Raw genomic sequence first — 72,089 nt, 5'->3', positions numbered from 1 at the left:
CCGCTGAGGGATCGCTGTGCGGAAGACCGCCAGTGGTGGCGGTTTGCTGCTTGGCCTATGATGACCGTTGGCAGCTCTCCCTCCTTTTACGGACAGAGAGCCGCCAACAGCCATACTAGCGGGAGGCGGTGAAGTGGAGGTTGCTCCACCTCCACCGCCACGCCAACAGAACACCGCCCAGCGAATCACGTCCTGTGATTCGCAGTGGCGGTGTTCTGTTGACGGTGTGGTGTCGGCGGAGCTGCCCCCATGGCTCCCGTCCCCTCCCGGAGGATCGACGGAACAGGTAAGTCGATCGTACGTTAGGGGAGGGGGGTGGCGGGGTGTTGTGTGTTGTGTGGGTGCATGGGGGTGTGCGTCTGTGTATGTAGAGGGGGTGTGTGAGTGCGTGTATGCTTGCGGGGGTGTTGCGTGATTTGGGAATGAGTGCATGAGTGCGTGTATGTCTGTATGGATGTGTGCGTGTATGTTTGTATGTGGGTGTGCTTGTCTGACTGTGTGTGTGGATGTAGGCATTTATGTCGGTGTGTGTGTTGGTGGTGCATGCGTGCGTGTCGTGTGTGTGTTAATTTCTGTGATGTTGGTGGTCGAGGTGGGGAGGGGTGCCCTGCCACCTTTGGGGGGTGGCAGGGGTGGTGGGGGGTGTAGGGGAGGGAGTCGGGGTGGGGATGGGGGGTGGTGAAGACCCCTATCAGTGCCAGGGAAGGGATTCCCTGGCACTGATAGTGCTTACCGTCATGGATTTCATGGCGGTTCCAACCGCAGGAAATCCACGGCGGTTAGCTGGGTCAAAATACAGCCGGCGGTATAGTGACAGCCACCGGGCTAGAGACCCAGGTCTCCAGCCCGGCGGTCATCTCCTCCCTGGTGGGCGGAACGGAGAAGCAGCGGATGACCATGGCGGTAACCGCCATGGTCATGATACGAAAAAAAAGACCGCCAGCCTGTTGGCGGTCTTACCGCCGCTTCTCTGCCTTCCGCCAGGGTCATAATGACCCCCATTGTCTCTTCTGCTATATACATCATACAAACAGATATGTCTTCTTTACACCATGGACAGAGTCAGCTAAGGTCCATTATACAGTTGGGTTGGACACTTCAAACACTGAGGGCTGGTTGCGTTCCCTGGCAGCATGTCAGTGCAAGGGAAATATTTTCTTCCTTTAATTTAACGCGACAACAATAACTAATGGCTAAGAAAGAAGCAACTTATGTCATGTTAAACATCAAGAAATTAGAAAAGTTGCATTTTACTGTGGCTATGGTACCATCTGCTGAGTGGCTAATACACGGGGTCATCAATCTGCCTATTTCTACACTTCAATTCACCTCCTGTTTAAAACACATTCCAGTAGGCAGATATGAAAGGCTGGGAGATAGTTATATTCATGAGGTGTGGGAGCTTCCCTTCTCATACAAATATCTCAGTGGCATGAAAGAAGTCTTTCTTACCTTTAGTGAATGCGAGACTTCAGTCAGCCATTCAATGGTTTGTAAACAGCCGTCCTTGCATGGGGAGTGTAACGCGTCTGCAGCAAACTTGGCTTGTTATCTGAAGGGAGTTCCAGTCCCCTTGATTAGACCTACGTTCCAGGTGCTTTCAAACAGCAGCTATGTCTTCCTCAATGGTGAAGACTGTTGTGGAATGCGAGCCGGAATAGTTTATGTCGTTTCGGTCTCTAAGATAGTTACATGCTGCGGGAACGTACTTTTTGCCCCCGCTAAGATAAAATAAGTAGCTGACATTTGGCCTCACATTGCTACATGAAATGTGAATTTTGACAAGTTGAGAAGACTCAAGGCTTTATTGTTTCAAAAGCATGTGGCCCTTGCATCTGCACGCAAGACCTACGCACTTCAGGTGGCAAGGTCGTCAGCTGAAATACAGTCACTTTTAAGTACAAACTTTCCGAGACACTTTGATGAACTCGTGGGATGGATATCTAATACATCCAGTACAACAGGAATCGCACATTTCTTTACGGCTGTTGGTTCTGGTTTCATTCACACCTTCTCCTCCATATTCTGTTTAATATCATCAGCCATCCTCTCAAATTATTCTAGTATTTTTGGGGGATTTCCAATAACTTTGGCTTTATTTGCTGGCATTCTGCTGTTGCTATTTTTTATGCGGAATGGCTGTCCCGCCGCAACAAGAAGGAATGAAAGCGCTCCCATCAGTGCAGCTGTGTCGTGAACTTATGAGGCAGCATTTTGGAGCAACACTCCTGGAGCAATTGGACTGTGGCTGGTCTCTGTCATTCAGACCGGTTTTACATTGTGTGTAGCCCGTGTTTCGGTGTCTCTGGTGCTCTTTCGAACACGCACTGGAAGTCTGTCTTTCTACGCAGTGCTTGCTTTCATTGGACGCCTATCTATTGATGTTCTCGCTGAGGGCTCATTACCAGAGATGCGCGTTGAGGTTGCGTTTGCTACGGGAAGCTACTTATGAGTTGCCCTTCCTGGAGGATGTGACTCGTGACTCATCATTTGGCACACCACGGAATGCCGCCTTGGCTGAGGCTGAGGCTGTGGAACACGACTGCTCCTTGATCCTTCTTGGCAATGACTTTCCAACTTTAACATCGGTCGAAGTGGAATATTTCCTGTCCTCTATGGTCCCGGAATCGATTCGAACTTTTAAAAACTAACTTTGCCTTTTGAAATTCGGTTTTTAATGCTACATGTTCATGTTTTAAATTGTCCTTTTACATGCTCACGTGTCCCTTCGACTTGTCATAATTGACATTGCTTTTACACATATATCTTAGGTTGAGCTTTTAGTGGCAATTTTATATGTTCTTAGGCTTCGAACCACCTTCAACCGACAAGGAAAGGGTGTTGTGTAGCCATTTAAGCTATAGCTCCATGTATGTTATTTTAACACACTAGGACAAGCCACTGTGCACCTTAACCTAGATATATTTTATTCGGCTTTATTTTATTATTGTTACAATAGCCACTTTTACGGTCTTGTTTTATTTTCTGTTTATCTAACTGTTTTTGCCTAGGCCAGCACCCTGTTCTCAAACAAGACATTCTTGCTCACTCTGTGCTTTTTCCAAGGCTACAGCACGGTACATTGCCGGTGAACGTGGTAGAAGTTTAGTCTCCGACATTCGTAGAAAACACACATCCTTACGTAGGGACATTTTCTCAGAACATTAGCTGTGTTGTTATAAAAACACTTCCTTGTCCCTTACATGTTATTGGGAGATTCCAGCCAGAGAACCACAACTGTATTCTGATTGCTGAATGCTTCGCTACAGATACTAAATGCAGACCGCAGGCCTTTGCTCAGGTATGTGGGCTGATGTCTTCCCAGGGGAACCTGAAGGGCAGAATTAGAGCTTAACATGCTGTGCTCTATCATAGCCTAGGAAGTTGTTAGTCTATTGACCATAGTGACAATATGATAGTGTTATTTCTACACTTCATTCTCCATGTCACAATTTTAATGCTGTCATGCTGTGTCGTCCTGGTTATTGCAGCTCACGCTTTGCTATCTAAGATGAAGTTGTTTTATTAAAGTCATTATTAATACATATACTGCCCCTTTTTGTCATTTATAGATGAGACTAGGGTAACTGAGAGAAACGGATAAGACCTGAGTGACCACGGCTTCCCTGAGAAACCAAGTATGTCATGCGCTAGGCTGCCCAGTCATCCCTATCCTTGGGTAGAGATGAGGCACTGCTAGTTAGCCGGAGCAAAACCCAGATTGGAGACTTAGGGGGTCATTACAACCCTGGCGGTCGGTGTTAAAGCGGTGGTAAAACCGCCAACAGGCCGGCTGTAAAAGTGGAATTACGACTGTGGCAGAAACCGCCAATATAGACAGCCACTTTAACACTCGACCGCCACGGCGGTACAAACAAACACCGCGACGGTAACCGCTAACAGACAGGCGGAGGACAATGTACCGCCCACACTATTACAACCCACCAATCTACCACCTTTTCCGGGGCGGATTCACCGCGAACAAAAACACAGCGGAAACAGGACTTTGAAGGGAAAACACTCACCTCTACACACCCCACGAGGAATCAGAACTCCATGGAATAGGAGCTCCAGATTCTGCCAGCCTTTATCTTCCTGCTCCTCTACCAGGAGCACGAACGCCGGCGGCGAAGACAACGGTGAGTACTGCACCTATGACACAGGGGAGGGGAGAGGGAAAAAACTGTGACACACACACACAACACCCCCACCCCCACCCTCACCCACTACAACACACACGCTAATACATATTGACACATAACAGTTATGCCCCCCAAAGCCCCCTGGAAGAATGCAAGGACAAAAGGAAATGATTTGAATAATTGTGATGTATTCAATTACCTACAACAAAAATATTTACAAATATATACATTCATACCATTTACAATTATATACACTAAGAACACAAGTCCAAGGGATTCCACCATCATAGTCCGTGGATCACTGGGCCCAAAAGGCATGGTCGAAGCCCACACTCAATACCCGAACAAGACGGAGAGAACACTGCAGGGGCATCAGTTGGAAATAAAACAGGCACCCCAGGGGGAAGGGAAAGGGGGGGCTCCTCAGCCGGTTGAGTGCACAACGCCATATCCACGAGGGGGATCCATGACCACTGCTGCATCCTGGGGAGTGCAAAGCCACAGTCTCACAAGTCTCTACAGTCGGTGGTTTGGCCACTGTTCAATCCTGGGGAGTGCTAAGCCACAGTCTCACAAGTCTCTACAGTGGGTGGGTTGCCCACTGCTATATCCTGGGGAGTGCAAAGCCACAGTCTCACAAGTCTCTACAGTGGGTGGTTTGCCCACTGTTCAATCCTGGGAAGTGCAAAGCCACAGTCTCACAAGTCTCTACAGTGGGTGGTTTGCCCACTGTTCAATCCTGGGGAGTGCAAAGCCACATTCTCACAAGTCTCTACAGTGGGTGGGTTGCCCACTGTTCAATCCTAAGGAGTGCACAGCCGCAGTCTCTCAAGTGGGTAACATTCTCCACTGGTTCTGGAGGGGGCATGGTGCCCAGAGTGCTTCATCCTGCCAAGGACAGAGGTAGTGGATGCTCTTATCTACTGGTTCTGGAGGGAGCTTTGTGCCCAGAGTGCTTCATCCTGCCAAGGACAGAGGTAGTGCATGTAAATCTCCACTGGTTCTGGAGGGGGCTTTGTGCCCAGAGTGCTTCATCCTGCTTGTGGCGGCCTCAGTAGCGTCAGAGCTTTTGGCGCTCATTGGCCCGCGGTGCTGGTGGCGGCGGTGTCCTGTTCAGCGGTGCTTGTGGCGGTCTTGTCCTGTTCAGCGGTGCTGGTGGCGGCGGTGTCCTTGGCAGCGGTGCTTGTGGCGGCGGTGTCCTTGGCAGTGGTGCTGGTGGTGGCGGTGTCCTTGGCAGCGGTTCAGCTGGTGGCGGTCTTGTCCTGACCTGCGGGGCTGCTGGTGGCGGTGTCCTTGCCAGCGGTTCCGCTGGTGGCAGTCTTGTCCTGGTGGGCGCCTCCAAGGCAGCGGGGCTGCTGCTGGCAGTCCTGTCTGTGGCAGCGGGACTGCTGGTGGCCACCTCCTGGGCAGCGGGGCTCCTGCTGGCAGTCTTCTCCTGGGCAGTGTGGCTGCTGCTGGCGGTCCTGTCTGTGGCAGCGGGACTGCTGGCGGTCGCCTACTGGGCAGCGGGGCTGCTGCTGGCGGTCTTCTCCTGGGCAGTGTGGCTGCTGCTGTCGGTCCTGTCTGTGGCAGCGGGCTGCTGGCGGTCACCTCCTGGGCAGCGGGGCTGCTGCTGGTGGTCTTCTCCTTTTCATTGTGGCTGCTGCTGGCGGTCCTGTCTGTGGCAGCGGGGCAGCTGGCAGTCGCCTCCTGGGCAGCGGGGCTGCTGCAAGCGGTCTTCTCCTGGGCAGTGTGGCTTCTGGCGGTCACCTGTCTTTGGCAGCGGGGCTTCTGGCATTCTTCTCCTGGGCAGCGTGGCCGCTGCTGGCGGTCCTGTCTGTGGCAGCGGGGTCTTGTCCGGCGTGCTGATCTTCCCAGACTTGCCGGTTTTACTGTGCCCCTTCCCCACCTTGGATGGTGTCGCAGCTGTATCCACACTACCAACTGGACCCCTGGGAGCGGCTGTGGTGGCTGATTTTTTTCCCCTCTCCCACCGGGCACTGGCTAACTTTTTGATGCTTGACAGGTGGGGGACTATCCGTGCTCTGGCTCCTTGCCACCATGGCTTCCCTGCTGCCTGGTGCACTCCATAATCCGGTGACTACTGGCACCACTGGTCCCGCCGATGTTGTGGCTGAGGTGCTAGGTTGGGACCTGGAGAGTCGGGCCCTAGGAGACTGAAGGGGTGGGGGAGGTGAGGGAAAGAGGTCAAGGTTGGAAAGGAAAAGTTTCTTAGGAACACTGGGACAGGTAGATGGAGGGGGTTTGGGAGTGGAGGAAGAGGAGGTGGTTGTAGGAGGTGTACGTTTGGTGACTTTGGGCGAAGGTGCATGGGCTGGATGCTGTTGTGAGGTGGATGGCCATTGGGTGGGTGTGTGGCTGTGTTTGTGTACCTTGGGAGGTGGCCTCACAGACAAACTGGGAGAGGACACAGGGGATGTGTGAATGGGAGTGGGGGTGGTGACTGCACGTGAGCGGGGTGTGGTGGTGTGTGTGCTGGACATAGTGGCTGAGGATGTAGTGCATGCAGGTGTGAGTGGAGACGAGACAGGGAGGGAGGAGGGAGATGAGGAGGAGGGGGACACAGTGGAGGCAGTGGATGTTGGTGTGTCTGCATGTGTGTAATGCTTGCGTGAGTGCCTGTGGGATGTGTGGTGCTTATGTTTGCCAGAGCTTCCCTTATGTGTTGAGGTGTGTGTATGCTGGTCTGATGGTGTGCTTGGGATAGGCTGAGGTACAGGGTTGTGGGTCTGGGTGGAGGAAGTTGGAGGGGGCAGGCTAGAGACAGGGACAATGGCTGCCATCAGTGCTGAGGCCAGAGTCTGAAAAGCTCACTGAAGGGCTGCCTGACCAGAGTGAATGCCCTCCAGGAATGCATTGGTTTGAGGAGATCAATGGCCTCCTCACTGAGGGCAGCAGGGGTGACTGGGGCAGGGCCTGAGGTGCCTGGGGTGAAGGCGATGCCCACCCTCTGGGGTGAGCGGGCACGGGCAAAAGCTGAGGTGCTGCTGGGAGGGCAGTGCTGGTAGGGGGGTGGCGGCTGTACCTGTAGATGCGAGGGGCACAGATGGTGCCGCCACCACAGGGGAGCTCCCATCAGAGGAGGAGTCCATCTTGCTGGTGTCAGTTTCTGTCCCCACCGTGGAGCTCCCCTCACCCTGCGTCCCACTGGTGAATTCGAAGTCTGTAGTATCGCCCTCCAGGGCCATGTGGGATGCAGCTCCCTCCTGCTCCGGTGCCACTGCTCCTCGGCCTGATGATGCTAATGCACACAAGAACAGAGAGACCACAAAAAGGGGGGGGAGACAGAAGAAAGACATGTTGAGTGCATGCAATACCGCTACCATTGGCAGACATGACAGACACAGAAGCCCCCTGCACTACGCCGCACACTTGGGCTCCACTATTCAATCCCTGGGACATGGCTTACAAGGCTATGGCTGATTTCTGCACACATGGATATCACAGGAGCCTGACTAGGTGTAGTTGGCACTGTACACAGGTGGGATGGGGTGCCACACGATCTGCCTGAAGAAGGGAACTTAACTACCAAACTCGCCCTGGCCTAAGGGAACGCACAGCCCACCTCCCCCACCCAGACACCTACAATGCTCGCTGAACCAGCAGAATGAGAGTGTACTCACCCCCTTGTGGCTGCTGTGATGCCCTCAAGCGCCCATCCAATTCCGGGTACGCCACTGCCAGGATCCTGAACATCAGGGGGGTCATGGTGCGACGGGCACCCCTCCCACGTTGGGAGGCCATCCCCAGCTGGGCCTCTGCCGTCTTCTTGCTCCAGCGGCGAATGTCCTCCCATCTTTTCCGGCAGTGGATGCTCCGTCTGTGGTAGACCCCCAGGGTCCGGACTTCCTTGGCGATTACACGCCAGATGTCCTTCTTCTGGTGGGCGGTGACCTACAGGAATTATCCAGGGGAAAAAGAGTAGTAATTACCAACTGCACCGTCACAGTCATTGGACCGCATCCCTACCCTTGCCATGACGCACATGCACTCACCGTCGTTTCATGCACGCCTCATTCTCACCCCCCCTATCTTTCATCCAACCCACTCCGCACAGGCATTGCCCATACAGCACGCTCACAGTGTACTTACCTGTTTGTCTGGAGGACCGTAGAGTAGCGTGTACCTGGGGAGGACCCCATCCACGAGTTTCTCCAACTCCTCTGTGCTGAAGGCAGGGGCCGTTTCCCCAGACACACAAGCCATTGTCTCTTCCAGACTGAGGTCACAGCAGCACTTGCAGTGTAGGTCCTCTCCTGTCGAAGATCAGGTATCGAGTGATTGAACAGAGAGAAAATGGCGGTCACGTCCACGCCGGTGCGTACCGTCACTGCCGGAATACATCGTCATTGGCTCCTCAGACCCATAGGGTCCAATGTTAACCAATGCAGAATTGCGCAGCGGTCTTCGACCGCCTACTGTGACGGTGTACAACACCAGCGCAGTTACCTCATATCCCCTTGTCCCACCTTACAGGTCAGGAAGCCGCCATTTCAGGGGCCCACATGGCTTTATTTTTGACTGCGTCACACATACCTAGGCCTTGCCGCAACACTACTACAGGCAAAATTCGATTTCAGAATATTTTCAGAGTAAGCTGTGTTTACGTACCTCAGAGTTGGTTGACTCTCTGCTCGCTGTTCTCCTCCATAGGCACCGTCCGCTGGGGCATGTGAGGAGATGGCGGCATCCTTCGGTGTACAGACCGCTGGTGGACCTGTCGACAATGGAGGAAAGACATGTGATCATCACCTACAGGCTTGATCGTGCCACAATCCAGGAACTGTGTGCCCAGTTGGAGCCAGACCTGATGTCAGCTATGCGCCATCCCACAGGAATCCCCCCTCAAGTACAGGTGCTGTCAGTACTCCATTTCCTAGCAAGTGGGTCTTTTCAAACAACAGTGGCCATAGCATCAGGGATGTCCCAGCCTATGTTTTCCAACGTGTTGTCCAGACTGTTATCTGCCCTGCTGAAACACATGTGGAGCTACATCGTTTTCCCTCAGGTGGAGGATTTGCCTACAGTGAAAGGTGATTTCTATGCCCTGGGACATATCCCCAACATCATAGGTGCCATTGATGGGACACATACGGCTTTGGTCCCCCCCCTCAGGAGTGAACAGGTGTACAGAAACCAGAAGAGTTACCATTCCATGAATGTGCTGATGGTGTGTTTGGCAGACCAGTACATCTCCCATGTTAATGCAAAATGTCTTGGCTCAGTGCATGACGCTTACAACCTGCGGAATAGCAGCATCCCTTATGTGATGGGGCAACTCCAGAGGCACGGGGTGTGGCTATTAGGTGAGCACATGGACGCAAATCAGTGGGAATAGTTGTCTGGGTCTGTGGACGTCCCTATGAGTTAGTGTGTGTCTAACAGTTGTCCCTCGCCATTTGCAGGTAACTCTCGTTACCCCAACCTATCATGGCCACTGACCGCAGTGAGGAATCCCAGGACAAGGGCAGAGGAACACTACAATGAGGCCCATGGGCGAACTAGGAGGATTATATAGCGGACCTTCGGCCTCCTTAAGGCCAGGTTCCGGTGCCTCCATATGACAGGTAGTTCCCTATTCTACTCACCAAGGAAGGTATGCCAGATCATCGTGGCTTGCTGTATGCTTCACAACTTGGCTTTGCGACAACAGGTGCCTTTTCTGCAGGAGGAGGGTCCAGATGGAGGTGTTGTGGCAGCTGTGGAGCCTGTGGACAGAGAAGACGAGGAAGCAGAAGAAGAGGACATGGACAACAGGAACCTGGTGATCCTGCAATACTTCCAGTGAGACACAGGTAAGAAGACAAACCTGCCTGCTACATCTAATTTAAATCTACTACCTCTCTACTGTCTGTCATTTTCACCCAGTGTATGGTCACTGAGTTGTCACTTTCCCTGTTATTTCACAGAAGTGGGTCCCACTGTGTGACATCTGCTTTGTTTCCTCATGGACTAGAGCTGTGTGACATAGGTATGTTGACATTACATTTGAAAGAGCATTTTGGCACTGTAATTGCTAATACACTATTTCGAAATCACAGACAGACTCCAGATTGTTTTGTGCTGTAAGGGTGTTTATTTAAGTGCTCAATATTGGAGGGGGTTGTAAAATGGTGAGGTGTGATGGTGGAGGAATGTCCATGGCAGAGTCCAGTCTATTAGTCTCACAGGTGCATTGTCCAAAGGGGCATAGGAAGTGGAGCTGGGGCAGTTTAAGTATGGACAGGGTGACAAGGTGGGACAAATGGATGACAATCAGGGTGGTCTCATTTCTAGGCGGGGGTCTTGGCATCATTCTCTGTCTTTGTCCTGGATCTTAGGGACCGTTTGCGGGGTGGTTCTACCTCTGCAGGGGCTGGGGTGCTGGTGTGGTGGTCCTGTGGCGGTGCCTCCTGTCCACTAGCGCCGGCGGGGGTGGTGGGCAGTTCATCGTTCAGGCTAGTGTCAGGGGCCCCTTGTTGTACCACAGTGTCCCTCATGGTGTTGACGAGTTCCTTCAGCACACCTACAATGGTGCCCAGGGTGGAATTGATGGATTTGAGTTCCTCCCTGAAGCTCAAATACTGTTCCTCCTGCTGCCGCTGGGTCTCCTGAAACTTGGCCAGTACCGTTGCCATCGTCTCCTAAGAATGGTGGTAGGCTCCCATGATGTTGGAGAGGGCCTCGTGGAGAGCGGGTTCCCTGGGCCTGTCCTCCCCCTGTCACAGAGCAGCCCTCCCAGTTCCCCTGTGTTCCTGTGCCTCGGTCCCCTGAACCGTGTGCCCACTGCCACTGCCCCCAGGTCCCTGTTGTTGTTGGGGTGGTGGGTTATCCTGGGTTCCCTGTAGTGGTGGACACACTGCTGATTGACGTGTCCTGGGGACAGAGGTATGGGCCCGCTGGGTGGGTGCTGTGCTGTGCTCTGCTGGTGTTTCCAGAGGGGGAAGCCCTGTAGTGGCTTGTGCCAGTGTGAGGGGAACCGACTGTCCTGAGGTCCCAGATGGGCCGGGCTGGTCGTCTAGATCCAGTTGGACAGAGCTGCTGTCATCACTGTGGGCCTCTTCTGTGGGTGGAGAAGACATGGCTGGACCCTCCTGTCTGGTGACGTTGGGTAGGGGTCCTGCAGGGGGTTAAAGACATGATTATTGCATCTGTGTGTGCCATGGTGTGCAATGGGTGGGTGTCCATGTACCCCAGTGCTTGCATTCTTGTGTGGGACCTTGTGTGATGATGGTTTAGGGGGGTGTATGGGTATGTGCAGTGGCCATGCTTTGGTGATGGGTGTCCATGCTTTGGTGTTGCATGCAGGGCTTGGGTTTGGGATGGGTGGGTTGTGATATTGGCACATGTGTGAGGAGTAGAAGTGATGGGGTGAGGGTGAGGGTGGGGGTGTGTGATGGCATGCAGGTAGGGTGGGGGATATAGTAGTAAAAATTTTACTTTCCAGCGTCCATAATTCCAGCTACTCCTGAGAGTCCCTCAGGATGCAGAATAGCCAAGACCTGCTTATCCCATGTTGTTAGTTGTGGGGGAGGAGGTGGGGGTCCGCCGTCAGTCCTCTGTACCGCGATGTGGTGTCTTGAGACCACGGAACGCACCTTCCCCGTAGGTCGTTTCACCTCTTCCTGATGTCATCCCTAGTTCTTGGATGCTGTCCCACTGCGTTGACCCTGTCCACGATTCTTCGCCATAGCTCCATCTTCCTAGCTATGGAGGTGTGCTGCACCTGTGATCCGAATAGCTGTGGCTCTACCCGGATGATTTCCTCCACCATGACCCTGAGCTCCTCCTCAGAGAACCTGGGGTGTCTTTGCGGTGCCATGGGGTGGTGTGGGTGATGTATGAGGTGGTGTGTGTTGTGATGTGTGGGGTGATATTTAGTGGTGTGTTGTGTGAGGTGCGTGGATGTTATGTGGGTGATGGTGTTGTGTGCCTGTGGATGCTCGTTTGTAGATGGTGGTGTCTCTCTCTGGCCTTCTGTCGCAATTGTTGTAGTAGGGGTTTGTGGGTAATGTGGGTGTGTGTTTATATTGTATTTGGTGTGTGGGAGTGGTGTGTGTATGTGTATCAGGTGTGTGTATTTAGAATTGTCCAATGTGGATGTGTGTACCGCCAATGGAATACTGCGGTTGAAAGACCGCCGCGTGGATTCGTGGGTCGTGATAGTGTGGGCGTATTCCTGTTGGCGTGACGGAGGAGGATTTCTTAGCGCCAGTTTATCACTGACCTTTGGTGTGGCGGACTTGTGTGGGTGTCTAGATTTTGGCAGATTCCGGCCTTTGGGTCATAATGGCAGCGGCGGAATTCCGCGGGCGCGGCGGTGTGTTGGCGGTCTTCTGCACGGCGGTAAGCAGCTTTTACCGCCAATGTTGTAATGACTACCTTAGTCTTCCACACCGCGGGCGATTCTGCTGCTCAAAATCCAGTCGTCTCATTAGAATAATGAGAGCCCACACGACACAGTGAAGTACAATTAAGGGGTGCCCATTGTGTTGTCAAGGGGCAGGTTATTAAGGAGACCTACCAAACTCTCATCTGTCCCTTGACCGTTCCAGTCCTGGTAACTACCACCCTGTTTTCCTACTCCATTTTGTAGCCAAGGTGGTGGCTAAACACTTTAACAAAGTCTTAACAGAGTAGTTAGAAGCCAACTGCTTTCTGGACATCTCCCAAAACAGCTTCAGGTCCCATCATGGCTCATAATCTGCCCTCTTGTCTTTGACAGAGACACTTCATAGAGTGGTGGATGAAGGCAGCTCTGTGGCCCTTATTCTTTTAGATTTGAGTGCCGCCTTTGACACCGTCTCTCACAAAGTGCTTTTACAGCACCTTCACAACGTAGGCATACGGGGTAAAGCACTGTCCTGGTTTAAATCCTTCCTTAGCCACCACTTTTTCCAGGTCATCTACCCCTCTCTCTTCATCGCCCAGACCCTTGGACAATGGGGTTCCTCAGGGCTCATCTTTGAGCCTCACTCTATTTAAAATACGTTAGACCTGTGGCAAAGATAGTGAAATCCCTTGTGGTCTCCTTTTCTCATATGCTGATGAAATACAACGTATCTTTTATTTTACCGTTGACATTTCTAAGAATATTACTAAATTCCAGAGCTGTATGATGTCCCTTGCTAATTAGATGGAAGACAATTGTTTAAAATTAAATTCCAGTAAAACAGAGATCCTACTGTTTAGTAAACACACTTAGTTATTGGGAAACCTTTGGTGTCCAGAATAGCTAGGGCCCTGCACCTAAATCATCTGTGAAAATCTGGGTGTGTGGTTGGATCACTCTCTCAGTCTTGAGAAACAAGTAACCACTCTGACGTTCACTTGTTTTGATCTTCTGAGAAGTCTGAAAAGTATTATTGGCCTATTTCAACCGCATATTCATCAGATGATGATTCAGTCTCTCATTCTATCTCAGCTAGACTACTGTAACATCCTCTATCCAGGCTGCAAGAAATCTATCCTAAAGTGGTTATAGTCAGTCCAAAACACAGAAAGATTATTTTCTCTTCTGGAGTTTTTCTCTGCTTCCTGGCTCCTTCGTAAACTCTACTGGCTGCCGCTGGAGAGGCAAATTCAATTTAAAGCCCTTAGCACAGGGCATAGGATCATGAACACTCAAGGTGCTTGTTGGGTCTATACATGCGGGCCCGTGCTGTCAAGTCTAGTGCTTATTGTTGAACCAGCAGGCACGAGACTCAACAGAATGGGAATGTGAGATGCGGTGAGGGAACGGTTGGAGGAAGCTGTGTGGGGAAGTCTTCTTAATTGTATCGTCCTATTAATTAAATAAATCTACCTTCAAAACAAATACTTTTCATTGGCGAGGAGCTGCACAGTCAGGACAATACCCGCAGCCATGCATGCAGTCTTCAAATGGTGAGGATTTTTGTTTGGGGCACGTTCTTGGGGCCACAGCAGTCTGGGTTTTCCCGACAGTCAGTTGGTTCCGAAGTGTGGAAGGACGGACTTTGTCCCGGGTCCTCCGCAGTGTTTTTCTGTGGACTCGCTGCTCCAGTAATATAAATGAAGAGTTTAACACTGGGAGTGTGCGCGTCAGGCTGTAAATGTGTGCGCTCTGCAACATTCATTGCTGTGGAAACCACTGAACGTCGGCGATTCTTCTCTGCGGGCCTCCTCCATCCCTTACCAACATGCTGTGAATGCGTGTGTAGTGTCTGTTGCTGTGGCAACCTTGTGTATTTACAACACGGCAACACAGTAACTCTGTAAACGTGCACTGTGTTTCTTAGCGCTCAGTGATCAGTGCTACTATTAAATGCATTGATTTGTAAACAGTGACACGCACACCACATTGCACAAGGCATGTTATTTATGTGCCAGTTACACCAACGTTGTTTAATTTGAACTCTATATTGTGCTTATTGAGAACAAATTTCCATCATTTAACGGTGTCACGCACACCTCATCATTTTAAGTGTGTCATATTGCAATTGCTGATTCTTACAAAATGCGCCACTCCATCTTACCACCTCCTGTTTTTTCTCCGGACCCTGCTTCTTCGGAGTCAGACTGGTTATTGTGGAAAGAGAGATTCGAGGCTTACCTTGATGCGCTGGACGGTGATTCTTTTACTCACAAGAAACAATTTGCCATTCTTCGACATTGTTTAGGATCAGAAGGCCGTAAAATCTTGAAAAACATTCCTCAAGTAGTTATACCTTTGGCAGAAGGAGAGGGAAATGGAGGAATTGATGAATATTCTTCAGCTATTAAGTCTCTTCATCTTAGATTTAAAGCATGTAAGAATGTCATTATGGAAAGACACAAATTTTACAAAAGAGTTCAAATTTCTGGTGAATCTGCTACAAGTTTTCTAGGTGCCTTGAGAATTTTAGCTGTGTCGTGCGATTATAAAGCATGTTAGGCTAGAATGATACAAGATCAACTCATTGAAAAAACAAACAATAGAAATGTGCAAAAACATCTATTGTCAACATCAAATTTAACATTAGAAAAGGCAGTAAAAATTGCAACTAGAATAGAAATACAACAACCTATTTGGAACAAATGAACATGTCTGACGACAAAGGCTCACACCAGAGTGTATCATTGGTTAAGCAGAGGCCTGAGGAAAATCACGCAAGAGTCAGACCAGAGACATCTAGTAAAAGGGAGAATTTTAGGAAATCTGAATGTTATAGGTGAGGTAGCTTGTTCCCTTTGGGAAATACGAGTGTGTGTCCGGCATTGGATAAAAAATGTTCCAAGTGTCTTAAAAAAGGTCATTTTGCTAGGGTATGCAAAGCAAAAGGTAAATTGGTGTCTAACATAAGTGGCAAAGTTCTCCGGATACTTAATGATAATGATGGTGGTTTGGAGTCAACCACCAGTGAGGAGGATGAAATACTAACCATTACAAACTTATCTGAGTTGAGCGAGGCAAAAAAACTTGTAGATTGTCTTCCAGTAAGTCTAGGAGACCTTTTTGTAACTTGTTAATTAATGGGAACGAAGTAGGTGTTATGGCTGACTCAAGTTCACCATATACTCTCTTGAATGAAAGGAAGTGGAAGCAATATCTTGATCACATTGACTTAAAGAGTCTGACGTAAGACCGGTGGGATATGGAGGAAAACCCATAGAGGTGTTGGGTGAGTGTGAAGTCTAATTCAATTTTCAGGGAAGTACGTCAAAAGGAATTGTGTATGTTGCAAAGGATGATACATGTTTATTGAGGTGGAATGATCGAAAACGTTTTGGCATTTTACTTGATCCTAACAACCCTGAACAAGTAATCTTGAGCAAGAACTACAAACATGTACTTTCTGTCAAGGATAATGCATGGCAAAATGAATTTCCTGACGAATTCACGGATGCGCTTGGGATGTTCAGGGGCTTTACACACAAGATTACAGTGGCAGAGAATGCTGTGCCTAAGGTGCATAAGGTTCGGGGAGTACCTTTAGTTTTACGAGCGGAGGTAAGACAAGAGCTCGACAAGTTGTGCGAGCAAGATGTCATTGGAAGAATAGAAGCTTCTGATTGGGTTGCTCCAGTTGTGATTGCTCGCAAAGCTAACAGATCAATGCGTATGTATGTGGACTTGCGAGATCTTAACGCACAAATTTGGGTAGATCGTCACCCCTCACCTAACATTACTGAAATGTTGTCCACCTCTAGGAATGCTAGTAGGTTTAGTTTGTTGGATATGGCTTCTACGTACCACCAAATCAATTTACATCCTGAGTCAAGACATTTAATGGCCTTTATTACGCCTGAAGGTTTGTTCCAATTCAAACGTATGCCATTTTGTTTGGCATCGGCTTCTGCCGTATTTTAAAGGGTTGTGGATAATTTGTTAAAAAATCTGGAGGGAGTCATGGCATTTCAGGATGATATTTTGATTTTTGGAAAGGATCAAAAACAACATGATGAAAGGATGAGGCAAGTCTTGTCAATTTTAAAAGACAACGGTATCACTCTCAAGGTAAACAAATATAAATTTAGTACAACATGTAATGATTACTTAGTTTACAAGACATCAGAATGGGGTGTAAAACCAAAAGCAAGTTTTGTTAAAGCTATTAAGGATTTCTAATCTCCACATAATAAGGATCAAGTTAGATCTTTTATGAGATTAATTGAATTTTATGCCAGATTTATTCCTAATTGTGCAGAAAAAACTTATAACATAAGGAATCTTTTTTTACAAAAAGTCAAGTTTGAGTGGTGTTTAAAATGTGAGCAAGAATCTTTAATCATAAAAAAAGAAGTTTCACATGCCATTCCATAGAAATCTTTTGACACAAGGAGTGAATTAGTAATTATGACTGATGCTAGCCAGAAAGGATTCAGTGCTGCTTTGTTGCAACGTAAATTTGGTAAGGACAAAGTGATTGCTTTTGCGTTGCGAAGTTTGAGAAGTGCTGAATCTACTTAGTCAACAATCAAGAGGGAAACCCTTGCTTGGTGGTAGGGGATTATGCATTTTAAAACATACCTGTGGGGCGTGCATTTTACAATCAGGGTGGATCATACACCTCTGGTGCAGTTGTTTCCCACTAGTGGTGCACAACATGCTACACCCAGAATAGCAAAATGGCAGTACAGATTACAAATGTATGACTACCACAATGAATATGTGCCTGGGGCTAAACATTTACTTGCAGATTGCCTGTCTCGTCTTCCTAGTGAATGTAAAAATAAGGAGGATGAGGAAGGAATTGAGGATGATGTGTTGGTGTGTTCCATAAATTGCCAACTGGAGGGGGCTGTGACAGAAGCTGAGTGGCGAGAAGCGTGTGAAAAAGATGAACAATTAAGTGAAGTTAAAAAAGGCATTCTTCAAGGGTGGTCTGTGTGTAAAACTAGTCAAAAAGTAAGTGAGGCTTACAATCAGGTTTTTGGAGAATTCTCAGTCGTTAATCAAATTTTGATGCAATCTGATGTTCTGGTTGTGCCAGAGAGCATGAGGAACAAGATACTAACGCTATGCCATGAAGGACATATGCAGGCTATGAAGAGGAGAATTTGTGAGCATTTTTGGTGGCCAGTGTTGGATAAAAGTGTAGAACACTTTGTGAGAGATTGTTTAATGTGTGCTATAAGTGACAAGTCTCAGGTCACTTTAACTACTCCTGTTGAGGCATTAAAGGTACCTAGTAAACCATGGAGCAAAATTGCTATAGACATTATTGGTCCAATAGTGCTGGCTATTGGAGTGGTTGAATACAGTGTGGTATTCATTGATTTTTACAGTCTTTGGCCCAAGATTAAATTTGTAAAAGTGCTGAATTCTAAAAAAATAAGTGAATTCTTAGAATCTGTTTTTGATAGCGAGGGAATCCCTGATGAAATATTGACAGATAATGGCTGTCAGTTCACTTTAACTCAATTTGCCAATTCCCAGATACACATGGGCATTAAACATACCAAAAAGTCGCTGTATCATCCTAGAAATAATAGACTTGTGGAACGATTTAACAGGGTGATTAAGGAGAATGGGCAGTTAGCCCACCCCCAATGCTGATATAGGAGTATCTCTTTTGTATTATTGAGAGGTAGAGTTCCAGCAACCAAATTAACAAGACAGTGGATGGGTGAGTTTGCCATTGATGGAAACTTGATCGAGAAGGTTAATGAAAGAAAAGAGTTAGCTCAAAATAAGTATAAGAGGGAGCTGAGAAGGACAGTTAGTGTGAAGGTGGGAGATTATGTAAGGGTTAAGGGTGCACATATCATTCAGGAAGGAGAGTCAACATTTTCTGCACCCAAGAAAGTTGAAAACAGTTGCAAAAATGCGGTTAAATTGAATGATGGGAATTGATGGAATAAGGAGAAATTGTCCATAGCTCGTCATGGGGAACTTATAGACCTCAAGGATAAGGGAAAATGTGTAGGTACAAGCAAGGTTGAAGACGAGATGAAAGATCTAAAACTGAGGGCATCTTCAAGGGATAAGAGGTTCCCTAGCAAATATCGAGATTATGAGTTATTTATTTAATGAGATGTATTCCAAATTTTCAATGTATTCATTTGACTTGCTGCGTTTCAAGTATTCAATGTTATTTTTCTAGAAGAATGTGTTACCACTAAAATGTATTTTTGTGTAATTTTTATAGTTAATGTAAATATTTATATGTCATTATTTATTATTGTGCTTACCACATTGTATTTGTTATGTTAAGGGGGAAGATGTGTTGGGTCTATACTTGCAGGCTCGTGCTGTTGAGTCTCATGCTTGTTGTTGAACCAGCAGGCACGAGACTCAACAGAATGGGAATGTGAGATGCTGCGAGGGAACGGTTGGAGGAAGCCGTGCGGGAAAGACTTGTTAGTTGTATCATCCTGTTAATTCAATAAATCTACATTCAAAACAAAGACTTTTCAGTGCTCCAATCCTGTCTGATCAAATGCAACATTATCTCCTAACAAGATCGCCTGTGGCTGCTCTTTTCGAGTCGGCACTCTGGAACAGTTTGTCTCTCAAGCTAAGAAATATCAAGAATTATTTTGATTTCAGGAAAAAACTCAAAACCTAACTTTTCATTTATTAGGAGGTCCTGATTCCCTTTGCTGCTCTTTTTGGTGTTGTCCCGTGGTCAGCGCTGGGAAGCCCTGTTGCTGGGGCAGCTACAAACTTTATGAATCTAATTAACAGACCAGAATAGAACATAAATAAACCATGCCGGTGCAGACACTTTATTTGTAAAGGAAACATGGAGGAGCAGTCCCCTCTTGCGGCTAAATATGCCTCCAGCACAGTGGAGAGTACTGAAAAAAGTAGCCTTGTTCTTAGTCTCAAGCTGTACCATTTTTCTTTTAACTCAAATAAGGTAAGGAGCAATAATGTCCCTCTCGTAAAATAATAAAGGCAACTGAGCAGATATTACTGAGCTATGAAGTTCCCTCACCTTTTATACTACATCAAGGGTTTGAACCATTAGGTATTATTATGATGGAACATGTTGTAAGAAGTGGCATATGGTAACCCAATATTTCCCTCAACTTCTAGGTCATAATTTAAATGATTACATCTTTTTACCAAGGTGAATGGTAAACTAGCTCCGCCTTTTTGCAACATTATGGGTCTTATCTGTCTATTACATACAATGTTTGTTTTCATATTAAAGCTCAGGGTTAAATATATAAGGAAGACAAGACATCCAAAGGACTTTAATATGGGTACATTTGGCGATTTTCTAAAAAAATAAAATAAGTCATGCATGCACTGTAGCTCAATCTGAATGCTGCAATTCCCATGGAGGATGGTATAATATATATATATATATATATATATATATACCTTGAACCATCAGTAGACTAATTGATAAATAGTTTTTTATTATTTGAGGCTTCTTATTGGGTTTGCAGTTGGTTTCAAATTACTTCATTATTAAATTCGTTGTTGGATGTGTTCAAATGACAAATCCACCGTTGTTTGAAATGTAACAGTTTGATTCCATATCTGCATCAGTGGCGGACATGTTTTTTAATAATAAACTAGTCAAAATAATTTTTGGAGTGCCTTTTTCCCAAAAAGTGTCACATAAGGTTTGTTGTTGTCTTGTAGCATCTAAAGGTACTCCTGTGGTCACTGACCTGAGTTTTGCATTTTGTTGTAGTCATGCTAACATACTTCAGTTTGTATGCACATATGATCACGTACATCATGCTTTGGGAGTTACAAACGGTGTGATTCTTATAGATTCAAAGTGTCCCGAGTCTTAAATGGGATTTCTTAGTTTTTCTTGTCAGATGGCAAACACTACAGTGCCCACATTTGAAGTGTCCTGTCATCGGTGTTAGATTCCAGAGGACACTACTTGGTTTCTTCAGACTATTTGTTCTTGGACATGTGTACACCAAGCTATCAATTAAACACTTCAAATTTTTAAATGAAAAAATAGTTTTTTCAAACTAAAAAAGACCTGAGGTAAGGACCTTCTAATTTTTGTTTATTATTTTCTTTACTTGGTTTGCGTAGATCCCCTATGTGGTCATGCTAATAGGGCGCTCCGTACTAGCTCTTGGATATGTTTTTAGCAGTTCCTCTTGAGCATTATTTCTGACCCTCTTCTCTGCTTTCTTGATGACTCTATTAGGATATGTATTCTCTTGAAACTTCTTTTTTCAGTTTCTCAGCTTCTTCATCAAATTCAGACATCAAAGTACACTTTTTTCTGAGGCGAAAGTAGTGCTCAATTGATTGATCATGCCAGGGTGAAATCGGATGAAAACTTTCATATCTGAGAAGGCTGTATCTATCAGTTGATGTATAATAAACCTCACATTTCAGAGTGCCTTCCTATGTTTTCACATTTAGATCCAGATATGTTATTTCCTTTCTGCTGAATGCCACTGAGTTAAAAACATTACCATTACGTCACACCCTCTATACCTGGCATGATTGATAGGTCTCCCTGGTGGTGGAATTTTGCCTTTACGGACTTTAGGTAATAGGTTGGTGACTGCTACTCTTAATGGAATTCTACTTCTTGTTTAGTAATCCAATTGTTGTCTTCTTCTGCCCTCATCACGTTTTCAATAGCATCAATAACATCTCTGGTCAGAACTCTGACAGTTCCTTGTAATTCCTGTTGTCCTTAACAATTTTAGTTATTGTTCTCTATATATGTGGGCATCACTGTTAGTGCTCCTCCTTTGTCAGCATTATCATCCAGCTCTGCTTTGGTCAGGTTGTGAAACTGAATTGTAGATTCATCTTGAGTACATCTATATCTTGAGCTATTGCCCGTTTAAAGACTAAAGATTTGTGCGGCATCTCTGCAGATGCTGGGTACTAAACAGACATCTTCCTCAGGTCTCTGTTAATGGAGATGTCCTGTGCATCTGCATCACTGTTACATAAGAATATTTTTAACATAATAGTTCTGAAAAATTCTGAAATCTCTCTATGGAGGACAAAAGTTTCTGTTTTTGGAACTGACACGAATCCTAAACCTTTGTTTAGTAATTGCAATTGTGAATCAGTTCAATTGTGATCTCTGACAGTAATAACAACATTCATGATTTGCTCAGCCCCGGTTGAGCGTTTGTCTTGATCTGTTGTGAGTTTACTGTGCTGTCCCATTGAAACTTCTGATCTTTCCTCCTACCTTTATCTCTGCCTCTTCCCCTATTTAAAAAAGGTGTAATAGTATGAGGGAACTAGGGACAATTGGGTTGAGTGGTTGGTTCATATATGGGTTGCACCAAAAAAAAAAAGGTTGTGGGAATTGAGGTGTGCCACACGATCTCTGGAATCTTTGTTGAGGTCCTCTTTCTTGTTTTCTCCCACTTATTCTTTGCTTGGGGTTCACCATCACTTCTGACTGAGTTTGATGATCAGCTTTTTCTTTATTTCCTTGATAAGGTGTCTGACTTCTCAGACTTCTTTGATTGGTAATCAGGTTTGGGATACAGATATGTTTGAGATCTCTTTGAAATGTAGCTATTTTCCATTTTGTCAGAAATTCTTTGAATTCTGTCAAGGTCATGTTAACCTCTTCTAAATTGTTTAGAATACTATGAGGCTAACATTGGCTTTCAATGCCATTTCATTTGAATCTTTATGAATAATTGGTCAGAGAGCGTTTTGACCAACTAGATAATGAGTACTAACCACTTCCAAGTACACTTTTATGCTACTAGGAAGCAGTTTTTTCTGTGTACTCAAGAAAAATGCATAGCTTATCAGTCATAATCAACCATCTTAGTGCTGCATTTCCTTGGAGGTACTCAGTCATTATGGCCCATGATGTAGGGTTTTTACTTGTGTCCTCCTTAGTTCTGTTAAGGTGCCCCAATTGCTGATGTTTGTAAGAGTTCGATTCAAGGTGGTGTCCCCAGTCAGGGTGGGATGGATACAACTAGGATTAATGATATTACATCATCCACAAAATACAGGCCTTCCACCATTTTGTTTTTGCAAGTCTAAGAGCTGGGGTGCTCTGCTTGCCTGAACATAGAGAGGGAGAAAGAGAGAGTGGGAAAGAGGGGGAGAGAGAAAGAATGAAAGAGAGTGCTTGAGAGGTTACCAGCCTAAACACAGCCTCCTTAGAAAAAATAACTGACAACAAATGTTGAGGTCACTACAGCTAAGGGGTAATGTTTGTTTTGCCTTCATACAATCGCACCCACAGTTTGTGACATGCTTCATTATTGGTGACCTATACATGGCATAGTAGATGAGCATCACTGTGACGGACTCTACCACTAGTGGAGTTCCTGATAAAAAATGTCAGGGTATACTCATGAGATTTTTGCGTTCAATAACTAGCTCCAGTGGATATGGTTAAAAACAAGGCATGGGCGGATTTCGGATAAAAGCAATGAATCATCAATGACAAACCCAAACACCCAGAAATTACTATATCTATTTTTTAATGAATTTAAGAAATAATTACAAAATAAGTAAAGAAACAAAAAAGAATACATTGAAATAACTTCAATATTATTGTGACAAATTTAGAAAACGTAACTTCAATATTTTTGTTCATGAATTTTTTGTAGTCCCAAGATTTTGACCACAATATTATAGACACATGAAACTTCTTGAATAATAACACACTACAGGAGAAGGCACCCATTTCGTCTAGGGCAATTACAGCCAAGGTTTTTGACGTCTGTAATGAATTTTATTTTGACAACTGAAATGCCAAAAAGATGTGAAAACATGTTCAGGATTAAGTAAAATGGAATGATCTAACTCCAATCCAAAATCTCTATTAAAAAAATTCTAGTGCATATATTTAGCTACAACCCATAATTCAGTTAAAAGGTGTTCAGGCTTCTCTCTTCCAACAGCAAACCTTAATCAGCAAAATGACAATATTCTTTCATAAAGGATCTGCACCAAATTCTTATCTGTGTTAAAGCAGATGAACAAGGACTTTTTGTGAATGTATCATGGTTATCTGGCATTGGATTAACTGGAGGGCTGTAAGATATTCTTTCCATCATATCACTTACAATGGCCGTAAATAACAAGCACACAGTAAAGTAAAAACTGAGAAAAAGGTTCTTCCTGTGGGGAAAAATAAGATAGATACTAAAGTATTGCATCCAAAAAGGGAATGGGGGTATCTGTGGGTAGGTCAGAATGGATAGAGCTTAGAGGAACAGAAAGAGGGGTAGGAGAGAGCATGGGATGGGCACACACATTAGATGACCTTTGCAAAGTACGAACATGAGGGAAAATTAAGTCGAAAGATTCTGTTCAGGCCACAGTGGTTTCATTGACCAACTATTCTTGAGATTTAACAATATGATGGATGCTTCTTGCCTGCTCCCAAATTTTCCTGCTATTAGTTTGAAAGCTTACCAAACAATGGGTAACTAGCTGATTCTAAATGTGTCTCAAAAATGCGCTTAGAAACTTAGGCGGTCATTATGACCCTGGCATTCTTCAGACACACAGGGCTGCAGTGGCAGTTGGACCACCACCAATGTGGCAGTTTGGCAGCCACATTACGACCATGTTGTTTGCGCCACGGTCGGACTTCCAGCATTGCCAGATCACAACTTGTCCTCTGTCTGGCTGTGCTGCTGGTCCTGATCTGCCAGGGCAGCGCAGCCCTGGGGATTACAAGACCTCTCTCTGCCAACTTTTATATGGCAGTAGCACTACCATGTAAAAGCCGGCAGAGAAGGGGTGCAGGGAGCCCCATGGATGCCCTTGGCATGCGCAGTGCAGGGGCCACCATGGCCAGCCCCATTGCGAAAGCAGACAGTGAAAAGCACAAAGGGTGCTGGTGCATCCTACGCACTGCAACATTGCCGCCGGCTCAATTATGAGCCGGAGTCAATGTTGTGGGCTGTTTCCAGCTGGGCCAGGGGAAACTCTTAATAGAGGCCACAAAAGGGGACCGCACTGGCAATAACCCGACTGCGTAGTTTGGCAGGCGACATTTTCCACCCACCAAACTCATAATGAAGGGCTTAATCCTGTTCACCCCGTGCTCCTGCTGAAGTGAGAAGATGATGAATTTCAATTTCCTAAAACCATTTCTCTTATTTCCAAGTCCACCTCCTACCGTATGGCAGCATGATCTGAGGAGCCAATAGGGATGTTAGATAACAAGTACCTTCTTAACACATGTGACGCCAAGAAATAGACTATTCATGCAGCTGAATTGAATTTCATAGAAAAACATATATAATATCTAGCTGGGCAATTTCAGCCTCTCCAGGCATATATTAAACCACATTCCTCTTTTAACTTTGAGGTTATTCCAACTGTTATAGCGTTATTGGGTTTCCTGGTTTCCTTTGTGAAATGTAGTTCAATGCACTGCTGAAAATTAAAATTAAAATCCCATCCAATACTTATCAGTCCTGTCAAATTCAATAATGAAATATTATTAGTCCCTTCAAATTAAAAAATGAAACGATTAATTCCTGTAATGGTTGAGAACTACCTTCCCTTCCATTGCGCCATAATACCTAACTATAGTAAACATATTGGGCCTGATTTACAAAGGTAAACCAAAAGTCTAAGTTTAGTCCTAAAGTCTAACTTTACCTGTAGTAAAGTTGGACTTTTGGTCTCAGATTAAACTTTTGGTCTAAGTTTAGAGTTTTGGTCTAAAGTTAGACCAAAAGTCAAGATTAGACCAAATTCTAACTTTACTGTTAGTAAAGTTAGACTTTTGATCTAAGTTTAGACTTTTAGTGTAATTTTGCCTTTGTGAATTGGGCCCCTAATGTCTAAAGACAACTTAAATACTTTTATCTTTAACCCTTTTCTGAAATGGATGGCAACACCCTATGGGCAGCTATTTCAAACAACAAATTAGAATTAGGTATCCAAGATAGAATTGGTTTACATTTTTTTTTTAATCTACTCAAATGTGTTTACGCCAAAAAAATAGCTTGTAGCTGTAGCCAAAGCTCCAGTGCTTATTTTTCAGGTATTGATCAAAACATTCACACTGAATGAAGTAATTTCAAACTCGTTCATACTCTACACCTGTTTTTGAGTCAGTCATGTCACCTAATCATTTTATTCTAAATAAAGTCAGCAAAGCTACTAGTAAAGAGAATATAGGGGAAATATGCTTGTCTGGTCTGCAAAATTGAATTTCAATAGGAGTAGACTAGGCAGGGTCTATGATTATTAGTTAAAGCTGTTAACAGAATATTCACAGTGAATCCGAGATGTTTCGATAAAGTATTATCACAAAAGTCTACCAAGCTGATTTAAAGATTAAAAGGTGATTGTTAGCACAGTATCTATCACTATCTTATCAGCTAAACCTCTCTAAGGATTGAGGACAGTATATTGCCAGACAGATGAATGATGAGGAAGAAGGAGATATATTAACCAGGATGACAAGCATCAAAGGAAATCGTGAGGATTTCACCCCACAAAAGTTTTATAAAAAATGTATAAATGACTTCTAAATAATTCTGACAAACCATGCCATCATTTTTGAAAGGTGAAATTCCTACTTTGTTTTTTCAGGATATAGTAGCAAAGTAATAAAGGCACACACTCTTATAGGCCTTCTTAACACAGATTTCAAACTATTAGCCAACATTCTAGCTAATAGACAAATAGCCCAAGGTCTATAATGGAAAAATTGATATGGAATGTGCATCAGTAATATACCTTGTGCGAGGGAGGACTGATAAAATGGGATTATACCAGGGCAAGGTCTTGCTATGAATACTAATTTATTCATAGTGGCAGTGTTTGAAATGGGATTACTAGTTGGCTAGGGTATACACCTAAGCCAGGCAGAACCTACCACCCCACTGTCTGGTAGCTTGGCGTAGAGCAGTCAGGCCTAACTTAGGAGGCAATGTGTAAAGTATTTGTGCAACACTTAAACAACAATAATAAAATGAGGACATCACAGAAAGACTCCACACTGAATTAGCAAAATATAGAACACTTATCTGGTTAAAACAGGATCAAAAATGACAAAAATACCACCAATAGATTAAGAGGTATTTGAAGTTATGAGGATAGTCTCATTAAGCATCACAGTGCTAGGGAATTGGGAATATCAACCGTGGTATCAGATTGAGACCCTTTGTGAATTGGGTGTAGCCCCTTTTTTGAATCATGGAACAAGAACAAACTGCAACCTCTGAACCTAGAGATGGCAAAACCTTTGGACTATGATCACACTCTGAATATCAATCAAGTAACAATTATGCATTCATAACATAAACGTTTGATCTCAGCCTAGAAATTCTCAAAGACTTAAATATGTATCTCACATGTTATGCTTCTCAAAAAACAATGAAACTATAATTTGCTTATCTCCAAAACATTTTCACATTTACTACTAAGTCCTGAAAGTTTTAGTCTTTGAACTTGAAGCACTTTGTTCGTTGGGCAGAAGCACCTAGTTTATTGTTCATGAAGAGCTTTGATCATCATACATGAAGCGCTTTGTTCATTATGCCAGAGAGCGCTTTTACTTGCTTTGTCTGAAGCGCTACGCTCATTATGCTAAGGGGCGCTTTACTCATGTGGCCTGAAGTGTTTTGATCCTCGTGCCAAGACCAATTTACTCATGTGGTCTGAAATGCTTTGATTGTCGTGCCAAGGGAGCTTTACTCTTCTGACCAGACGCGCTTTGCTCGTTGTGCTAAGGGGGTCCTTTACTCATGTGACATGCAGGAAATCTGCTCTTCTTCAGAGGAACCCCACAAGGTCTGACTGCATCGAAGTCTTCAAAATAGTGAGCAATGTGCTTGGGTGTGGCTGGGCTTTATAGGCCTGCCACACCCCAAGATGGCCGCTGCCTCTAGAATCCTGGGAATTGTAGTCCATTCATAGAATAGCACTGATAAGTGCATCTTGTCCACCAATTTCCTGACCCTGCAGCTACATGAGCTTTACCACAGGGCAGGTGACACTGATAACCACTTCTAGAACAACAGGGGATGACAAGTGGTGCGCATGAAGCGCCGTAAATACACGCAGCGGAGTTTCGGTGGGACCTGGACCGCGCACAGCCTTATTCCTGACAATCGGTATGCAGATGAATGCAGATGTGGCTGAGTATCCTGTGTTGTGGGTGTCTGAAGGGAATGCACAAGTGTAGCTGCCACCTATCCCAAGCCAGATGTGCATTGGAGATAGGCTGTAGGCACACAGGGTAGAGAGTGCAGGGAAATGTCCACCTTCTAAAAGTGACATTTCTAAAAGAGTAATAATAAATCAAATGTTACCAGTGAAGAGGATTTATTATTATCATTCCAATGGTACTAAACATGATGGAGCTACTCCTCTCAGATCAGGAATTGCAGCTTAAATATTTTATAAGGAGTTCCCAATTCTGGCTTATAAGAGGGACAGGCCTCACACTAAGTGAAAATGACTTTAGGGGTTTTTTATTACTAGGACGTGAAAAACAGGAAGGTACATGTCCTACCTGTTTCTACATGGCACCCTGCCCTATGGGCTACCTTAGGGGTAACTTATATGTAAGCAAAAGTGAGTTCTGGGCTTGACAAGAGGTTTTAGATGCCAATTTGGGGAGGCAGTGAGAATGCACCCACAGGCTCTGCAGTGGAGCACCTGAGACATGTTTACAGAGCTACTTCAGTGGTTGGCACAATCAGTGGTGCAGGGCCACTAGTAATATTTCATTTACATACCCTGGGTATGTGGTATACCACTCTACGAGGGACATTCAAGTAAATTAAATATGCCAATTGGTGATACACCAATGTTACCATGTTTTAGGGGAGAAGCACATGCACGTTAGCACTGATTAGCAGTTGTAAAGTACTCAGAGTACTAAGGCCAACAAAAAATACAGCAACAAAACAGGAGGTAAGGATGCTAGGTCTAACAGGCAGGATTAGGTAAATCAAAAATAATTATGATTATGAGTCCCAAGAACATCAGCAGTGGAGAACAGAAGAGGGTTAAACATTGCCTGGAAGAATGGGAACATAGAGATCAGACTGATGTAAACTTTGTGGGATAACTAGACCACAACCTCAAGAGTACTCACTGAAGGTTAGACCCACCAGTTTCAAGGGCTTGTTAGGCATTGGGATTCAAGGGCCTCGGATTAGTATGTATAGTAAAGTAACTTCTTTCTTGGCGTGGTTAACCCCTTTTTCTGCCTGATGTCAGTGTGTTTCACTGTGTTCACTGGGATCCTGCTAACCAGGATCACAGTGATCATGCTCTGTCTCCCAAAACTCTGAATTTCACCCACCATTGGCACACTGGTGTTCCACTATAAGCCCCTACTATATGGTACCTAAGTACCCTGGGCACTGGTGTTCCAGGGGATCCCTATGAGCTGTAGCATATATTTTGCCACCCATAGGGAAACCATGCAAAGGTGTCTGCAGGACTGCCATTGCAGCCTACGTGAAAATGTGAAATAACCCTTTCACTGCCATCTTTCACTACACCAGGTCACTTATAAGTCACCCCTATGGCAGGCCTTCTAGCCCAGAAGGCAGGGTACAAAGTACCTGTGTGTAAGGGCACCCCTGTAGTAGCAGAGGTGCACCCACAAGCTCCAGGCTCATTATCCTGGACTTGGGGATGCAATTTTATGCGTGTACAGGACATAGGTCACTACCTATGTCAAGCTACATAATGGTAACTCCGAACAAAGGTATGTTTGGTGTCTAACATGTTGGAAGCATACCACAAGGCTTTTTGCAAGCATTGGTTGTATTATTCCATGCACTCTGGGGGCTCCTTAGAGGACTCCCAGTACTGCCAATACAGCCTTCTGAGGGTTTCCGGGCAGCACAAGCTACTGCCACCTCCCAGACAGGTTTCTGCCCTCTTGTTGCTTGAGAAGCTCAAGCCCAAGAAGGCAGATCAAAGGATTTCCTTTGGGAGAGGGGTGTTATACCCTCTCCCTTTGAAAATATGTGTTACAGGCTTGGGAGCGATAGCCTCCCCAAGCCACTAGAAATGCTTTGAAGGGCACATTTGGTGCCCTCCTTGCATAAACAAGTCTACACCAGTTCAGGGACTCCCAGTCCCTGCTCTGGCACAAAACTGGACAAAGGAAATGGGAGCGGCCACTCCCCTGTGCATCACCACCCCATGTTTGGTGCTCTGAGCTCCACCAGAGGGTCCCTGGGTTTTGCCATCTTGGATTCAAGGTTGACAGGGAACTCTGGGAGCATCTGAGTGGCTAGTGCCAGCAGGTGATGTCACAGCCCCCTCCTGATAGGTGGTCACCCAGATGGGTGACCAATCCCCCTTTTAGGGCTATTTAGGGTCTCTCTTTTGGGTGGTTGCTCAGATTTGGATTGCAAGACTCCAGCAGAAATCCTCTGCACCCTCTACTTCGACTTGTGACTGAAGAAACTGCATCTGGACTCCTCAGGACCTTACAAGCTGCAACAAAGAAGCAAGATGCCTTCTGCAACATTGTATCTCCCGCTCCTTCCAGCAACTGCAACATTTACATGGTTGTGCATCCTCTGAAGATAGCCTGTCATCAGCCTACATCAGAAGAAAGAAGGAATCTCCCTTGGAGTGAAGGAGTCACTCCACTGCTTCTGCAGGCACCAACTGCGATGATGACCGGCTGAGTGGATCCCCTCTCCTGCTGAGTTGCGTGGATTCTGCATCACGGGTGGTGGACTGAAGTGGTTCTGGCAGTCCTCTCTTCCAACTGTCCAACATGGGTGAAGGTAAGCCCTTGCCTGCCCACGTAGGATAGTACCCTTGTGCACTGTGTCCTTTGCAACTGCCAAGGCTTGTTGGTATTCTTTCTCCTGAGTTCTTCAGGCATCTTGAAGCGCCAGCCTCCAGCATTCCTTCCTCTAACGCACAGCTCCCTGAGTGGTTCCCCAGCGGCGTGGAGCGTTTCTCCTAGTGCTGCATGGGCCTCTTCTTTGTCTCCCAGGTCCCCATCCTGTAGGACTCCTGTATGTGCTGCCTATGCTTCTGTGGACTCTCTGTGTTGTTGAGGGCCTCCTCTAAATCCCCCTCCCAGGTAGAGTCCACGTGACCCTTCCTGGTCCCCGGCAGCTCCACTTTCCACTAACTAAGAGTTTTGCATGTGCCAAGGCTTGTTGGCGGGATCCGAGGATGCAAACCTGACTGCAATCCTCCTTCGGGCGTGGGACATCATCTGCATCCTCCAGGAACCCGAATTGGTCTTCTTGGGTGCAGTGCTGACTTTCCTTCTTCTCCGGTGGTGCTGCACCTTCATCCTGGTGGGTAGTGGCTCCTGCCCTTCCTGGACTCTGCTGTGCTTCTTGGACTTGGTCCTCTTCTTTCACCGGTCTTCTTGTCCAGGAATCCACTGTTGGTGTCTTGCAGTCTCTTCTGCGTTTTGCAATATTCTTCTTTACTTCTCTGTGTGTGTTTTGGGAAACTCACTGTGATTTACTTCTGTTTTCCTGGTCGGTGGGGTGGGTTGTGGTACATACCTTCGGGCTTTCCTGGTACTTCCAACTCCCCTCTACACACTACACTTACCTAGGTGGGAACCGACTTTCGCATTCCACTTTCTTAGTATATGGTATGTGTTCCCCCTAGGCCTATATCTAACTATTGTGATTTTCACTAATTGCACTGTTTTCTAACTGTTTTTATGCCTATTTCTGCATACTAGTGTATAATTTGTGTATTACTCAACTCCGAAGGGAGTATAGTCTCTACTGTATTTTTGTTATTTGTTTCACTAAAATAAAGTACCTTTATTTTTGTAACACTAAGGGGTTCATTATGAGTTCAACGGGCAACAAACTCATTGCCGCCATTTGACCGCCAATGCAGTCAAATCCCCCCGACCCTATTTTGAGTGGGAAACAGGGCCTTTACATTGATGCCGGCTCCTAATGGAGCCGGTGCCAATGTAGCTGTGCGGTGGGTGCAGTAGCACCCATAGCGCATTTCACTGCCCATAATTCGGGCAGTGAAATGTGCGACGGCGCTGTGCATGGGGGCCCCTGCACTGCCCATGCGAAGTGCATGTGCAGTGCAGGGGTCCCCGAGTCTCCCATTCCGCCAGATTTTCCATGGCGGTGTTAACCGCCATGGAAAGGCTGGCGGAATAGGACTCATAATCCCCAGGGCAGCGCTGTTTTCTGCACTGCCGTGGCGGATTTTAAATGCCGAGACTGCCAGGCTGCCTGGTGGCGGCGTTTCGACTGTGGCAGCTCTGCCACAGTCATAATATGGCTGGCGGGCAGCCACTACTGCGGCAGTCCGCCTGCCACTGTGAGTCTAGCGGTCCATGGACCACCAGACTCATAATGAGGGCCTCAGTGTTTTCTTTCACATGTGTAAGTACTAAGTGTGACTACAGTGGTATCGCATGAGCTTTGCATGTCTCCTAGATAAGCCTTGGCTGCTCATCCACAGCTACCTCTGGAGGGCCTGGCTTCTAAACACTGACTACACTACATTAATAAGGCATACCTGGATCTGATATAAGGTGTATGTACCATAGGTACCCACCACACACCAGGCCAGCCTCCTACAGTATGTAGTATGCGCCTGGCAATATTTGTGATAGTTGCATGGCTTCCCATTTTTGAGAGTTTGTCACTGTGTTCATTTCCTGCACCTTTCTTGCTTTGCCCCTATCCCATTTACTCATTTAGAGGAGGTAGACAGCCCTTGTATACCTTGACTACGTTATACACTACCAACTTAGTATTACAGATTCCATGGATGCTGTGGTTTGATACCTGTATCCATGTTGGTGCTGGGTTCATCACAGCACCATTCACTACAGAGTCTGGTAAGACTAATTTCCTATGTGTACCTATATTATTTTCAAATGTTTGTTGAAGGAAATGACCATCTTTTGCATGGTATACCCAGGTATGTTTACCATATCAAATTCAGGTTTCACTATTGCAAGGCCTATTTCTCCCATAGGTTATCCTGGGGATTGCTTGGAAATTTCTCTTAAGTGTAATTTCCCACTGAGAGCAGATAGAGATTTAGAGTTTGGGGTCTCTGAAAAAAATTAAAAATACATCTTTTAGTGAAGGTGGTTTTTATAATGCATTTGAAAATGCCACTTTTAGAAAGTGGGTATTTTCTTGCTGAACTATTCTGTGCTTCTGCCTGGCTGTGGAATACCCATCTGGGTCAGGATGACAGTTGGGCGGGTTGTGAATACACTCTAGGCAGTCACACAAAAGGAGCTCAGGTGTGCCCTACATATTCTGATGGTTCTTCCTGAGCTAGAGTGGTGGGAGGAGCTGACACTTGCACATGAATAGGGCTGTGCCTGTCCATACACAATACAGTCTCCAACTCCCTGGAGTGTGCCTGGAACCAAGGCAAGAATGGCAGGGTCTTGAGCCCTATAGAGACTTTCCTTTGAATTGTCCTTACTTCAAAGGCAGAAATAAGTATTGGACCCAAAACCCCAGACTTATAGAACACTTCTGGATCAAGAAGAGACTCTGGCAAGGCGAAGAGCTGAAGAGCTGTGAGGAGGAGTACTGTCCCTTTTGCTGTGTGTGCTTTGCTGGGTAGGTGTCAACAGCAGGACAGTGCGCGCTCTACGGGCAACATAATGCAAAATGACAAACCTTATGCAATGTAATAATTCATGCATTGTGTGTTGATATTGCATATTAACTTTTTGCATTGCAGGTATTTAGCCTGAAATGTCATTAATGCTGTTTGTAATGTATTGTTCATTTTCAAGCCTTTCCTGCAGCCTGGCTGGATGTGGCATGTGGGCGGGGCTTGGGTCTATTTAAGGAACCCAGCCCAGCTCCACGTGCTCACTATTCAAATGTCCCGGTGCAGAGCAGCAGCATTTTCCTGAGCTCCTGTTCCAGAGGCCTACTTGGACATCTCTTGGCCCTGTCCTCATTATCTTGCTGATCTTCAAGCAGGGCAGTAAGACAGAGGTCGGGGTAGGCCCTCGACTCCGTTTCTAGGAACATTTGAGTTTTTGGCTTAGTGATTTACAGTGTGCGTGACTTATTCTTGCCACTTAACCCTTGCAGTTCGGATCGGCAGAGTGTGCGATAATTTCAAGGCATTTGAATCTTGATGGTTGAATCGGCAACAGTGTGCGCAATTCATTCTTGGCACTTAACCCGTGCAGTTCGGATCGGCAGCATACGCGATCATGTTGGGGCATTTAAATCTTGATGGTTGAATCGGCAACAGTGTGCGCGATTCATTCTTGGCAAATAACCCTTGCAGTTCGGATTGGCAGAGTGCGCGATCATTTGAAGGCATTTGAATCTTGACGGTTGAATCGGCAATAGTGTGCGCAATTAATTCTTGGCACTTAACCCTTGCAGTTCGGATCGGCAGAGTGCGCGATCATTATGGGGCATTTAAATCTTGATGGTTGAATCGGCAACAGTGTGCGCGATTCATTCTTGGCAATTAACCCTTGCAGTTCGGATCAGCAGAGTGCGCAATCATTTGAAGGCATTTGAATCTTGATGGTTGAACCGGCAACAGTGTGCGCAATTCATTCTTGGCAATTAACCCTTGCAGTTCTGATCAGCAGAGTGCGCGATCATTTCAAGTTATTTGAATCTTGATGGCAGAATCTGCAACAGTGAGCACGATTCATTCTTGGCAATTAACCCTTGCAGTTCAGATCGGCAGAGCGCGTGATCATTCCAGGTACTTGAGTCGATGTGCAGTCTGGCAATAAGGTGCGCAATAATTTCTGGGCAATTGAATCTTGAAACTTAGCTCAAACAGAGTGTGATCTTTCTAGACAAAACAAGTTTAGTCAGTTTGCCTATTCTACAGTATCATTCATGAATCCTATAGCAGTTTATTCTTTGGGAACGAATGCACTCATTGACTCTTGTTGTGTTGTAATTGCTATTCTAAGGATTAACTTGAGAGAGTTCAATGTTCAGAGCATATGAGTATAAAAAGGTCACGTTATTGAAAGGTTCTTGATCTCTCATGTTTTTAGAGCATAAAGAATTAAAACAAAGTTCATGAAGATTAATGTGAAGGACCTTGCTATTGTGTTTTTAACTCTTGCTTCTACAGGTGTCCTGCCCCGCTGTTCCCATCCTAAACCCCGTCCCCCGCTTGGCCATTCTTTAAATCTGTGCTATGATAGCTAGTAGAGTTTGGAGCTGCCAAGAGGTGGACATATTGGGAACAGGCGCAAACCCGAGGATCCGGTCTCTCTGACAGAATAGTGAGCCCACAAATGTTAATCCTCTTGGTTTGTGCTAGGTTTTCAATATGGCCACATTGGACGAGTTACGTAAGGTAATTATGCAGCTTCGATTGGATGTAGTCGAATTTAAAAACATAGCAGCTAATCTAGCAGAAAGGGTGGATCAGTTACAAGACAGAGTGGGAAAGTAGGAGCAAAGTCCTCTGGGTGCGGGTTGGCTTAATCCTCCTCCTAAAAGTTCAGGAGGAAATCCTCCAACTAACATATCACTCACAGTTCCCAAACCCATTCCTTTGGCTCCCCCAGAAAGGTTTTCAGGTGATCCTCAGAAGGTACAATCCTTTTTGACTCAGGTAGAGTTGCATTTCACCTGTAGACCAAACACCTTCCCTGATCCCCAATCCGCGGTGGCCTTCTTGATTTCTTATTTGACTGGAGACGCGGCCACCTGGGCAATCCCTCTCGTGCATCAAGACAATCCTTTGCCTTATAACTGGAATGACTTTGTCCGAGAATTTGAAAGTGTTTTTGATCGAAGAACAGTTACTCTGTCTGCAGACCGAGAACTGTTAGAATTGCGACAAGGAAATAAGAATCTTGTTTCTTACTTGGCTAATTTTATTCGGCTGGTAGCAGAAATGGCCTGGCCTGAGGAAAAGAGATCAGCCCTGTTCTATGAAGGACTCAAAGATTAGTTAAAAGACATTCTTGCACAGACTGATCCTCCACCCACGGATTGTCAAGATCTGATAAATCTTGTTTTAAGACTAGACCATCGTCTTGCAGAACGACAGGGAACACGCAAAAAGACTGAGAAAAATTCCTGGCGTGTTCATGAGCATAGAGAATCACAAGTTCATGGAGACAACAATAATGAACCAATGGAAATAGGAACCATCAGGTGGCCCTTAACGAAAGAAAAGAAAGATCTACGTAGAAAGAACGGACAATGTCTGTATTGTGGTCGAAAGGGTCATTTCGCTAAAGAATGTCCAGCAAACCCAAAAAAGTAAACAAACCCCTACCAAGAAGGTTGTAGCAAATGCACAGATCAATCAGGAAAACTAGAACACCTGAGGTGTAAGGAAGGGTTGCTCTTGGGTGTAACCGTGGACCCTTCACAAGATGCTAAAAAGGTTTTACTCGAGTCAAGACATTTAAAATTAGATCTAGAAGAACTGGTAAAACAAAATACTTTTCTAAAGAAAGCCTTAGTAGATTCTGGGGCTACTGGTAATTTTATCGATGCACAATTGATTCAAACATGGGGGAATCCCATATAAGAAGAAGAAAACACCAGAAATAATACAAGCTGTAGATGGAAAACTCCTAGCTGGAGGTCCAGTGACTCAGCAGACCTTTCCCTTATCTGTGATCTGTAAAGGGGGAAATCAAGACACCAAACATGTAAAAAAAAAAATCTTTGATGTAATCCATGCTCCTCAGTATGGAATTATCCTAGGAACACCGTGGTTAAGTTACCATAATCCTTTAATAAATTGACAAGAAAGGAAAATCACATTTTCTTCACTTCTGTGTGAAGAAAAATGTCTCCAGACATCAAGTGTCACAAATTCCCACAAATCCCACATAGCCCCAGCCGCTGAAAAAGATGTAACGCTGCCTTTGCAGTATTCATCCTTCCTTGATGTTTTTGATGAAAACGAAGCAGGAACCTTGCCACCTCACAGACCCTATGACTGTCAATTTGATCTGACTCCTGGTTCTATACTCCGTAGTTGTCGTGCATATGCCCTGTCTGATCACGAAAATCAATGTCTAAGAAGCTGTTTAGATCAATTTCTAGCTAATAGATTTATCCGCCCTTTCAAGTCTCCTGCAGCATCTCCTCTTTTTTTTGTTACCAAGGCTAATGGGGATCTTAGGGCTTGTATAGAATATAGAGGATTAAATAAAATCACAGTAAAAAATAAATACCCATTACCCTTGATCCCTGTCCTGTTGGATCAAGTTAAAAAAGCCAAAATTTACACCAAGTTAGACCTAAAGGGAGCTTACCACTTAGTCAGGATAAGAGAAGGCAACGAGTGGAAAACCGCCTTTAAAACTAGATATGGTCTATTTGAATACACAGTCATGCCCTTTGGACTTTGTGATGCTTCAGCAGCGTTCCAATTCTTTCTGAATGATGTCCTTAGAGAATATCTAGATCTATTTGCAATAGATTATATTGATGACATTCTAATATATTCTGATAACGAAGTCGAACATGTACAACATGTCCAAAAGATTCTCACAGCACTTCGGAAATATCATTTATATTGCAAATTGAGCAAATGTGAATGTCATGTTACCACAGTTGAATTTTTAGGGGTCATCCTTACCCCTCAAGGCATGGTCATGGGAGAAAGAAAAGTGCAAGCAGTATCTGATTGGCCAATCCCCAAAACTGTTCGAGATATTCAGTGCTTCCTTGGTTTTTCAAATTTCTATCGCAGATTCACAGACCACTTCTCACAGACAGTGGCACTAATCACCAAGTTACTACGAAAGAAAGAACCATTTGTATGGTCTCCAGAAGCTGACAAGGCTTTTTCAACCTTAAAAGAAGTCTTCTCCACCGCCCCAGTCTTGACTCACCCAGATACTGAACGTCCATTCATGGTAGAAGCAGATGCTTAAGATGTGGCAATTGGTGCAGTGTTATCGCAAGGCAACAAAGATACCGGTCAGCTACACCCTGTAGCTTACATGTCTCTAAAACTAAACGAAGCGGAACAAAATTATGTCATAGAGGAGAAAGAACTTCTAGCAATCCGTGATGCCTTTAAAGAGTGGAGACACTATTTGCTAGGTGCCAAGTACACTATTACAGTATACACAGATCATCGTAATCTGAGTACATCGCCAAAGTAAAACGATTCAGGTGGAGAAAATCACAGCCGCTGTTTTGCTGTTTCCTCTCCTGTTCCTTTTCCTTCTTCTCCCCATTTCCCCCCCCTCCTTTTACGCTCTCTAGGTAATGCGCTACTACTAACTACACCCCTAACAGGTGTACTTTTTTACGACTAGCCCTCGCCTTTGGAATCCAGAGGCTATTCATGTTTTTGGTGTATTTTATTTTATGTCCTTCTCCATCTCCCCCCACTTTGAACCTTAGTGTCTGACTATAAGGGGACACTCCCTCTCCTGGATACCAGAGGCCAGTAGCTTCTAGGGACAGGGTAAGAATGTTCCCTCTTACCCTCTTAGCATTAATGTCCATGAGTTATATGTGATTATTTTTCGCACTCAGTAATTCTGTTCGTTGCATGATTATTTGCCTCACGTGTGCTGTGGTTTGCTGTGCAGTGCTGTGTCACAATGTTGCCCTCATTGTCGGTCTGTTTTATACCACACAGGCCCCCTCCAGGTAGTTCCTTGGCAAGGTAGGCCCCCCTCTTTTGCTTCCTTTCTTAAACTGTTAACTACCGGACAGTGTTTTTCATATACTCCTAGCGTGAGTATTAGGGATCCTTTGCCCTGATGAATGCCCCAAGACCTTCCTAAGCTCACTACTGAGGGAAGAAACATGTCGGCTTTCACTCTTTAGATAGGTGACCCTGTAAATCCTTGCTCTCACAGAGGTGTCCCAATCTCCATTTTTAATCACACCAAACAGACCCTACTATTAAAATACTTACACAGGTGTCTGTTTAGGTGTTTTTATTCCTTAGATTAGCTGGATCCCGACCTTTCCAGACCCAGAATTGATTTACGCACTCCCTCCTGTTCCTTTGACAGTGAGGTTGAGTCCGCCCAGGTGGCACTGTCCTACCTGGGTGGGGCTAGGTGGTCATATAATGAAGCATGACACTATATAGTGTGTGAGACCACCTAGTTCGTAAAGGAAACTTCCCCCCTGTTCACAAGACCCACCGCAGCTCCACATCACACTGATACCCCGCCTCCAATAGAGGACCACAAGGAATCTGGTGGCACAACTGGTGCACCACAAGTCTGTCCCTCGTTGTAATAGAAGAACCCCGTACTCCTTTTTGTGTGTTTTCAGTTATATTGGGAGCTGAGTATGGTTGTGTTCCCCTTTTCCCTTTCTCCCACACACTCTCTCCATGTGTATTGATCTTTCTAGGCAAAACAAGTTTAGTAGGTTTGCCTATTCTTCAGTATAATTCATGAATCCTATAGAAGTTAATTCTTTGGGAACGAATGTACTCATTGACTCTTGTTGTGATGTAATTGCTATTCTAAGGATTAACTTGAGAGAGTTCAATGTTCAGAGCATATGAGTATAAAAAGGTCACGTTATTGAAAAGTTCTTGATCTCTCATGTTTTTAGAGCATAAATAATTAAAACAAATTTCATGAAGATTAATGTGAATTGGTATTGTGTTTTTAACTCTTGCTTCCACAGGTCTCCTTCCCCGCTGTTCCCAACCTAAACCCCATCCCCCGCTTGGCCATTCTTTAACTTTGTGCTATGATAGCTATTAGAGTTTGGAGCTGCCAAGAGGTGGACATATTGGGAACAGGCACAAACCCCGAGGATCCTGTCTCGCTGACAGTTGGCCTGCAGTTGCTACTTCTGCTTTGGAGAGGACAATTACTTGACTTTGCTGTGTATCCTGCTTGTGAAGTTTCTGAAAGGGCTTGGATTGAGCTTGCCTCCTGTTAAGAAGTCTCAGGGACATCAAAGACTTCACCTGCCAGCCCCTTGGTTCTCTTGTTTGGGACTTTGACTTGCCAAGAGGTCCTCACTCCAGTTCCTGGGCCCTTGAGAGTGACGTCTGCCAGAAAAAAAAAAGAAGAACCAGGTACACCAACTCCAGACTACTCCAGAATCAGCGCCGCTGCCCGACTCCGCACTACTGCCTGCACCCAAAGCCTTGGTCCATTTGAAGTGTGATGACCATTACCGACACTGTACGCCTGTCGCTGCCGCAGCACCTCTGAATTCTTGTAACATTGTGAGTACTGAGTGCCGTGTAACCAACGTCCGTGACACTCGACTCCACTGAGGTGTCTGTGGCCCCCTGGTGTGACCGAGACACTGTGAGGTCGCCTCATCTCGTCATGACCCACTAGACTCATCGACCATGTCGGATCATAAGGAATTGATGCTTCACCAGCGATGTCGCCTCACCTCCACTGCCTCCGTAAGGAACTGACGCCTCACCTACCCTGTATAGCAGTAAGGAACTGACGACTCACCTCTTGCATAGCAGCACAGAACCAATGCTGCACCAGCTCCAGCAATGCCACACCTCACCAACTCCATGCCACATCTTTGACTCTGCCTCATTTCTAAGGTACTGTAGCTGGGGTCTGTGTGATTCCGTGACTAGTGCCGCACTCTCTCGCGAGTGGCGTCGGACTGTTGGGAACAACTCCATCACAGCGCCGTGAGCTATTGTGTATCTAAGTGCTCCTATTGGGATTTAGGGCCTGATTACGACCTTGGCAGAGGGGATTACTCCGCCCCAAATGTGACAGATATCCCTCCTATCATATTACAAGTTCCAATATATCCTATGGAACTTGTAATACGGTGGACGGGATATCCGTCACATTTGGGGCAGAGTAATCCCCTCCGCCAAGGTCGTAATCAGGCTCTCAATCTTTTACAATTCATATTTTTGCCTGTGTATGTTGCATTTTTGACGTTTTGGTCTTTACTTACATAAATATTGATTATTTTTCTAAGCTGGTGTGTTATTAATTTGTAGTGTTTTCACTGTGTTACTGTGTGTGCGTACAAATACTTAACACATTGCCTCTGAGAGAAGCCTGACTCCTCATGCCAAGCTACCAGTGGGTGAGCAGGGATTATCTGAGGAATGTGACTCCCTTATCCTGACTAGAGTGAGGGTCCCTACTTGAACAGGGTGCAAGCTGGCTGCCAACTAGAGACCCTATTTCTAACAACATGTCCTTGCAGTGACACATGCCCAGAAACTACTTTCATTGTAAGAAGTCAGAGTGGTCCATAGAGAAACACCAGAAAGCAGTATTAAATATTAATTCTGCTGTTTCAAGGTAGAGGTCGCATAGAAAAATGGATCAACAACTCTTATAATATCGATCAAAAGCCCAGTTCAATGTTGAAGTCGTATATATAATAAAAGTTAAGAAAAGTGAGATGGGAGCTGTTCCCAGTATCGGTTTAGACTGACCACAGAGGAGGCACTGCTCATTCTCATAGCCAACCCTAGTGTGGGCACACAGGCTCAACACAAAGAGGGAAGGGTTTCTCCAACTTGGATTTAGTTAGTGAGGGTCACTATTGGATTGTTTATACTAGTACAGACAAGAACTGCTGCAAATGTGAGTAGGGTTCCCTCTGGGAACTTTTTCTTCATTGGTTAGAGAATCACCCTCCCCCATCTGTTATAACCATGCAAAAGTGTGGCATCCTCTGTCACTCTCTTCGGAACACTACTCAACCTGAGGAAAAAAGAATAGGAGCAGTCTTGCTGTCTGTAACCTATGAGGTTCCCTGAAGGACTAGGCCTGCTCCCTTTTTTACCCAGGGCTAAAGGAAGGCATGAGGAGTCAGAGTGTTCACCTCCTGTATAATTTACAGTGGCACAACATGCTACAAGAGACCTTTTCCTGCCAATATCCAGCTGACTACCAGCAAATGGACCTGCTCTGGATCCTGCCCTGCTGTTAGCCTCTACGGAAATAATTATTGACTCTGAAATGTTGTTCCTGAGCTCTTGGAACCCTTGGTTTTGTCTGGCTGGACTTCTACCACTACGGAAAGCCTTGGGCTTAGAAACTTTTTCAACTTCAAGACCTCAGGAGGACCAGGATAAATCTGGCAAGCCAATCTTCCCAAGAGCTTTGCTGCTGGGCTGGATATTGAGGTTTCACACACTCAAAACCTTTACTCAGCAGCAAATCCATTTACGTTTTGACCTTGGAGAAAGTGCCCGACCTTGTGCAGTCATCATCGCTACAGCCTGAAGCCTTGCTCTGCTGAAAGATTCTGAGTTCTAAAAAAGGAGTCTAGATACAAATGTAGGAATCTTGACTTGTTAAATGCATCAAAAGTACCAGGCCACGGAGAGGACTTCCCTAGGTGTGACATCCAAAATTCTTCCACTCTGAGCGTTTCCCATTGGTGTCACTGAGACTGTCCAATGGCTATCTGACCTTGTGAAGCCTTCTTTGGCTACAGTCTGTTGCCTTGCCCTACCAAATATTTTTGACTTCCTTTTTTGAAACTAAGTGCTGGGGTAAAACCTCCAATTAAGTCAATTAAGTTGAACCTGGTTTCTGTATCCAACCTCGCTCCATCATGCCTAAAATTTTACCTATGTCCCTGTCTACTGCAGCAAGTTGACCGGGTGGATGCTTAATGATTTTTGGACTATTTTTTTTATTTAATTTTTTTATCTTTATACCTACATTTCCACTTATTTTATTTTATTGTTTTTTTGTCATTTTATTTATTAACATTATCTCCCTTTTCCCAATTCGGTTTGGGATTTTTATTGTGCTCTGTTTTGACTTTATTACTGTTTTGGTACTGTATGAATACTTTACACTATGTCCAGAGTTAGGCCTCTCAGTTCTGTCACAAAGCTCCCAGGGGATTGAACTCTGATTAAATTTGTGACTTTGCGTACTCACCCTAACAACGTTTCTGATTATTACTCAAGGGGGCTAGTCATTCCTACTTCACTAATAACACAGTTTCTCATACATGTTACCTATTCCTGTAACATTTACACTTTTGCATATGTAGTGTCAAATCTTCGTAATCCTATCAGCCTTCCTATTCCTTTCCTTAAGATCTAAAGCAGACGAGTATCTCCTATGACTCTTTCTCACTTCCCCCACCTTTCCACTCTGACTCCCTGCTTGGTTTTTGTATGCTCATTCTTAGCAACAGAGAGCAAGAGAAGGAGAAAGATTCTCATCGGAGTCACAACCTTTTCTAGCAAAGCTTGGAATATACAGGTTATTGGCTTTTTTTCCAACTCGTGGAACAGGTCTGCAGTTATAGAGCTGGATGCAGAAAAAACCTTTGACATTGTAAAGTGGAGTTGACAAGGAGGTAGTGCTCAGTATTGTTTCTGATAATTAGCATGTTGTCCACAGCCTGAATGTTTATTTTCCTTTTTGATACAGTGTGGGTGGAATTGTCTAGGTTCGAGTTGACATGAATTGTTCATACAATAAAATCATAACTGTTTTCCATCATATCTTTCAGAGAAAACGTAGATGTGCACAGGGGCTATAATTGGTGAGGTTGAACAAGTCCAACCTTTATTTTACAATAGTGGATGATTTCTTACGTTCTTAATGAATGAGCAATATACATTGTGGGAGGCAAACCCAAATCAACAGCTGAACCCCGGTATTTGGATACCTCAAAATTTATCTAAGTAATTTAGCTCCATCCTTTCAAACTGTCCTTGCAAAGGCACCTGGATAGGCTCACCTTGAAAGAAGGAAACGTTAAAGAGATGTAATATGTTGTGTCAACACCATCAACACCATTTCAAAAGTAAACATATATGAGGTCGCTGAAGTGAAATGTCGGGGTACCAATCTAGTGTGGATGGAATATAAAGAGTATGAAAGTCTCTAAGGAAAAATCCTATAGAAAGTATTGTCTCATTTTAGCTCAACCGAGGTAGGCACCAAATGTTTGAAATTGACCAATTCTTGTTGATGATGCTTGAGATGTGTACAAATTTCCACGTTGGGTGGGACTGCAGAAAAACAAGATAATAGTCATAAATCGGCCAATAATAAATGTCCCTCAAATTAATAAAACCAAAGAGGAATGATTTGGGTGTTTTACCTTGCTGACCTAATGGACCATGTTTCGGTCCTGCAAGGGAAAGATTGAATTGCAGCACTGCTGCGATTCGTCGCGCTCCCTTTTTGACAGGTTACAATTTTCATATTGTTCATAACTCAGGAGTTTATATGTGCCTACCATGCACAAGCATCCAGTATAATGTGTGCAAGACCCAACTACCTCATAAAAAAGGGTGGCCAGCTGACATTCCTACACACGATTGTTTAAAATTAGAATCGTTGACCAAAGAGCTAATCTTAAAAGTGTGTTTGGAACTACACGTTGTTGCGATAAGTTTGCACTTCCTTTTATTTGGATTTTGTTTGTGTTTTTAACTTCGAGTAATTGATTTTTGCAAAGCATTATTCAATCAGTAATGTAGTGTGAATGTTTAGTGCTAAGGGTGAAGCAATTAATGACTCTCAGGCTTCTTTGCTAAGCTCTGTTCTAGATTGGCTGGTGTTTCTCGCATCTCTTGAGGAGGAATACACAATGGAGCCTTAATTAGGACCCAGGCAGATACGGAAGCTTTCGTTCTTGCGAATGCTTCAGATGATTATTTCACTCTCACATTGATGCAAAGCTTTGGGATGGAGCTAATGCCTCAAGGTTTAAAAGGATAATTAAGATACCAAGGCATGGATGTGAATAATCACAAGTACATCTGCTGTTTTAGCCGGTATGTTGTTCCGGCTAAGTGACAAAGGAGCCGGCTCACGTGATCATGTATCTCAAGGCTTACTTGATCAGTTTTACATTTTGTAACGTCCGACGTGGATGATTTGAAACATTTTTGTTAACTTATCAATTATAAAGCTATTCAAACAGTTCAAGGTTTAAATGTTGATGGGATTCTTAACGTGTTATAGAACAACGCTGATTAATCTCTCGTCCACAGCAACCTACTTCACAGTAAGCATCACAAAGCAACCACAGCATTATGAGAAAAAGGACACATATTATTATGCTCCCCCCGAAGACTTCAAACACCTTTGATCAGTACACATACCAAGGCCACCATTTATGCTACTTTGTTTTAACAAGCTACGTAGAACCAAAGCTGCAGGAAGCACCCTCTACCACTATGACACTGGCTTCCACAGTGACAGCGACAAGCTTGCCTTGACACAACCAGGTTACAGAGCTGTACCATTGCACTGGACTCAAGCTACAGATCAACATTACCTGCTTTTATTGGCTGTTGTGAGATGCACATCATGGAGGACTGAAAGTGCATTATGGAGTGTTATGGGGCATGACAGAGCATACCGAATGGGTGCTGGAAGCAGGGGTGCAGGAGGTGCTGTAGCATCCCCAAAATAGCCATTTGAAAGACAAGTCGAATGTGAGGCATAATCTTCTAACAAACTGCTTCCTATTCTTTTAGGCATGTAGACTGTGGTTTACTTTTCTGTTTTCTAACTGCTGGTGAGGCAAATTTGTAATGTGAACTAAGTGAACACTTGCTGAGGTACTTGGAATTTTTGGATGATTTTGAACACTGTCAGAAATGTGGGGCCAGATGTATCATCACGGCCCTTTGCGAGTAGGAAATAGCGATTTTTAAGAAATCGCTATTTCCGATTCGCAAAGTGCCATGTATCAGATTTGCAATTCGGTAATAGCATTTTCTTAAAAATCGCAAATTCTATTACCGAATCTCAAATTGCGATACCGGCCCCATTCGCAGCTAGGGGCCTGTTGGCCTATATCTGCAATTTTTTTGCATTTCCAAAATTGCGATTTCTGAACCAGAAATCGCAATTTTGGAAATACAAAAGCCCAGGGTGCTGAAGGCCTAAGGCCCCCTCTGCTGCACCCCAAAAATGTTTTGGGGTACATATAAGGTGCGCACATGCCAAAAGGGCATGTGTGCTTTACATGTTCAATTTAAAAATGCATTTGAAATGCATTTTTAAATTTTACACCAGGTTACCACCTGCTTTCTTTTCATGGTATTTTGCATGTTCAAAATGCCGTTCTGCGAAAAATCGCAATTTGCTATTTTTTGCTGCATCTCCTTACGATGTGGATTTTGCGAATCGCAAATTGCGACTCGCAAAACCAGGTAGCAACGCAAAAAAATCACAATTTTTACGATTTCTTACTTTTGGAATGCCTTTCATGCATCGCAGACCACTTTTTTGCACTCGAAAATGGCCGAATTTTGCGATTCGCACCGTTTGCGAGTGCAAACAAATTTCATACATCTGGCCCTAGGTTACTGGTTGAAGTGGGGTAAAACCCTACTCGAGCAACAACCACAATCCTTATCAGGGTGAGGCACAAGCAAACTCCAAATAAATCTGTGCTCAGCCTTCTGGATACGTGGCAGAGAGCAATCAGGTTTAACTTACAGTAATGTGTAAAGTATTTATGCAGCACTTCAAACAGTAATAAAGAGAAAACACCACACATGAAAACTCCCACACCAATTTAGAAAAATAAAATACACTTTAGCAAATATAACAAGACCAAAATGACAAGAACCCAATCAGTAGAACTGGAGACACAGAGGTTTAAATATTTCAGTAAACATAGCACCAAAAAAACACAAAGCACAAACTGTGGATATCTGTTTTTGCCTGACAGAGACAAAGTCACAACCTCAGGCTGACCGGGATAAAGTGTGGGCTGGCTACAGGGACTCAGTTAAGCCTGCTCAACAAAAGTATCTTAGGTCCTCATTGTGTAGTAATAGTAAGTAGAGATATCTTTCCTCATCAAACTGAAAAGTGACAGCTGTCCCGCCCCCTCGGAAATGACATCACATCTGTTACCGGTGCCCCTGAGAGTCCACCCCCGGAACTGACATAGGTTTAGGGGGGTCATGTGGCTTGTGACATCATGAGGTCACGTGTTGGTCATGTCCCAGGGTGTCTAGGTCTATTGGCTGTGGAAAATGGGGGCCATGCTGGTGTGCACTCTGTTTCTGCACCCAAGAGTACAAGTCTGGACATGTCAGACATTCAGTACCATGTAGCTGCTTGGGTGCCTCCTCACAGGGTTGAGCATTGGGAATGTAAGGCCAAACCTCCACACTGCTGGCTAACCCAAAAAGAGGGGCAGGGCAAATGTTGCTTTTGGTAGAGCCAGGCAATCAATGTTAGAAATGTAAACCTAAAACATATGCTTGCTCCAAAATTCCCAGACCAGGGTTCAAAGGTGTTCAGCAGATTTCAAAGTACAAAGTGACCAGGCAATTTAAAAAATGTTTTGAAATAGCCAGAAGACAAGTAATGCAAACCTAAAACAGATGTAGCCATAAGAGTTCCCAGGCCAGGGAATCAAAGGTGTTCAGCAGATGTCAAAGTATAAATTGACCAGACAATTAAAAAAAAAAGTTTTGAAATAGCCAAATGACAATCAATGCAAACCTAAAACAGATGTAGCCCTAAGAGTTCCCAGGCCAGGGTTCAAAGGTGTTCAGCAGATGTAAAAGTATAAAGTGACCAGGCAATTTAAACAAGTTTTGAAATAGCCAGAAGGCAAGCAATGAAATCTAAAATAGACGTATGCCCAAGGACTTTCTAGGACAGCCATTAAAGGGGTCTTAGTAGAGTCTAAATTATAAACTGACCCAAGCAATTAAAAGTTTGAAACAAACAGTGGATCAGCAATGCCCCCCTAAAACAGATGTCTATTTCTAAGCCCCACCCACACAAAGCCTAGGCATACTTAGCACCATGAGGCTGGTATAAAAGCCCCACATTCACAGAACTCTTTTTCTGAACGACATATTTGAAGTTTGCAGAGAGAAGGTACCATCAGGACCTAAAGGCTGAAAACATGAAGGGCCGAGCACAGACTGGTGATGCTAACCCTCTTCTACTTAAGGTCTGTAACTATGTGTTGTGTGTATATGTTCTATTGTAGTTGAACATTGACGTATCCCCCTCCCCCGTTCCAGCTATACCCCATGGGAGCATAATGCATATGTTTTGCAGAGTTATCAGAGATATACATTTATAGTGTGTTGAAACCATTGTTTAATTTGCAGAAGTGTACAGTATTTTTTAAAGGCAAAAAACTGGGGCTGTGGTAAAAATAGAAGGGTCTAAATTTATAGTACAATGTACATGATAATTAATTATATTTTAATATTGAAAGCCCTAGATATGTAGTCAGGTCTGTACAATTTTAGTACTATGCTGTTTTATAAAAAGGTTTCGAAAGGTGTCAGCAGGGTTGTTTTTAGGACTGGGTGAGAGGCATTGAGGCACCGGGTGTTGTTCTGAGGGGACCAGGACCGCTCACAGTCTGTGTCCCCAGCACCCCCTTCAAAAGCATTGTTAGGTCAGGGAGCCCAACCCCTGCCCTAACTGTGCGTCTGTTAATGAGGGGCAGAGGACATGGCAGCGCATGGTCTGGGTCCCCACGGCCTCCATTGCAAAAGTATTGTTAGGGCAGGGACCCCAACCCCTGCCCTAACTGTGCATCTGTAATGGAGGCCTGAGGGATCCGGGCTGGGCGTCCTTCATTACAAAAGTATTGTTAGGGCACGACCCTAGTTGTACAACTGCAATAGAGGTTGGGGACCTGGGCCGCTCGTGTTCTGGGTCCCCTGGCACTATTATAAAAGTATTGTTAGGGCCGGGACCCAGACATCGGCCCTAACAGCACATCTGTAATAGGGGCTGGGGACCCAGGTCCTGCACTGCCTGGGTCCTCAGCTGCCATTACAAAGGTGTTCTTAGGGCTGGTGTTGAGGCCCCGGCCCTAACAACTCTTTCGTAATAGAGGTTGGGGACCCAGGCCACCCATGGCCCAGGTCCCCACAAAGTCTTTACAAAGTGTTGTTGGGGCTGGGGTCTCAGGCGATGGCCCCGGCACTAAAGGCACATCTGTATTAGGGGCCGGGGACCCAGGCAGTGCACTGCCTGGGTCCCCAACCGCCATTACAAAGGTGTTCTTAGGCCTGGGGTTGAGGCCCCGTCCCTAACAACTCTTTTGTAATAGAGGTTGGGGACCCAGGCCACCCACGGACCGGGTCCCCACGCAGCCATTACAAAGTGTTGTTGGGGCCGGGGTCTCAGGCCATGGCCCTAACTATGTATTTTTGTAATGGCGGTCTAGGGACCCGGGATGCACGCGTCCCCAGACCGCCATTGCAAAATACATAGTTAGGGCTGTGGCCGGAGATCCTGGCCCTAACAGCCCAGTGCTGCAGCTAGGACTCGGGCCTCGCGTTGTCCGAGTCCCCGCCCTCCATTATATACGCATTGTCAGGATCAGCCGGAGACACCGACCGGCCCTAACAAATCGTTTGTCATGGTCGACAGGGACCTCAACAACGATTGGTTGGATCCCTGCTCCCCCAAACAATTACCCCCGCAGCCACCACAGGAGGGTCCTAAACAGCGCAAGAAATACTGTTTTGTCTGCCCCCACACACCTTCAGTAGGGGGTTTGAAAATACTTTTTTTTAAAATAAAATTAAATAAATACATTTTAAAAAATGTAGCCCATGAGTGGGGTTTTAAAAATACTGTACAATGTTGGGGGCCCGCAATGGGGCCCCTTTACATAAATGTTTGCGGGGCAAATGGGGTCCCTCAGACGTGGTGGCCCTAGTGGTATCCATGGGCTTAAAGAGACCAGCAGGAACTGTGCTTGGGAGGAGCAATGGCTGTGCCTCAGTTGGCTCCACCCTTCTTCTTAGCAAGGTAGCCCCACCCCCACACATGGTTGAGAGCTTCGAGAGTGAGGATAAAAACCTGGAATGGATTCCAGGATCTAGTAGCGGAGGGGTTATTACAGGGACTAAAATGACACAATAATATGTGTAAATAAGGTTCTGGAGCCACATAAATATCGTCCTATTGAAAGAGCCCTACATCTTATGGTATGCATCAGAACCACCATATGGTCTTTTTGATAAACAGCTCAGGGTGTTTGAGAAATGTAAACAGTTTTTTTTCTGGAATATACTTTAAAAAGTGTGTAGTGCTTCCAATTTGTATGGATTGCAAGGATACTTAACAGCTAGCATGCTTGTTTAAAATTAATTTTATTTTATTTGTATATGTAAACAAATCTTGAATGTGACATGTGCATTAGTACATACCTCTAAAAGTATGTTTATACCCTGATAATTAATGAGGCTTACAGTCGTGAGGAGTGGTAACGCTTCAACTAATATTTATCTGCATGGCTACCTTGCAATTATGTATATAGCTTAAAAAGCATTAAGGTTTCAAAGTCCTTTTTGTCTCTTGTGCACGCAGGATCCCCAAGAGCTAACGCTGTCCCCAGAGGAAATGGATGCTTTGCAACAAGGTATATGTATCTAAAATTGTATAGTTCAGAGACCTGTGTCATCATTCATCCTAAACAAAGATGTCTTGATTGTTATTTTTTTATTTTACCATTAATGGTTTACTATGTGTTTGTGTGCTTTTGCAGGTTTGGTAAAATAGGGGAAATATGGCACTTTGAAAGAACAACAACACGTCTCTTTTCTAACCATATCAACCTGTTTCTAAGAGACAAACAGGAGGCTTCGGGGTTTCCATAATGGTGTGTTGATGAGGCCTCTAAAAAAGGTACATTGATGACTACTACACTCATGAGGGTATATGCTTGAAACCCATATTGATCGAGGTCAACCATGCCTGCCATCAGTTAGCCAAACTATGCCTAAACTCATTATGGGGGAAATCACACAAACATACAAACCTGTCAAACACGACCATATTAACAAATCCTGATGAGTTGTTTAAGTACCTTTTTGCCCCCAGTTATGAGGTGTCCAGTTGCGAGTTTATCGATGATGAGACAGCAGCGCTGTGTTGGAAGTCACAATACACACATCTTCATAGCATGTCTCACAACTAACCATGCCCGTTTAGAGCTTTACAGGGTGTTAGATAAACTGCAGGACAGGTGTCTGTATCATGATACAGACTTTGTTATATTTGTGAGTACAGCAGATGATGAAGACCCACCATTAGGCGATTATCTAGGGGCTTTGACCAGCAAACTACAAAAGGGCGAACACATAGAGGAATTCACCTCATCAGGTCCTAAAACTTATTTGTATAAAACCTCAAACAATAGTGTATGTATGAAAGTCCAAGGTATCACCTTAAATGTTAAGAATACAGTAAAAATCAATTTTTACAGTCTTAAGGACCTGGTGAACAAATACGCTATGTCCGACACCCGTGAAAACAATAAAACAATTGTTGTACATCAGCTGAGCATAGTGCAATTAAAAAAACTGCAGGAAATCACAACCCAGGCTTTGCATAAAACCTTATGTGTAGTTTTTGATAGAAGGGTCCTGACTAAGGACTACAAAACCCTAGCGTATGGTTATTAAAAAGAAATTAGACTCTCGAATCCCCACAACTTTGGACACCCAAAAAACACAATGCGACCACAGCACACAGATGAATAGTCCAATTAAATTATAAGGATTTGTATCCCTGGTAGGATATTGGAGTTGGAGAAAGAATACGTAAGTGTCCCAAGTCCGTAGGAGAAGGTGTCTTTAATTGGAGGCACAGTTTGCCTCAATACAGATGACGCTTTCTTCAAAATACAGCCAACACGTGTTTCGTCTCTCAGGTGACTTCATCAAGGCTAGACCATCCGGCCTGCTAGGAAGTGTTGGAGTTCCTGCAGTTAGGCTAGTAGATATAGATCTGGAAAAGTCTGTTAATGGTAGTAACTCTAGAACATCGAGGTACGTGAAGTTCCAGTAGTGACTGTGAAGACTGAAAAAACTATGGACACCCGTTTGCAACATCTGTTGTCTTGCATTCTAGCAGGCCATTCAAATTGTGGTAAAAAGTATTTTATAAAGAAGTTGATTGAAAATGCCATGCATGTTCTATCCCAAAACCCAAACACTATTGGATGGCTTTATTCATGCTGGCAAGATCTTTATACAGAACTATCCCCCACAATAAATTTATAGAAGTTATACCTGGTAATTTCAACGATGATGCACTGTTACCTACACACCTCGTAAACATGGTGATTATAGACGATCTTATGCATGAGGGTGGGGATCAACCAGAGATAGAAAAAGCTTTTACCCAATATTCACACCATCAAAACCTGAGCATATGTTACATTGTGCAGAATTGTCATTACAAGGGTAAGAGCAGTTGTTCTGTAACTCTGAACGCCTCATACCTTGTTTTATTGAAAAAATCCAGGGACAAACAACAAATATCGATCATTGCTAAGCAGATGTACCCTAGAAACACACAGATTTTCTTGGAAGCCTTTAATGGCACCACCGCTAAACCTCATGGGTACCTGTTGGTAGACTTATAACCCAAGAGTCTACAAGACTACAGTCTACGTGCTGATATTTACCCACCAGATCTCCCTATAGCTTACCCCCCTAAAACCAGACCCCAGGTGTATAAGAAGAATCGCTAAAAAGACTTTTGAAACATTTGCTTTCTAAACCTTATATTATAAGGTGTTGACCATGTCTGCATGTGTACGCCATAATTTAGCACTCCTAAAAATACTGGTCACAGCTAGCCCCCAACAAAGAAAATCCATCCTTTGCTCGGCTTCGGACAACTTAGTGTCAGCCATTTCAGAAATAGCCCTAAACACCCTAAAAGGCAACGTCCCTATATCCGAGAGACAGTTCCGCGTGCTTGAAAAGAAGTGTGTCCTTGTCAAAAAGCTTAGTAATAAAAGGGCATCCCTCATTTCTAGGAAGAAACTTGTAAAACAGCCGGGTGGCTTTATAAGAGCGCTCCTGGGCATAGCTCTACCTTTAATTAGAAACCTCCTAACCGGGAACTGATAGATTATGTCCAAAAGATGTACCTGGTACCTCTTCAACAACTGGAGCAGTTGGGCCCTTCCACGAATGACGCTTGGTATATACGCAAAAATGAAACACTACGCCTAGATGCTGAAATTAAAAACATTTTAAACAGGACTGATTTAAAACCTTACGACAAAGCCGATCTTTACTCCAGAGCTCTTCAAAACATTTTACAAACCTACAAGCAATGGACATCTGACAACAAAACATTGACTCTATATTCCCAAGACTCTGATCCGCCATCCCAGCCCATGCAGTTCTTTAGGATCAACAGCACCAACAGCCGGTGGGCCCAACACCCCGTCCTCAGACGTCTTTGTGGAAGAACTTTTAAAAAATGTAAATCAGAGGTACAGAGGTGCAGTGCAAATGTTACTAAGTACAATGGGTGTTTCTAATGATCTAACCTCTTGGAATGAATGGGGTGAATTCCTCTACAAAGGATAACCAGTTCTTGGGTCTCATATGTACGACCTCATCAAAGGTTTCACACACCTCAAAGCCCTACCACTCCAGAAAGTGCCTAGAGGATGGGACAGGTTTCTATAGGCCGCTGCTGAACTCAACGTTCCTTCTATGCTTGTTGGTGATACCGAGCACCGTAGGCTGTTTGAAAGTTTGAAAGATCCTACTTACAGTCCTCGAAGTACACCATCAGCATCTGTTTTGAAACCTACGTCTACCCCCCCAACTATCCCCCTAATGGAACATCACCCCCCTACCCTCTGCGGCTAAAAAGTTGTTGTCAAAAAAGAAATTGTGGTTAAATGTGTGATACTTGTGATCCTCTGTATTTTGTTTACAATGTCTGTGTGTGTAGTTTTACAAAGGTTAATATAGTGATTGATTTTCTTTCAGCATTTATTTTCATTAGTATGTTTGGATACTTATTGTTTGTACTAAAGTTATGTGTAATAAATACTTTTTTACTGTTTTATCACTCTTATGTCATATTTTAGCATTTATTTGTATTTTATTTTTTATGTATAGTCCGGTATTGAGCTTAAATTATTTTATTGTAGACATTTAACGTTACACGTGCATATGCATTACAAGGCCTTACATTTTTGACAAATGGCGTATTCTGTTTGAACAGAGCGCGACGTAGCCCACGCGTTTTCTTTTACATATTTCACAACAATACTATCATTGTTTACTAGATTGTTCGAATACAAATTTAGAAAAATTCTAAACGGCATACCCTCAGACATTTTACTAATAAAGTATATACAGTGCTCCCTACATCTTACGGCTAGAGGATCCTGCACCCGCAGCTTGTGATACTCGACCTTAACAGCAGCTTTCTTTAAATACTTGATTATATGTTTAATAAAGATGCTATGCTGTGGGAAAGCTGCTGAACTGTCAAACACTGTAACCTTGTTGTTATCCAAAAACATTCCCACCCAGTGTGCTCCACCCTTGTAATGTGAATCTGGGTTAAAGACTAGCCATCATGGTTTTTCTACGTCCATTTCCGTGGGTAGCCCATCGCTTGTGAGAACATCTAAAAAGTATTTCTTCACATATTTATGTCTGCTTAAGAACTCACATATTTGTACAGTGTCCATTGTACAATGCTTTAAAGATAGTCAAACATAATCTGCCGGGCGTGGTTGACTTGAATGACACTGTCAAACACCGCAGATACAACCATGTTCACATTGGTAGCCAGGGGTTGACTAAAATGTATTTCAGCTTTTAGATTTCCATTTTTTATCAGATTATAGTGATCCCCATCTTCCATGTCGGGCGTCAGATCAAAAGTGAAAAGGGTGTAACCAGCCCCATAGCCTTCTCTTGATACGACGACTCCTGAGTCCCTCAGATCTTTTCCTGTTATCAACACCAGGCCTAGATATTCCCTGATAAAATTAGCTGTTCCTAAAACTCGCCGTGTGCCACTTTACAGGAATCACAGCACCCTCATGTACCAGCACCGCATAGTTGATGTGTTTGAAATTGAAAGTGTTTGAGGTATACAGCCCACTAAAAGCTGTGCTGTCCACAAATCCTTAAATAATACATTTCGGTAGTTGACCCAGAAATAAATTTTGCTGTTAGTTTAAGCAGGTACCTGTGGGTATGCTGAATATCTTCAGAGCCACTCTTTCTATGGCGTAGTTGGCATTTGAAAGCTGTAGGGCCTCTGAATGAACCAGTCTGATGCTTGGTGACACTTTTACTCTCTTTACAAACATACTGGCGGAGAGTATAACAAGTTTATACTGTTCCGCATCCCCACTGATGGGACAGAATAAGTCCTTGTTGCGGGTTAGTTTGATTTTAAGATAGATACCATTGACTAGTAGCTTATCTTGATAGAAGAGTTCTGAAAGTATGCGTCCTAGGACGTCAAACTGTCTACTGCTGGTGGCAGTTTGCTATTTTTAGAAAACCCTGATTGTGCCCATCCAACACCGTAGCTTCGAAATGACCATAAGTATCTTTGTAGAAGAGTCCTGCTGAAAGCTGAGTGTCCAGGGCATCATGGCTGTAATTCAGAATACTCTCATTATAGATGATGTCCACCTAATTAAACATGGTTGCTACGGGGTAAGCGATCGTCGCCACTTTAGCGTCATTCGCTATGTTGGAACCATCCGCTTTCACAATTTTACAGATGAGGTGTAGCAGCATATTGTTGCGATCCAGATACATATCCGTGGACCCTGAGGTATAAAACTCTATTGGTGCCAAAGACGTTAAAGCGGCTAGTGGTGATACCTCCATGAAAAAAACTGTTTTCGATGCTAGTCTGCGTGGGTTTTAGAGAAAACAGGTCTAACTCCAATTTAGCGCATTCACCCGATGCACAATGTATGATGGCCATGTTTGCAGAGTGTTCAGCTATAAAAAAAAAATATATATTTATGTTAGTGCCCCTTCTCTTCCTTTTCTTCGAACCTCTCTTCCGACTTACGGATCTTCGTTTGTGAGCACTTTTTGAAGATCAGTGTCTTTTTTGGTGGATCCCTGCACTTTGAAACAACACGCTTCCTCTTAATGAGTGTGCAAGACTTGTACACCAACCCCGCTCCTTCTTGAGACCGTTTATTCACACGTTCAACAACCACAGACGTCACAGACCCCACAAAGTCCTGCGCAATGTTCGTAGCCACCGCTTTGACGAGCGGTTTTGCAATTTCATAGCCTCTTCTCAAGAACAGCATAGCTATTCTAAACAGGCTGCAGAAGGAACCCCACTAAACCGGCCCCATACATAACAGGTGGTGGTTCTCCATATCCAGCCAGGTTTCTGTAACAATCCCTATACATAGGGGGGTCAGTGTATGTTTTCATAATTACCATTATGACTTGTTAATAATCTTAAATAAAGCTTAACAACAATTTTACCGTATTTAAAGGACACCAGTTCAGCTTGATTGTAATAGATCATGATCGTAATGGTGTAAAAATGTTTTTTAGAAACTGATAAGTAGTCTGGTTTCGTGCAATGAATATTAACCATTGTGTTATTTTCGTCCTGTACCTGAACACATCTTAGCAACGGCGAATAACTATCCCCTATCCTCTGCGACTCTACGATGTCACTATACACATAGAGTGTATAGAAACCGTTGTTAATATTGGGGCATGACTGGTCCGGTTCTATTGGACTTCTGTTATGTTGTACTGTTCCTAAAACCCTTCTTAATTTACCTGAACAGGTAAACACAGTCTCAGGACTTGGAGCTTTAAGAACCACCTTCCATCTAATGTTATCTACCACTAGATGAACATTTGTGCACATTTCAATGTTGCCTATAGACTTGTTGATGGCATTGACCACCGCAGCAACTGTTGGGTAATAGGCTTGAGGAAATCCTGCGTGAATGCTCAAAGGGTCCAGCTCACGCTTTATATTACAATTGGCCTCAAGCGCTGAAAAAGTATTCCATGTTCGGGGGTATTGGATCTCAGTTAGGGCAACCTCCCAATCCCCTTTCAGGTCTATGGATTTAGCGAATTTCACTGTATTATTAGAAATTTGATTGATGGGGAACTTCTCTTTTGAGGCATTGGATGGGAGCGTAATTTAAAACGGTATTGTCTCCATCTCGGAGTCTACAGCAACACCCAGTTGTACTCACACAACCTGCACAGAACTGGCCAACACCCAACTGTTAAATTTCTCCGGCCACCCACGCCATTTGACAAAAACCTGCTGGTTAGCGCCACTACTTTTCCTTTTCAGAATCTTTTCAACCCTATACACCCAGTGTGGATCATTAGGTACCTTCTGTAGCTCCTCCTTGTAAAAGACGCCCAGCACCTTTTCCCCATCATAGTCCTTTAGCCTGTAAATATATACATCCTCTTTAAGCTCCACACTTTCGACTATAAGTATCTAGTCACTAAACGTCTGTTGGTAACCCTTCGTAAAGACCTCTTTTAATTTTGAAACCCTAACATGGTCCCCTTCTTTTAAAAGCGGCTTCTTTATACCTGCGGCAATCCCATTCCCGTACACAGTTCTCCACACCTTAAACAAGTTATCTGATGTTACATTTACACGTGCCGTTTTGATGGTTCAGTGGTAAGTGGCGTTATAAATGTCTATAAAAGCCTGTGGAACATCCACGTTTTGGTAAGTGTTATAGGCTGTAAAATATCTCCCCATCTTAGACTTTAAGGTTCTGTTAAAACATTCTATAATGACTGCTTTTACCTCAGTGTGTGTTACAAAATGTTTAACATTGTGCTAATTTCTGAAACGTTCTGTTTAAAACCTCTTTTCCAGCATCTGTTTGTAGTTTTTGAGGTGTTCGGACTTTCCTGAAGATGGCTTTATAGACAGCGGTCACACTGCTCCCACTTTTATCACATAAGGCTTCTGCGTAGGCGTATTTAGATAAGACATCTATGACTACTACACCGTTATTGTGTTTTGCTAAATCTTGAATACTGATTATGTCCGCCTTCCATTGATAATTTACTTGAGCATTAACAATTGTAGGTCTTCTCTTAAACCGCTTCCAGGCTGGCTTATGGAGTGAATACGCCTCTTCCACAGATAACCACGTCTTCCCCTGGGCTCTGTTTACCGGCTCATTTTCAACTAGAGCCCTTCTAAACAGTGCTTTGGTACCCCAGAAGCCGACCTCTTGTATCGTAATAAAGCTTCCTTAACCTGTCGCCTGCGGACATGTTATCAGCTGTTACAAGCCATGAAATGAAAGACACATGTTTTGTGTGAGGCCATTTTATTAAAAATAAAGAATATAGCACAGCATAAACACAACATACTTTACAGTTTCTAGCTATTGGTCTTATGGGCGTTATCGCCGTACACCATATTGACTTTTCATAGTATGACACATCTACATACATTACTATGAACCCCGCAGGTACTCAGTCTTAACGTCACAGGTTTTGCTATTTTTATAGATATACACTTGATAGCTCTAGACACAACTTTCCTCTAGCCCCTCCGATAACTTTGTACACTCAGGATACTGATAGCATTCTTAAGCTCATACAGTTCTAGACCTGACAATACAAAACCCTTATCTGTGAAATAATCATCGGTCTGAAGCTCCAAAGCTATGCGTAACGCAGTTGTTGGCAAAAATCTTAACTCACATACACACCCTTTGTACAAGCTCCTGTATTTATCCATTGTAGTCATCCACACGTTGATACACCATCTGTTTATACATTCAGGAATGCAGCACAACCCCATAGCTGGCGGTTCAGAAATGTTCAGACACTGTAGAGTTACAGTGTGTATTTCAGCTATTCCTTCTTTAAGCAACACATATACCATTCTGGCAATGCATATGTATCCAGGGTGTAACTCATAGAGATCTTGCACCATGACACTCTGATTCTCATCCTAAAAGTGAGTAAGTATGTAATGTTAAATAACACAGTTATGGTCCGCTATCCTCAACCTCTGTATTATTTAAAACAACTTTGCTGGGCCTAAAGACCCCATTCTTCTATTTGGATAACAAATGTCACACATTTGTCTTTCTATGACCCTTTCTATCAATCTTTTGTCAAAATAGGTACACAACCCCTGCATACGTTTGAGTTTTGAGTATCGGATCTCATTGACCGCTGCTGCCAAGACCTTAATCATATCAGCGTGGACATATTTCTTCACAGCAGACAAACCCGTACACAACCCTTAACAACTTAAATACCTTGTGAGGGTCTAACCGGCTACATATGTGTTGAATTGTTCTTGCTGTGTACGACTTGTATAGACACTCGTGAGCCTCCTGCTGTGGCTCGTTAGTTTTATGCCCATAACATAGGTTATAATAGTCACGTTTAACACAAGTGTTCACAACGGTCACTGCAAAACCTTTAACAGGCCATATGGCGTCATAGGGTATGCTTGGAGTTACCTTTTCAAAATCTGTGCTATTGTAGGTGCAAACACATTTCTTATGCGCCTCTTTGTTCTGGCTTGCAATACTTTCAGACTGTCTGGAACAGCATGAGCAGTAAAAATTTACATTTTTAACCTTTGGCACAGACCCTTCTAGCACATCTCTTTTTGCGGTTGTTTTCTACAGTTCAAACAGAAATAAAAAGACAAACTATTAGTTAAAAGTATGATATCAGCATATACACAATAAGTGTTGGTAGTATTTTTTGTTTTTTTACTAACCTCAGCATTTTCACTACCATCGGCAGCAGCTCTGAAATCTTGCAAAGTTGCATAGGTCCATTGGTGTACAAGTGGCTTCGGAGTTTACACTTGCTGGCTGTACGACGACTGCCTCAGGATCACGGTTCTCCTGAAAGCCCATATCTTCATAGACCGGCGAGCTCGGTGGTGCTATACCTTCATCATCATTTTCAGTGTCAATGAATTTGATTCCATCATTTAATTCGTCTTTCAAGGCTTCACTGCCGCTGCTGTCAATCTTAATAGGGGATATCAGTTGTGGCAAATCCTTGAGGCTGAGCTTTTCAAGCCGATGGCAAAGTCCCTCTTGAAATCCGGTAACGTTGGAACCCCCATCTTTAGGGGCAGCTGGCTGTGCTTCCCATGCAACCCCAGAGGTGTTAGGGTCCTATAATATTTATTGATAGTATTCTGGGCCCCTGAGGAGGCGGCTTTTCCGGTGAGAGGATTGTATCTCTTGATAATGCCCTGACAACCTATTTCAGCTATGGTTCACGGTTTGGCACATGCTCTAGCCTGCTCCTTATATGTATTCAGTGGTTCAAAAAGGGCGTACTCCTCCACAACACATAGCAGTCACATGCTCTCCTTGATGGCTCTGATACGTTGAGGGGTTACATGTAACCCTAACCAGATGTCATGACCTTTGCAACATTTGCTCTGCCCCTCATTTTGGATTAGCCAACAGTGTGAAGGTTTGGCCTTACATTCCCAATGCTCCACCCGGTGAGGAGGCATCCAAGCAGCCACTTGGTCCGGAATGTCTGACATGCCCAGACTTGTACTCTTAGGCACAGAAACTGGGTGCACACCAACAGGGTCCCCATTTTAAACAACCCCATAGACCTAGACACAGGGGCTAGGACCCTGGCACATGACTAACACGTGACCTTATGATGTCACAACCCACATGACACGCCTACACCTATGTCAGTTCAGGGGGCGGGCTCTCAGGGGCACTGAAGTCCCAGTAACGGATGTCATTTCTGAGTGGGCGGGACAACTGTCACTTTCCAATTTGATGAGGAAAGGTATCCCTACTTAATACTTGTAGTGTTGCGAGGTCCCACGTAGAGGATGCCTCGCACAGCCAAGGAAATGTGTCAGTTCGGAGGTACTGAGGAGTTGTAATGAGAGGTCCTGCATTGTCACAGAGAATCCCATCGATGGGGGCTTGCAATGCAAAGTCCGACATCAAGGATGAATTGCACAGTTGAGGCAATGCATTGGTTCCCAAGAACTGAGAGGCTGTAATGCAAGAAGCTGTGTCATGGTCGAGGCTGCCATTGATGAATGGTTTTTGATGCAAGGGCCTTTGTTGGAAAATATTTGCACAGGCGGTGGTTCTGATGGAGGCTGGGAGGTTGATGCGTAATCTTTGTGTCAGGAGAACCCTTGCATGAGAGGTGATAAGTTGGTTCTGCTTAGGGTTGCGCCGTGGAGCAGAGAAGATGTGTTGCTTCTGCTGGATCTGCAGATATACTCAGTAGGCCAGCCAACTAGCCCAAATTCAATAGATGCAGGTCTACTCCTGACCCAGGCAAAAGGGCACCAGGCAGTAGGCCAGAGCAGCAGGGCAAGTGTTACTTAAGATCAGCAGTCCAGCAGAGTGGCAGTTCTTTCAGCAGCACAGCAGCCCTCTTCTTGACAGAGTATCCACAGGTCCAGAAGTGTACAGAAGAGTTGGTGTCTGGATGCCAGGTCTAGCAAACACAGGAAAAATTGAATGTTGTGTAATTTATCTATACACATATTTCAAAATATACCAGAAGGAAGGAAAGTAAAAATGAGGCATGTTGTGTTTTTTGACATTCTGAAGTGAGTTGGAAAAATATATTTTATTAAGATCAAGACAAACTAGAACAGTTACCTAGTGTGAAGCACAAATGAAAAATATGCACTGAAACCAAACTTAAACAGATTATCATTTGTGCATCGTAAGTGTTTAGCAGTAAAACTGCATGTGTGATACAAACTTAGTGCAATACCCATGGAAAATTGACTGTAAATGGCAGTACCCTACCACGTCATGCAACGTGTTCTAAAATGCACCACTGGATACACACTACACTTCTTTACCACTATCCTGCTGTATAGGCCTATTCATTTGCAACACTCGTTATTTGTGTACTCTTTGAATATTTCTTTAGTTTCCTCTTGGTAGGCCTCTGCAGGGGGTAGTGGATGTTCCAGAAGACAATGCCAGCACAGCACAGTAGAGGCCAGCAGTCTGTTGTGCTGTCAGTTCTAAGCGCCTCTAAAGAGACTCCACTTCAAGCGTTTCTTGCTGCTCAAGCACATCACTGGCCACACCTTTGCCTCTTGGTTCATCAGTATGGTCCAAAACAGACAGCCATATATAAAAGCATTTTTAACAATTTTAGCTGTCCACAATCATAGCACCCTCAACAGCAGCGAATGTCATGAAAGTCAGCATGCAATATACTATATGCATACACAGACAAGAAGAAGAAGAATATTCTGCTGAATCAAGAGACACCAGTATTTTGGTTAGCAAACAGAAATCTGTGAAGCTTTTTTTCACAAATGATTCCCTAGGAAATAAGAGAGGATACATCATATATTAAAATGTATTTGCCACCATGAGTTTCCTTACAAGTAGACTAACTATAACTAGATATAAACAGACACAACATAAATGCCAAGCATGCTTGGGAAGTGCATGAGTTAAAAACAAAGGCCCTCATTACAACCCTGGCGGTCGGTGTTAACGCGGCAGTAATACCGCAAACAGTCCGGCAATAAAAAATGGAATCATTACCATGGCGGAAACCGCCAACATAGACAGCCACTTTAACACTCCGACCGCCACAGTGGTAGAAACAAACAACGCTGCGGTAACCGCCAACAGACAGGCAGAAGATAATGTACCACCCACCATATCACAAGAGGCCTATCCGCCACCTTTTCCAGGGCGGAACCAATCCGAACAAAAACACTGTGGAAACAGTACACAGAAGGGAAAACACTCACCTCTCCACACCCCACGAAGAACCAGGACTTCATGGAGCCCAAATTTCAGATACTGCTGATGCTGGTCTCCGTTCTCTTCTCTTCTAGCACCAAAGAAGGCAGCGACGACCACGGTGAGTACTGCACCTACAACACAGGGGAGGGGGAAGAGGGGAGGGAAAAGAGAGTGACACACACATGCAACACACAACACCCCCACCCTCACCCACAACAACATGCACACAAATACATGCAGCAACAGTACACATACACCCCCCGCCCCTGGAAGAACGCAAGGACAAAAGGAAATGATTTGAACGAATGTAATCATGTGAAATCTCATTTTCAAAGTTCAAAATCCAGTAAATACAATTATGTACACCAACTATACAAGTCCGGATAGTGCACCAATCATTGTCCATGGACCACTGGGCCCAAAATGCATGGGCGAAGCCCACACTAGATACCTGACTGGAAATGGAGAGAACACTGGAGGGGCATCAGATCGAAATGAAACAGGCACCTCAGGGGGAGTGGGAGGGGGCACCTCAGCCAGATGAACGCACAACGCCACTGCTGCACGAGGGGGCTCCATGCCCACTGCCTTATCAAGGGGAGTGCAAAGCCACAGTCTCTCAAGTCTCTCCAGTCGGTGGTTTGCCCACTGCTTTATCCTGGGGAGTGCAAAGCCACAGTCTCTCAAGTCTCTCCAGTGGGTGGTTTGCCCACTGCTGCATCCTGGGGAGTTCAAAGCCACAGTCTCTCAAGTGGATGTCATTCTCCACTGGTTCTGGAGGGGTCCTGGTGCCCAGAGTGCTTCATCCTGCCAAGGATTGAGTTAGTGGATGTATCTCTCCACTGGTTCTGGAGGGGGCGTGGTGCCCAGAGTGATCCACGTGCAGTGTGGCCGGTACAATTCACTCACCTGGGTGTGCGTGCCACGACATTGGTGAGGTACAGGTAGCATGATACGCCATGGAGGCAGTGACATACCCCACACTGCTGCGGTTTCGCACCTGCAGGTGCCAACAGTGATGACAGTAATGTTTCAAGGAAGCTGCCCAGGGTCCTGGAACTCACCACCAGCCTCGGACGACTGACCACTGGGGATGGTAGGCCTGTCAGCGGTGGTGCCGCTGTCCGAGGATGTCGCGGGCCGCTGGCAGTGCTTGCAGCGGTGTCTGTGGTGGCGGAGCTTGAGGCGGTGTCTGTCGTGGCGGTGCTGGCAGCGGGGTCTGTGGTGGCGGTGCTGAAAAGCAGGATGACTCCTGCAGCCTTGGATGGCTGCCCACCAGGGAAGAGGCTGGGGACTGTCGCAGCGGCTGTAGACGTGCCGGAGGCGGTGCAGTTGGCGGTGCAGGTGGCGGTGTTCACCGCCGTGCAAGTTGGCGTGGACATGGACAGAAGGTGTGACACTGGTCCCTCAGTCTGTACCACCATGCCCTCTCCTGACCTGCCCTTCTGTTTTTGGCCCTTCCCCACCTTTGATGGTGGCACAGTTGTCTTGCCACTATCCCCTTTCGTTTTCGCTGACCCCTTGGTGGCTGGTGGTTTTGGCTTCTCCCTTCGGGATGTGGGCACCTTTTTCACCTTGGCAGGTGGTGGAATGTCCTTGCCCTCGCTACGTGGCACACTGCCAGCCCTGATGGTTGGCGCACTCCATGACCCCGCAGTTGCTGGCACCACTGTGCCTGGGGATGTGGTGGCTGAGGTGCTGGGCTGGGACCTGGAAAGCCTGGCCTAGGGGAAGGATGGGGGGGAGGTGTAGGGAAAAGGTCAATGTTAGCCAGGAAAAGTTTTTTAGACATACTGGGATGGGTAGATGGAGGGGGTTTGGGAGTGGAGGAAGAGGTAGTGGTTGTAGGAGGTATACGTCTGCTGATTTTGGGTGAAGGTGCATGGGCTGGAGGCTGTTGTGATGTGGATGGCTGCTGGGTGGGTGTGTGCCGGCGTTTGTGTACTTTGGGACGAGGGCTCACAGACACACTGGTAGAGGACACTGGGGATGTGTGAATGGTAGTGGGGGTGGTGATTGCATGTGAGCTGTGTGTGGTGATGGGCGTGCTGGTGATGGAGATAGTGGCTGAGGATGTAGTGCATGCGGGTGTGAGTGGAGACGAGACTGGGAGGGAGGAGGGAGACGAAGAGGAGGGGGTCACAGTGGAGGAAGTGGATGTTGGTATGTGTGCATGGGTATGTTGCTTGTGTGAGTGCCTGTGGGATGTGTGGTGCTTATGTTTGCCTGAGCCACTCTTGTGTGTTGATGTGTGTGCATGCTGGTCTGATGGTGTGCTTGGGATAGGTAGAGGTACAGGGGATTGGGTCTGGGTGGAGGAGGTTGGAGGGGGAGGCTGGACACAGGGACAATGGCTGCCATTAGTGTTGAGGCCAGAGCCTGAAATGCTCTCTGAAATGCTCTCTGTTGGGCTGCCTGGCCAGAATTAATGCCCTCCAAGTATGCATTTGTTTGTTGCAAATGCCTCTCAACACCCTGGATGGCATTCAGAATGGTAGACTGCCCAACAGTGAGGGATCTCAGGAGGTCAATAGCCTCCTCACTGAGGGCAGCAGGGGTGACTGGGGCAGGGCCTGAGGTGCCTGGGGCGACGGAGATGCCCACCCTCCTGGGTGAGCCGGCACGGGACAGATGCTGAGGGGCTCCTGGGAGGGCGGTGCAGGTAGGAGGGGTGGCGTCTGTATCTGTTGATGCGGTGGGCACAGAGGGTTCCGCCACTGCAAGGGAGCTCCCATCAGCTGTCGCTGGTCTCTGCTCCTGACCCCGCCGTGGAGCTCCCCTCGCCCTCCGTCCCACTGGTGGCTTCAGACTCCGTAGCTTCACCCTCCAGGGCCAAGTGGGATGTAGCTCCCTCCTGCTCCGGTGCCAATGCTCCTCCGCCTGATAATGCTATTGCACACAAGAACAGGGAGACCACAAAAAAGGGGAGGGAAAGACAGAAGAAAGACGTGTTCAGTGCATGCAACACCACTTCCGTTGGCGGACACAACAGACAGTGAGCAGCCCTCTGCACTACGCCATGCACTTATAGTTCCTAGATTTCTCACATGCCCATGGGGTACGAGGCCTAAGCCCAATTGCTGCACACCTGGAAGTCACAGGAGCCTGACTAGGTGTAGATGGCTCTTACCACTAGTGGGGTTGGGGTGCCACATAGCCTGCCTCACAAGGGACCTTGCCTACCAAGATCGCCCTGGCTGAGGGTAACCCACTGCCCACCCCCCCACCCAGACACCTCGTAAGGCGCACAGAGTCAGCTGAATGAGAGTGTACTCACCCCCTTGTGGCTGCTGTGATGCCTTCAAGCGCCCATCCAACTCCGGATAGGCCACCGCCAGGATCCGGAACATCAGGGGGGTCATGGTGAGACAGGCACCCCTCCCACATTGTGAGGCCATCTCCAGCTGGGCCTCCACCGTCTTCTTGCTCAGCGGCACAGGTCCTCCCACCTTTTAAGGCAGTGGGTGCTCCGTCTGTGGTAGTCCAGACGTCCTTGGCGATGGCACGCCAAATAGCCTTTTTCTGGCGCTGACTTAGAGGAATGGTACAGGGGGAAAAGATATTACTCACCCGGCCGGACCGTCATACTCATTGCCCACCAGTTCCCACCTATGCCATGACGCACATACACTCACCATCCGCGCATGTAGGCCTCAGCCCCCCCATGTATCTTCCAGCCACATCACTCAAAGCAGGCATTGCCCATTCAGCATGCTCACAGTGTACTCACCTGTTTGTCTGGAGGACCGTACAGTTGTGTGTACTGGGGGAGGACCCCATCCACTAGTTTCTCCAAAGTGAAGGCAGGGGCCCTTTCCCCAGACACATGAGCCATCGTCGCTTCCAGACACAGGTCACAGCAGCACTTGCATTGTAGGTCCTCTCCTGCTGAAGGTCAGGTATCAAGTGAGTGAACAGACAGAAAATGGCAGTCACGTCCGCGGTGGTGCGTACATCGTCATTGGCTCCTCGGACCCACAGGGCCCAATGTTAACCAATGCTGAACAGCGCTGCGGTCTTCGACCGCCCACCGCGACATTGTACAACACCAGCACAGTTACCTCGTATCCCCTTGTCCCACCTTACAGGACAGGCAGCCGCAATTTAAGGGGGCCACATGGCATTAAGAATAACTGCGTCACACCCATCTAGGCCTGGATTACACACAGTTACAGGCACATTGCGGATTAATAAACTTCTGCAAATGACATTTTGTGATACCTCAGTGTTGGCTGACTCTCTGCTCGCTGTTCTCCTCCATAGGGCACGTCTGCTGTGGCAGGTGATGAGATGGCGGCATTCTGCATTGTACAGACCCCTGGTGGACCTGTCGACAATGGTAGAGAGACACATCATAGTCACATACAGATTTGATCATGCAACAGTCCAGGTCTGTGTGCCCAGTTGGAGCCAGACCTGATGTCAGCTATCCGCCATCCCACAGGGATACCCCCTCTAGTGCAGGTCCTGTCAGTACTCCATTTCCTGGCAAGTGGGTCTTTTCAAACAACAGTGGCCATTGCATCAGGGATGTCCCAGACAATGTTCTCTAACGTGTTGTCCAGAGTGTTGTCTGCCCTGCTGAAACACATGTGCAGCTACATTGTGTTCCCTCAGGTGGAGGATTTACCCACAGTGAAAGGTGACTTCTATGCCCTGGGACATATCTCCAACATCATAGGTGCCATTGATGGGACACAAATGACATTAGTACCCCCATGCAGGAGTGAACAAGTGTACAGAAACCGGAAGAACTACCATTCGATGAATGTGCAGATGGTGTGTTTGGCAGACCAGTACATCTCCCATGGGAATGCCAAGTTTCCTGGCTCAGTGCATGACGCTCACATTTTGAGGAATAGCAGCATCCCTTATGTGATGGGGCAACTCCAGAGGCACCGTGTGGGGCTAATAGGTGAGGCCAAGAACCCAATACAGTGTGAATAGGTGTCTGGGTATGGGGTTGTCCCAAAGGGTTAGTGTGTGTCTAACAGTTGTCCCTCAATATTTGCAGGTGACTCTGATTACCCCAACCTGTCATGGCTACTGACCCCAGTGAGGAATCCCAGGACAAGGGCAGAGGAACACTACAATGAGGCACATGGGCGAACTAGGAGGGGAATCGAACGCACCTTCGGCCTCCTGAAGGCCAGATTCCAGTGCCTCCATATGACAGGTGGTTCCCTCTACTACTCACCAAAGAAGGTGTGCCAGATAATCGTTGCCTGCTGTATGCTGCACTACCTGGCTTTGCGACAGCAGGTTCCTTTTCTGCAGGAGGATGGGCAGCTGGTGGTCTTGTGGCAGCTGTGGAGCCTGTGGACAGTGAAGAAGAGGATATCGACAACCGAAACAACATAATCATGCAATACTTCCAGTGAGACACAGGTGAGAAGATGTCACTGCCTCCCACATCTCATACTATTGTTGGAGCTAGCATAAGTCTGTCATTTTCACTCAGTGTATGGACCCTGACTTGTCACTTTGCCTTTCCATTTCACAGATGTGGGTCCCACTTTGTGCCCTCTGCTATATTTCCTCTTGGCCTACAGCTGTGTTACATTGGTATGTGAACAAGTAAATTGACATTGCTATATTCCATGGTCATTGCAATTACACATTTGTGAAAACACAGACTGACTCCAGATTGTTTTGTGATTGAAGTGTGTTTATTTCTGTGCTAATAAGTGGAGGAGGTTGTAAAATGGGCTGGGGGGATGGTGGAGGAATGTCCATGGCAGAGTCCAGTCTATTTGTTTCACAGGTGCATTGACCAAAGGGTCATAGGAAGTGGAGCAATGGCAGTTTAAGGATGGACAGGGTGACAAAGTGGGACAGAAGGGTGACATTCAGGGGGGTCTCATTTCCTGGCAGGGGTCTTGGCAATGTTCTCTGTCTTGTTCCCGGATCTCAGGGACAGTTTGCAGGATGGTTCTCCATCTGCAGGGGGTGGTGTGCTGGTGTCGTGTTCCTGTGGTGGTGCCGCCTGTCCACTAGCGCCGGCGGAGGTGGAGGGCTGTTCATATTCCAAGCTAGTGTCAGGGTCCCCTTGTTGTGCCACTGTGTCCCTCCTGGTGTTGACAAGGTCTGCCAGCACCCCTGCAAGGGTGATCAGGGTGTTGTTAATGGACTTCAAGTCCTCCCTGATCCCAAGGTAGTGTTCCTCCTGCAGCCGCTGGGTCTCCTGAAACTTGGCCAGTACCGTTGCCATCATCTCCTGGGAATGATGGTAAGCTCCCATGATGGTGGAGAGTGGGTTCCCTGTGCCTGTCCTTCCCCTGTCATACAGCAGTCCTCCCAGCTTCGCTGTTGTCCTGTGCCTCTGTCCCCTGAACCGTGTGCCCACTCTGCCACTGCCCCCAGGTACCTGATCGTCCTGCATTAGTGGGGTTGCCTGGCTTCCCTGTAGTGGTGGACACACTGCTGATTGACGTGTCCTGGGGACAGAGGGATGGGCCCGCTGGGTGGGTGCTGTGCTGGTGTTTCCTGAGGGGGAGGCTCTGTGGTGGTTTGTGACTTTGTCAGGGGAACCAACTGTCCTGAGGCCCAGATGGGCCGGCTGGTCATCTTGATCCAGTTGTGCAGAGCTGCTGTCATCACTGTGGGTCTCTTCTGTGGGGGGACTGGATATGTCTGGCACCTCCTTTCCAGTGACGTTGGGTAGGGGGGTAAAAGCATGATTATTGCATCTGTGTGTGCCATCGTGTGCAATGGGTGAGTGACCCTGTACTCCAGTGCTTGCATTCTTTCCTTGGTCCTTGTGTGATAGTTGGTTTGGGGTCTGTGTGGGTATCTGTACTGGACATGCTTTGGTGATGGGTGTCCATTCATTGGTGTTACATGCAGGGCTTGTTTTTTAGATGTGTGGCCTGTTTTTGGGATGTGTGAGTTGTGTTGGTGGGGTATATGTGGGTTGTTGAGGTGATGGGTGTGAGGGTAAGGGTAGGGTATCTGATGGCATGCAGGTAGGGTGGGGGATAAAGTAGTCAAGATTTGTCTTACTAGAGTCCAGTCCTCCAGCTACTCCTGCGAGGCCCTCAGGATGCAGTATTGCCAAGACTTGCTCCTCCCATGTTGTTAGTTGTGGGGGAGGAGGTGGGGGTCCACCGGCAGACCTCTGGTGTCTGGAGACCACTGAAGGCACATTCCCCCGTTGGTCGTTCCACCTCTTCCTGATGTCATCCCTAGTTCTTCGATGCTGTCCCACTGCGTTGACCCTATCGACAATTCTCAACCATAGCTCCATCTTCCTTGCAATGGATGTCTGCTGCACCTGTGATCTGAATAGCTGTGGCTCTACACAGACAATTTCCTCCACCATGACCCTGAGCTCCTCCTCAGAGAACCTGGGGTGTCGTTGAGGTGCTATGATGTGGTGTGGATGATGTGTGAGGTGGTGTCTGTTGTGATGTGTGAGGGGATGTGTTGTTGTCTGTTGTTTGAGGTGCGTGGATGTTGTGTAAGTGATGGTGTTGTGTGTCTGTGGATGCTGGTGTTGTTTAAGGTAGTGTCTTTCTCTGGCCTGCTTTCAAATTTTTGGTAGTAAGGGCTTGTGGGTAATGTGGGTGTGTGTTTTATATTGGATTGGGTGTGTGGGTGTGGTGTGTGTATGTGTATCAGGTGTGTGTATTTCGAATTGTCCAATGTGGTGGTGTTTTGTATATGTGTGTGTATTTTGAGCGCGGCAGTGTGTACCGCCAATGGTTTACCGTGGTTGAAAGTCACCCGCGCTGATTCGTGGGTCGTAATAGTGTGGGCGTATTCCTGTTGGCGTGACGGTGTAAGTTTTGTTATCACCAGCTTATCACTGACCTTTGGTGTGGCGGACTTGTGTGGGTGTCTGTATTGTGGCAGATTCTGAGCTGTAGGTCGTAATACATGTAGCGGAATTTCGTGGCCGCAGCGGTATGTTGGCAGTCTTCTGCATGGCGGTAAGCGGGATTTACCACCAGGGTTGTAATGAGGGCCAAAGTGTTAAAAATCAATATTCATTGAACTCATCTTAACAGATCAATGACATAATATTGATTGATTCACAAAAATATCTGATATATATATATTGTCCCCGATACTTAATTAACACAAACACAAATATAGATGACCAAAATATTACCGTTAAAAATATATATTTCTACTAATATTGAAACTACAAATATTGGAAACAAAACTATTGTTAGCCTTAAATAACTATGTAAAATGCCAACAATCTCAAAATACACAACATCAACTATAGTAATATTGCAAAAAATATTGCAAAATACTATAATAACTCTATTTTAATTTAAACAACAAATACATTTACTTCAACATAAATTAATAAATAGTCCAAATAAATTATTAGAATATTAAAATATTTGTTAACACATAAAATACAATTTAAATGCATTTGAGAAAAAAATGTTTCAGAAATCATCTCCTAGGATCTAGGTGCCATTGACTCTTACCACAATCAACGAAACCTCCTCAAGTGAAAATGGAGGTTTGGGGAATGGAAAGAGAGAACGACGCAAGGTACTTGGCTTATCTCTCTGGATTCACTGGTTCATGCAAACAACTCTCTCTACTGGCCTTGGGTGAAAGGATATTCCATTAGTAGATGTGTGCAAAACATCAGTATGAGAAATGAATGAAATGAATATGGACAGTTTGGATTATTATCAGAACCTCCCTTCCTGTTGGTAACCCACTACCTATTACTCCAAAGGTCGCAGAAGTTAAGAACCCTAGGATGTATTGGGAAGACAACTGCAAGCTTGGAGCACTGTGATGCCAGAGGGGAGGCCATGAGGAGATTCCACAGTGGTTGCATCATGCACCTCACAGCAAGGTAGAATTTCACAGGAGAGCAGCAGGAGGATCACAAGTAGCAGAAAGACATAACATGCTGAATAGAAGGAAATCACAGAGAGCAATATGTTGAATGCGCTAAACAACAGCTGGAACCATACAATCATCTGAGGCAACATAGCTCCACTACTGGCACTTCTTATACTGCCCTGGAAGTGCTGGGCTCCATGATGCTGAACCTCTGATTGGCCTGCTTTGCCTACACGCTGCAGGGCCTTCCCCCACTCAACTAACAGATTGTGGATGGCAGATTTGTGACTGTTTGATACAGAATTAAATAGTTCATAAGCAGTTGGTATTTTGACAGGTACGAAAACAGAAGGCCTTACTCTAAGGTGAAACCCATAAGTGCAAAAAGGGAATAGTCCAAAGAAACATGCAGTGCAGTTCAACCAATTTAGAACAAGAGATCTATTCTTCTTGATGTTCTGAAACAATATACATTTTGTTAATAGTCTGATTGAGACTCTTAAGCTGGTATTTATTCTTTTTGACGCAAAACTGCGCTAACGCAGTTTTGCGTCAAAAAAATTAGCGCCAGCTAACGCCATTCTGAAGCGCCATGCGGGCGCCGTATTTAATCAATGACGTTAGCCGGCGTTAGCCGCCGGCGCTGCCTGATGTGCGTCGAAAAAAACGACGTACACCAGGCAGCGCCGGCGTAGGGGGATATGGGGCTTGGGCGTCAAAAAATGGGGCAAGTCAGGTTGAGGCAAATTTTTCGCCTCAACCCGATTTGCGCCATTTTTTTCGACTCCCAACCCCCATAGAAATGACTCCTGTCTTAGCAAAGACAGGAGTCATGCCCCCTTGCCTAATGGCCATGCCCAGGGGACTTCTGTCCCCTGGGCATGGTCATTGGGCATAGTGGCATGTAGGGGGGCACAAATCAGGCCCCCCATGCCACAATTTTTTTTTTTTTAAATGACTTACCTGAACTTACCTTAATGTCCCTGGGATGGGTCCCTCCAGCCTTGGGTGTCCTCCTGGGGTGGGCAAGGGTGACAGGGGGTGTCCCTGGGGGCATGGGAGGGCACATCTGGGCTCCTTCAGAGCCCACAGGTCCCTTAACGCCTGCCTTTTCCAGGCGCTAAAAAACTGCGCAAAAGCGGCCGTACGTCATTTTTTTTGACCCGCCCACTCCCGGGCGTGAATTTTGCCCGGGAGTGTAAATACGGCGCACATGCCTCGGAGACGATTTTTTAGACGTGAACGCCTACCTTGCATATCATTAACACAAAGTAGGTGTCCACGCTAAAAAATGACGCAAACTCCATGGACTTTGGCGCTAGACGCGTCTAACGCCAAAGTATAAATATGGAGTTCGTTTTGCGTCGGAAT

This window comes from Pleurodeles waltl, chromosome 1_1 (assembly GCF_031143425.1).
Source record: "Pleurodeles waltl isolate 20211129_DDA chromosome 1_1, aPleWal1.hap1.20221129, whole genome shotgun sequence".
NCBI classification, from domain to species: domain Eukaryota; kingdom Metazoa; phylum Chordata; class Amphibia; order Caudata; family Salamandridae; genus Pleurodeles; species Pleurodeles waltl.
Note: the sequence above shows the minus strand (reverse complement) of the source record.